Source organism: Aegilops tauschii, chromosome 4, assembly GCF_002575655.3.
Source record: "Aegilops tauschii subsp. strangulata cultivar AL8/78 chromosome 4, Aet v6.0, whole genome shotgun sequence".
Lineage (NCBI taxonomy): Eukaryota > Viridiplantae > Streptophyta > Magnoliopsida > Poales > Poaceae > Aegilops > Aegilops tauschii.
The window spans coordinates 108,262,819-108,334,233 of record NC_053038.3 but is presented as its reverse complement, the minus strand read 5'-3'; the positions used below and the strand labels follow the sequence as shown (position 1 = coordinate 108,334,233).

The following is a 71,415-nucleotide window of genomic DNA, read 5'->3' as shown; positions in this document are numbered from 1 at the left end:
CATGGATTTTGGCTTCTCCTGGCCGAGGTGCCGGGCGAGCCACTCGTCACGGATGTTATGCTTAAATGCCGCTAAAGCCTCTGCATCCGGACAGTCGACAATTTGGTTCTTCTTAGTTAGGAAGCGGGTTCAGAATTTCCTGGCCGATTCCCCTGGCTGCTGAGTTATATGACTTAAATCGTCAGCATCCGACGGTCGCACGTAAGTGCCTTGGAAATTGTCCAGGAATGCATCTGCCAGGCTTTCCCAGCTTCCGATGGAGTTTGCCGGCAAGCTATTAAGCCAATGTCGAGCTGGCCCTTTGAGTTTTAGCGGGAGATACTTGATGGCATGTAGATCATCCCCGCGGGCCATGTGAATGTGGAGGAAGAAGTCTTCCATCCATACCGCAGGGTCTGTAGTACCATCATATGATTCAATGTTTACGGGTTTAAAACCCTCTGGGAATTCGTGATCCATTACTTCATCAGTGAAGCATAGGGGGTGTGCGGCGCCTCTGTGCTGGGCTATATCACGACGCAGTTCATACGAGTCCTGTCTGCTATATTTGGCCCGGCCGGATTTGTTTTTAGTATATCCGGCGTGATGGTCATCGTCCCACGTTGGGGTGCGCCCCCGTGATCCGTAGATTGATCTTGCATGTTTTGCTTTGTTTTCCAATACGTCTTGCAGGTCCCACGTGTTGCCCCGGGCCTTGGTATTTTGTTTGAATGGCGGCGGGGTGCGGGCTGGACTTCGGGCAGATATGCCTCTCTGTCTCGGCCACGAGGTGGCCGATCCGCCGCATCATACGCTGGTGATGTAGGTTTCAATGCTTCCTCCTCGAGTTGGGGTAGCAACCTGCGCTTGGGTAACTCTTGCTTGGGTGCTCGAGTTCGTATTCCTCGGCCGCCAGGGCTTCAGTCCATCTATCCGCTAGCAGATCTTGATCAGCTCGAAGCTGTTGTTGCTTTTTCTTCAGGTTGTTTGCTGTGGCTATAAGCCGGCGCTTGAAGTGCTCCTGCTCGACGGGGTCCTCAGGCACGATAAATTCTTCGTCACCGAGGTTCACCTCGTCTTCGGAGAGAGGCATGTAATTGTCATCTTCTGATTCTCCGTCTGCTGCCTGTTCCGGAGGGCTAGCTTGTTCATCCTCCCGCTCAAGGTCTGGCTGGAGGGGATTATCGTCGTCTTCGGCACTATCCGGAGCGTTATTGTCTCTTGTGCCGGTATCGCTGCTTTTGCTATGGCGGGACATAGAGTGCTTGGATTGCTTCTTGGAGGGATTATCCTCCGTTGTCTTATCGCCATCCCCTTCTTTGGGGGTGTCCACCATGTATATGTCATACGATGAGGTGGCAGTCCAGCGCCCTGAGGGCGGTGGTTCTTGTTCGTCTCCTGCATCGTCGTCCATACCGTCGATGTCTTCGGAGCCGAAGTCAAGCATGTCGGTTAAATCGTCGACAGTGGCTACTAAGTGGGTGGTGGGTGGGAGCGAATTTCTTCATCGTCCGCATCCCATTCTAGCCGGACATAGTTCGGCCAAGGGTCTCCTGACAGGGAGAGAGACCTCAACGAGTTTAGCACGTCGCCAAAGGGCGAGTGCTGAAAGATATCCGCGAAGGTAAACTCCATGATCGGTGCCCAATTGGATTCGATAGGCACGGACGCAGGCGGCTCGGAGTCCATGGCCGGGGACGAATCCAACGGTTCAGCAACACGGGTCTCGTGGGAGGTGAAGTCAGTATTCGTCTCTATCGCCACTGAGTGTGCGGCCTCCATGGCAGGGTCCATCCACCCGTCCTCAGATGGCGCGATTTGTTCCAGATTGAGGGCCGGAGTAGTTACAGGCATAATCTCCCGAACATTGTCCGACGGCAGAGCTAAGTCATGCTCGTCGTGATTGTGCGGCGCACCTGACATGGGCTCGAATCCGTCGAAGATCAAGTCTCCACGGATGTCGGTCGTATAGTTCAAGTTTCCAAACCTGACCTGATGGCCAGGGGTGTAGCTCTCGATCTGCTCCAGATGGCCAAGCGAGTTGGCCCGCAGTACGAAGCCGCCGAATATGAAGATCTGTCCGGGGAGGAAAACCTCACCCTAGACCGCATCGTTGTCGATGATTGAAGGAGCCATCTAGACTTACGGTGATGGCACAGTGGAACTCTCAATGAAAGCACCAATGTCGGTGTCAAAACCGGCGGATCTCGGGTAGGGGGTCCCGAACTGTGCGTCTAAGGCGGATGGTAACAGGAGGCAGGGGACACGATGTTTACCCAGGTTCGGGCCCTCTCGATGGAGGTAATACCCTACTTCCTGCTTGATTGATCTTGATGATATGAGTATTACAAGAGTTGACTACCACGAGATCGTAGAGGCTAAACCCTAGAAGCTAGCCTATGGTATGATTGTTGTTGTTCTACGGACTAAACCCTCCGGTTTATATAGACACCGGAGGGGGCTAGGGTTACACAGAGTCGGTTACAAGGGAGGAGATCTACATATCCGTATTTCCAAGCTTGCCTTCCACGCCAAGGAGAGTCCCATCCGGACACGGGACGAAGTCTTCAACCTTGTACCTTCATAGTCCAACAGTCCAGCCAAAGGATATAGTCCGGCTGTCCGAGGACCCCCCAATCCAGGACTCCCTCACACTTGGAATCACATATTCTTCATCAAAAGGAACAAGGTCCTTTGATGGCATGGATGAGATAGGAATAGCATCAATTGGGTTGTCAATTGAACTAGTCAGCGGCTTCATCTTCTTCGGAGCTGAAGAATCTGATGAAGTTGATGCCTTCCTTTACTTCACAGCTGCACGCTCTGCAGCCTTGGTTTTCTTCACATCTGATGTAGATGGAAGGATCGGAGTTGGTGTAGGCGCAGGAGGAGCAGACGAATTTGGTTCAAATTCTTCAGGCACAACTGATGCAGTTGCCCTAACTTCTTCAGTTTCTTCAGGCGCACCACTAGTGGATGCCCTGGCAATTTCTTCAGTGGCTGGAATCCAGTCATCAGCCCTGGTACTCTGAGTTTCTTCAGCAGCCTGATTGTCATCAGCGGTGCTGGCATTTTCTTTAGTCGGCTGAGCAGATGCCTCAGCCTGAGGATTTTCATGTTGCGTTGGGGCTGCAACATTGGAAGTGAACTTTTCAGTCAAATTCACAAATCTGACTTTGGCTCCAAGCCAGTCAGCATAGTAGCGATCAAATTCATCACTTAGTTGCTTGATCTCAGCTTGCAAGGCAACAAGTTCTTCAGGGGAAAGCTTCAGAACATTTTGCTTCAGAAAGCGCTGTTTCTTATACTGCACTTTCTTCAGTCTTCTTCCTTGTTCAAATTTCCATTTCTCTTCTTCAATGAAGGCAGTCAAAACATGACTTTGACCAGGAGTGAGGTTCATCTCCGGCAAAGGTGTGTTGGGATCCTTGTGCCATAGGTCGATGAAGTCTAGGATCAGCTTCGGATCCAGAAGCAATGGCACATTGCTGCCTTTGGCTCTAACGGCCTTGACCTGCCTGTCTCTGATGATTTTGGCAAGTTCCTCATCATCAGCTTCGTCTTCATCAGATGACACTTGGAAGGCGACCTGCTTCTTGTGAGGACTTGGTCGAGTGCCTCGTCCAGCAGTGGCCTTTTTCTTCAGCAGAGAGGGGCCAGTTGAAGAATTTGGTGCAGCTGAGGAACTAGCAGAAGCTCCTGAGGCAATAGAGATGCCTGTTGTCCTTTGGCACGTGGCGAGATGCACAGGTGCAGAGGATTTGGTCGGAGCAGCTGTGGACTTTGGGGTGAGGAGCTGAGGACTTTGGAGGAGCTGGAGCAGCTTGAGGAGTTGGCCGTGAGGGCTTTGAAGAGTCTGGCCGTGAGAGCATTGCTGAGGAACTTGGCCGTGAGGGCATTGAGGGTGAAGCACTTGGCTTATGACCAGGCTTCTTAGCCATGGCCTTCTTTGGCTTGCTTGTAGAGGCCTTAGCAGTGGTAGCAGCAGCAGCAGAGTCTTCATTAAATTTCCTCACTGCTTCTTTTGCCTGTTTGGCCAGTTTGGCCTGGCGCTTGGCCCATTCTTCAGGATAGTCCTCACCGCGCTTGAGGCTGGTGGGATCTGCTACTTGGCCAGGTGCCAATGGAGGTCTTGAGCATGGAGGGGTAACAGCGAATTTCTTCATGTATTTGGGAGTAACATATCTGTACTCCCTCCACTCTCTTGCCCATCTCGTCTCAATCTTTTGAATGCGCACCTTGCGCTGATTGTGTCCTCCTCAGGGGGTGTGCAGTACCCAGCATAAATGTCGTCAGGGATTTCAAACGCTGTGTTGACCTCAGGTCTCTTTCCTCCTTTATGTGGCTTCTTACCGTCAGCCATTTTCTTCAGATGAGGAATATGAACAACTGAATTTTCTGAAGAGGTGTGCAACTTTTCTTCGAGGAACGCTGCAAATGATTTAAGTTGATGAGAACCTAGAGATTCAGCAGCGGACATGTGTACCTGTGAACAGAGTATAGTTGCGAGGAATTTGGGGAGGTCATGCGTTCTCAGAGGTTTTTCAAAAAGAAAAGGTTTGAGGAATTTGACCAGATGAGTCTTGAAGAATTTCACTAAGCGTTCTTTGTCTTAGGTTCCAGAGTTGTACAGATCCAAAAATCCACACAATTGAGGAATCTTGAAGAAAAACAGTGCTTAGAGAAACAGATGAAGAACAGATGACATGTGAGGTGTTTTAGTGTGTGAGGATTTGAAGAAAAACACCTTTGAAGATTTTGTAGAAATCATTTGAATCAAAGAGGGCAGTAAAAGTAACTTTTAATTACCCTTGACAAAGAACACGACGAACTGGGAAGCGTAGAAGTGAAGTTCGTCAGTTCAGATCTTCCACGCCCTAACTCGGCTGAGGAAGACAGCTACGGCGGCGGCGGAGTGAAGAAATCCGTAGCCGGCGTGAGTACAATGGCGACGAGGTCGAGGCAGTGAAGCTCTTCCTCACCGGTGATGATGAAGTAGTAGCGGCGCTAGGGTTTGAGAAGCTCGAGCGGGAGAGAGATCGAGCAGAGTAAAAGTGAAGTGAGGAAGGGGAGGGGTATATATAGCCGGGGTGAAAAACTGTTCGCCCGAAGAAATTGGACGAACGTGCCCCTGACCCTTCTCATTCGCTTGAAGTGTGTCACCCACGTAATGAGAGATGGCGATCGTGTGAGATCGTGGGTGAATAGATAAGTATTTTCATGGGATGTGGAACGGTTTGAGCGGCAAAGCCGAAAATTTAGATAAGATAAGTTAAAAGTTCCGTTCGCAGATTCTTCAGCTGACAAGGACACAGTGAAGATTTTGAACGAGTTTCAAATAGAACGCACATGAAGAATTTGTGAATAGATTGTGTTGAGTTTAGCATAGAGGGGGAAGGGTCCGATCACATTCACTTAGCAGAAAAAGCAACTTGAAGAAATAACAATAAGTGGATGTTGTAGAGGACATAAACTCATATATATATATATATATATAGCCAATGAAGAAAAACGATGGAAACAGTGAAGACAATGCAAAGTTGAAGCAAATGAATAACTGAGGAATTTCAAAAATGAAGAAAAACTCAAATTGAAGATTTTCAACTTTTGGTGGTGGCGTGACCCACCGTATAAGAATGATGATTTCAGACACCGTGTACAATTGTCGTAGGGCTCTGAGTATCAAATTCTTCGTTAATTTCTTCACACTTAGAGTGTTAGTCTTCATTGATTGAAGAAAAACGTTTCTTCATGTGTTGCACATCTAAGTCATCAATTTTGCATAAGTGTTAGGATGAGTGTCCTTTTCAAAGAACATTCAAACATTCTAAGATATTTAGCTCACACCGTAACTTGCTAAATCTCTTCTCATCCAAGGGCTTTGTGAAGATATCGGCTAGCTATTCTTCAGTCTTCACATGCTCAATAGAAATGTCGCCCTTCAACACATGATCGTGAAGAAAATGATGACGAATCTGAATGTGCTTTGTCTTCGAGTGCTGAATTGGGTTGTGAGCAATCTTGATGGCACTCTCATTGTCAGAGAGGCACATTCTTCACGTTGACGTCGTAGTCCTTGAGAGTTTGCTTCATCCACAGCAATTGAGCACAGCAAGAACCAGCAGCAATGTACTCAGCTTCAGCAGTAGACAGTGATACGCAGTTCTGTTTCTTCGAGGACCAACAGACCAAAGATCGTCCAAGGAAATGGCATGTGCCAGATGTTGACTTGCGGTCCACACGATCACCAGCATAGTCAGAGTCTGAATATCCAATGAGATCAAAAGCCGAGCCCTTGGGATACCATAATCCAAGTGTTGGTGTGTGAGCTAGATATTGAAGAATATGCTTCACAGCCTTATGGTGTGATTCCTTCGGTGTAGCTTGAAATCGGGCACACATGCAAACACTAAGCAGTCTGGCCTAGATGCACATAAGTACAATAGAGAGCCAATCATGGAGCGGTATACCTTTTGATCGAAGTCAATACCATTTTCATCAGTGCATATATGGCCATTTGTGGGCATTGGAATTTTCACCCCTTTGCAATCTTGCATGCCGAATTTCCTCAGTACATCCTTGAGGTATTTCTCCTGAGATATGAATATGCCATTGCGCTGTTGACGAATTTGAAGACCTAAGAAGAATTTCAATTCTCCCATCACAGACATTTGATATTCTTCACTCATCATATAGGCAAATTCATCACTGTAACGTTGGTCAGTACAGCCAAAGATAATATCATCAACATAAATTTTGCACACAACCAATTCACCATCATAAGATTTAGTGAAAAGAGTTGGGTCAACTGAACCAGGTTTGAAGCCTTTCTTCATGAGGAATTCCTTCAAAGTATCATACCACGCCCGAGGGGCCTGCTTGAGGCCATAGAGGGCCTTATTGAGTCTGAAGACTTTGTCAGGATGCTTTGGATCTTCAAAACCTGGGGGTTGAGCAACATATACTTCTTCCTCAAGCTTACCATTGAGGAATGCACTTTTCACATCCATTTGATATAAAGTAATATCATGATGGTTAGCATAAGCAAGTAATATGCGAATAGCCTCAAGTCTAGCAACAGGTGCAAAAGTTTCATCGAAATCAATTCCTTCAACCTGTGTGTAGCCTTGAGCTACAAGCCGTGCCTTATTCCTCACAACAAGGCCATTTTCATCTTGCTTGTTGCGGTAGATCCACTTTGTGCCAATGATATTGTGCTTGCGAGGACCTGGACGTTTGACCAGTTCCCAGACGTTGTTGAGCTCGAACTGACGTAATTCTTCTTGCATAGCTTGAATCCACTCAGTCTCCAGAAATGCTTCATCTACCTTAGTGGGCTCTGTGATAGAGACAAAAGCAAAGTGCCCACAAAAGTTAGATAAATGTGAAGCTCTTGAGCGTGTGAGAGGACCTAGTGCTTCAATGTCGTCGATGATTCTCTCAATTTGCACTTTGTTTGCAACACGAGGATGAGCGGGTTGTCGTCGAGGAATTTGATCAGCATTTTCTTCAGCACCATTTTCTTTAGGTGCATCAGCTCGACGTTCTTCACGATATGGGATGAATTCTTCAGAAGATTCTTCGGTCGGAATGACATCCTCAGTAGCCTTGAACTTGATAGTTTCCTCAGGTGACTGTTCATCTAACACAGAAGGTAGGTGCTCTCTTTGCGAGCCATTAGTTTCATCGAATCGCACATCTACCGTTTCAACAACTTTGTGATGAACGTTGTTGAAGACTCTGTAGGTGTGCGAGTCCTTTCCGTAACCAAGCATAAAACCTTCATGTGCTTTCGGTGCAAATTTAGAGTTGTGAGGAGGATCTCTAATCCAACAATTAGCACCGAAGACTTTGAAATAACTCACATTGGGTTTCTTGTCAGTGAGGAGTTCATAAGCAGTCTTTTTGAAGAATTTGTGAAGATATACCCCGTTGATGATGTGGCAGGTAGTATCAATTGCCTCAATCCAGAAACAACGAGGCGTCTTGTATTCATCAAGCATAGTGCGAGCCATCTCAACAAGAGTCATGTTCTTGCGCTCCACGACGCCATTCTGCTAAGGAGTATAAGGAGCAGATAACTCATGAGTAATACCAAGTTCATCAAGATAGTCATCAAGACCAGAATTCTTGAACTCAGTTCCATTATCACTTCTGATGTGCTTGATCTTCACACCAAAGTTGGTTGAAGCCCTCGAGGAAAATCGTTTGAAGACTTCCTGCACCTCATGTTTGTAAGTGACAATATGTACCCATGTGTAACGAGAGTAATCATCAACAATAACAAAGCCATATAGAGATGCATCATTTGTAACTGCAGAATAATGGTTAGGACCAAAGAGATCCATATGAAGCAATTCAAATGGTCGAGTGGTAGTCATGATAGTCTTCGCTGGATGTTTGGCCTTGGTCATCTTTCCAGCTTCACAGGCTCCGCATAAGTGATCCTTGAGGAATTTGACATTCTCAATGCCAATGACATGCTTATTCTTCGCGAGCGTGTGCAAATTCCTCATGCCTACATGACCAAGTCGTCGATGCCATAGCCAGCCTTCTGAAGCTTTTGCAAGTAGGCATACGGCTGGTTGTGGTCCTATAGAGAAATCGACAATATACAAGTCTCCTCTCCTAAAGCCTTCGAAGACTTTGGAATGGTCAGCTTCCATGATCACAACACAATGATACTTGCCAAAGACAACAACCATATCAAGATCACAAAGCATTGAGACAGACTTGAGGTTGTATCCTAAGGACTCGACAAGCATGACTTTGTCCATGTGTCGATCCTTTGAGATCGCAACCTTACCTAGACCCAATACCTGACTTTTGCCTTTGTCAGCAAAGATGATATGCTTCAGATGTGATGGAGATAAGGGAGCATCCATCAATAGATTCTTGTCACCAGTCATGTGATTTGTACATCCACTATCGAGGACCCACTCATTGGCTTTGGGTTGATCATCCTGCAGATGAATTAGTGCAACTTACAAACTCATATACTTCATCAGTGGAGAATATGACATCAATTTCATCAGATCAATTTCATCAAGTAATAGAGCAGATAAAGTAATAGGAGGACGTGAGAAATGAAAGTTCATTTCTTCATGATTATCCTACGTCCTTTCAGGCAATTTCAGGTCTCCAGTAAATTCTTCAGATGTTTAAGCACGTTTGCAGACCTGACCCTGCATAAGAGATTAGTTCTTTTTCTTCACCACCCACATCTGAAGGGGTGGCAAAGAGTTCATCACTCTGCGAGCTCCATATGAGAAAGGTGGCATAGAAGCCAGTCCACTTCCTTTCACATACGAGGAGTTAGGGTAAGCATATGAATAAGCAGAGAAATTCTTCGAGGACTTATGAACATAATGATTAGAAGAATAATGCTCATATTCATAGCCCTTAGCTCTTTCCTGCGAAACAAAGGTGTTAGCACGATGATGATCATATCAAGACTTTGATCCTTTTGAGGAATTTGATCCACGTGAGGAATTTGGTCCATATGAGGACTTGGATCCATATGAAGAATTTGGTCCATATGAAGAATTTGATCTGGGGTTCCTATTCTTCACAGGTGGTGTCATGAGGACATTCACCTAAAGACTTTCAAGGCATCTTTTGGGAACCCAGATTTTCTTCATAGGAGAACCGTTCCTACAGTTAGTGCCAACATATCTAGCAAATACTTCACCATTCTGATTTTTGAACAGTTTATAGTTGGAGTCAAATGACTCATTAGAAGAATGAGGAGATTCACATGTAAAGCCAGATAAATTGGATGGATCAACTGGAGGTCCCTTTGCAGCAACCCATGAGGTTTTGGGGTACTACTCAGGCTTCCAATATGTACCATCAGCATTGAGTTTCCTCTCAAAGGCAATACCCTCTTTCCTAGGGTTCCTATTGAGGATCTGCTTTTTAAGCACATCACAAAGAGTCTGATGCCCTTTGAGGCTTTTGTACATGCCTGTCATGTACAATTCCTCCAGCCCTGCATCATCAGTGATACTAGCAATGTCCTCAGATGAGGAATTAGTGACAGCAGAGACAATTGAAGAATTTGTAACATTTGAAGCATTTGAACATTCAGGTGAAGAATTAGCAGATTCTCATTCAATGCACTTCAAACATGGAGGAATAAATTCTTCCTGAGCAGCGCTGATTTGTTGAACAAGTAATGAATCGCGCTCCTTCTGAAGATCTTCATAACTCACTCTTAGCTTTTCAAGAACTTGCTTTCTTTGAAGAAATTCATAAGAAAGCTTCTCATGATCAGATAAGAGAGTGTTATGATGACCTTCAAGGTTGTCAAACCTAGACTGAAGTCTCTGAAGATTTTCAGTCAAGGTTTTAGTGCGATCCATTTCTTCACCCAACATATCATCACTTTTGTTTAGCATGTTTTGAACCTTTTAAAAAGCCTTTTGTTGTTTCACAGCAATCTTAGCAAGTTTAGAGTAGCTAGGCTTGAGGTTTTCATCAGATTCATCCTCACTTGATTCAGAGGAGGGGTATTTGAGTACCTTGGCACCTTTTGCCATGAAGCAATAGGTGGGAGCATAGTCATCATCGCCTTCATCAGCCTTGTTGGTGGAGCCATTTTCTTCAGTGTTGTAGATGGACTTGCTGACGAACGCAGTAGCGAGAGCTAGACTCGCCACACCAGATTCTGACTCCTCAGATGCCTCTCTTCCTCATGTTCCTCAGATTCAGCCTCAGAGTCCATTTCCTTGCCAATGAATGCCCGAGCCTTCTTGGAGCTGCTTTTCTTGTGAGATGAAGACTTCGAGGATTTTGATGATGAAGACTTTGAAGATTTCTTCTTCTTCTTTGAGTCATCAGAACTGTAATCCTTGTATTTCTTCTTCTTCGATTCCTTTTCCCACTGAGGACAATCTTGAATGTAGTGACCAGGTTTCTTGCATTTGTGACATAGCCTCTTCTTGTAGTCACTGGATGAGGAATCATTGCTCCTTGAGGATTTTCCAAAGCGACCACGTCTTGAGAACTTCTGGAATTTCTTCACGAGCAGTGCTAGCTCCTGGCTCAATTCTTCAGGATCACCAAGGCTACTACCAGAATCTTCACCTTCAGATTCAGAGACAGCCTTGGCCTACAGGGCACGTGATCTGCCATAGCTCGAACCATAGAGATCTCTCTTCTCAGCAAGCTGGAACTCATGAGTGTTTAGCCTCTCGAGGATATCAGCGGGATCAAGTGACTTGTAATTAGCACGTTCTTGTATCATTAGTGCCAGAGTATCAAATGAAGAATCAAGCGATCTCAGCAATTTCTTCACCACTTCATGGTCGGTGATGTCAGTGGCACCAAGTGCTTGAAGGTCATTTGAGATGTCAGTGAGGCGATCGAAGGTTTGTTGAACATTTTCATTGTCGAGTCTTTTGAAGCGATTGAAGAGATTGCAAAGAACGTCAACTCGAGAGTCACGTTGGGTTGAGACTCCTTCATTCACTTTGGACAGCCTATCCCAGATAAGCTTAGCAATTTCCAAAGCACTCACTCTTCCATACTGCCCGTTGCTCAGATGACCACATATAATGTTCTTCGCTTGAGAATCGAGTTGCTTGAATCTCTTCAAATCAGCAGCATTCAGAGAAGGTGTGACTAAGGGAACACCATTTTCCACAACATACCAGAGATCGTTGTCAATTGCCTCAAGATGCATTCGCATCTTATTCTTCCAGTAGGGGTAGTCCGTCCCATCAAAGGTAGGACACCCAGCAGAGACCTTGATCATACCTGTGGTTGACATAACTAAAACTCCAAGCGGTTAACCAAAATCACACAGAACAAGGGAGTACCTTGCTCTGATACCAATTGAAAGTGTGTTATATCGACTAGAGGGGTGAATAGGCAATTTTTATGAATTCTTCACTGAGGAATTTCAGGGTGAGGAAATTCCTAAGTGAAGAACTACTAGCAGCGGAATAAGTACTCAGATTTAAACATAACAAAACACAAGCATGGTCATCATGATGAAATGAAGACAAGCCCAGAGTACAGAAAGCGTAAACACAGGATAAAACAGGATGAAGACAAACAGACTGAAGAAATTGAAGTGAGGAAATTGAGAAAGTCTTCAATCAAAGTCTTTAAACAGATATGAACAAGCACACAACAACTGTAATGAGGAAATGAAAGAGTTGAGGAAATAGAACCAGTAGGCTTGGTGAAGACAATGATTTGGTAGACCAGTTCCAACTGATGTGACAGTTGTACGTCTGGTTGGAGCGGCTAGGTATTTAAACCTAAGGACACACAGTCCCGGACACACAGTCACCGTATTCTCCTTGAGCTAAGGTCACACAGACCTTGCCCAATCACTCGTGGTAAGTCTTCAGGTGACTTCCAAACCTTCACAAACTCGGTCACTCGGCGATCCACAATTTTCTCTTGGATGCTCTAGACCAAGACGCCTAACCGTCTGGAAGATGCACAGTCTTCAAAGGTAACAAGCGTCGGATCCACGCAGGATCAATCTCTTCAGTGATGCTCAATCACTTTGGGTTTGTAGGTGTTTGGGTTTGGGTTTTCCTCACTTGATGATTTTCGCTCAAAATCCTCGGAGGATGGGATGCTCTCAAATGACAAGTGTCAGTTTCTCTCGGAGCAGCCAACCAGCTAGTGGTTGTAGGGGGGGCTATTTATAGCCTAGGGAGCAGCCCGACATGATAAGACATAAATGCCCTTCAATGATATGACTGTTAGGTGGGTAGATATTTTGGGACAGCTGGCGTGTAGCACAGCAACGGTCGGAATTTTGAGGTTCAAATTCCTCAGGGCTATCATGTTCCTCACTGTGTAGGCAACCCGCACTGGCGAATTCCTAACTCCTCAGTCAGAACAAATTCCTCAGCGACCAGAAGAACTTTGTCTCCGTCACTGAAGAAATTGACTGAACTGTATGAGATTTCCAATGGCTTCACTCGAAGGGATTGGTAGGTGTAGGATTTTGAGTTGAGCATCACATGGAATTTTTGTCTTAGTATTTCCTCGACCCCCTTTAACAGTACGGTGTTTCCTTTGACTCAAGAAAGAGAAAATGAAACAACGAAAACAAAAGTCTTCACGCTTCATGTTCCTCGAATGGATGCCAAGTCTTCAAGGTCACACCAATTTCTTCACTTTCAAAGTCTTCAGAAAGTCTTCAGAAATCCAAAGTCTTCAGTCGAAGAACTTCATTTTTAGGGGTCGACTTTCTCTGTAAATATCAAACTCCTCATAGACTTATAGACCTGTGTACACTCATAAACACATTAGTCCCTTAACCTATAAGTCTTCAATACACCAAAATCACTAAGGGGCACTAGATGCACTTACAACCGGCCTCTGCACTCTTAGCTTGTGACCTTCCATGTCGCACTTGACGACCAAAAATGGATTGACAACTTGATTGGTTGCCGAGATATATAGCAACCTCGGCACACTGAGATAAGGGGCTGCTAGGATTTGATTTGATTGGAAACTAGCATCTTGATTTCTTATAGAGCTTCACTGGCTTCCTTAGTCCATTTGAAGTTTTTCGTTTGCCTAAGCAGTCTATATAGAGGGAGAGCCTTTTCCCCGAGCCGTGAAATGAATCGACTAAGGGAGGCTACGCATCTCGCCAGTATTTGGACATGTTTGAGCTCAGTTGACACTTCTAACCATGCCAATGCCTTGATCTTATCGGGGTTCACCTCGATTCCTCTATGTGATACGATGAATCCTAGCAACTTGTCGGGTGGGATGCCGAAGACACACTTTTCTAGATTGAGCTTGATGTTATATGCTAGGAGATTCTTGAATGTTTTTCGATAAGTGTGGCAGAATGCCTAGTTTTGACAACCACATCGTCTAGTAAGCTTCGGCTCCGATTTGTGGCTGCAGACATGTCTGTATCATGCACTGGTAAGTTGCGCCAATGTTTTCTTAGCCCAAAGGGCATTGCGTTGAAGCATAAAGGCCGGTAGGGAGTGATGAATGCAGTGGCAACCTGGTTGGACTCCTTCATCCTTATCCGGTGGTAACCTGAGTAGGCGTCGAGGAGGCATAGTAGTAAATCATGCCCAACTATCTCATCGACGATTTGGTCAATCGGAGGTAGCGGGAAGGGGTCCTTTGGGCAAGCCTTGATTACTTCTTTAAAGTCAATGCTTAGGTGAAATATTTGTCCTTTTTTGGTACCATTACCAGGTTTACCAACCTGTCTGGATGCTTGATTTCGTGGATGAATCCAGCTTCTAATAATTTCACCAGTTCCCCTACCATTGCCCGACTCTTCGGCTCCGAGAACCTCTGGAGAGCTTGTTTAACCGGATTTGACCCCTCAATGATGTTGAGGCTATGCTCCGGTTTGTTTCGCGGGATTCCTGGCATATCTGAGGGATGCTACGCAAAAATATCCCAACTTTCCCTCAGGAAATTGCGCAACGCGCCATCTAGCGTTGCGTCCAGCCGAGTCCCGATGGAGGCCATTTTTTGATGGGCTGTCGGGATGGACTTGAAATTTAACAATCTCGTCGGCTGGCTTGAATGATGTATATTTGGACCACTTGTCAAGGATTACATCGTCTTTATTGACGGTTGAGCGTAATGCTGTCAGTTCCTCGGCCAAGGGCCTCGGATTCCGCCTCAAGGGCTAGCGATGTTGTTTTATCCTCGGCTTTGAGTGCTTGGTCCTTGTTGCTTTTTACCGTGATCATGCCGTTGGGCCCCGACATCTTGAGATTCATATAAGCTTAATGGGGCACCACGTGGAATTTGGCGAATGCAACTGGTAGCCATTTCGGAAAGGCATGATGTAGAAGATTAAATCTTCGACCCGATAGTTGTTGGGCATTCCGAAGACCACGTCAAGCGTGCCCTTGTCGATGCATGATGTCTACTATGCAACTTTATTCTTGTAGACTCGTGTTGGGCCTCTAAGCGCAGAGTTTTGTAGGACAGTAGCAATTTTCCCTTAAGTGGATAACCTAAGGTTTATTAATCCGTGGGAGGCGTAGGATGAAGATGGTCTCTCTCAAACAACCTTGCAACCAAATAACAAAGAGTCTCTTGTGTCCCCAACACACCAAATATAATGGTAAATTGTATAGGTGCACTAGTTCGGCGAAGAGATGGTGATACAAGTGTAGTAATGATAGTAGATATTGATTTTTGTAATAGTGACAATAAAAACAGCAAGGTAACGAGTAGCAAAAGTGAGCACAAACGGTATTGCAATGCTTGAAAATGAGGCCTAGGGTCCGTACTTTCGCTAGTGCAATCTCTCAACAATGCTAATATAATTGGATCATATAACCATCCCTCAACGTGCGATGAAGAATCACTCCAAAGTTCCTATCTAGCGGAGAACATAAGAAGAAATTGTTTGTAGAGTACGAAACCACCTCAAAGCTATTCTTTCCGATCAATCTATCCTAGAGTTCGCACTAAAATAACACCAAGCTATTCTTTCCGATCGATCTAACCAAGAGTTCGTACTAAAATAATACCATATGATACACATCAACCAACTCTAATGTCACCTAGATACTCGATGGTCACCGCGAGTATCCGTGAGTTGATTATGCGATATGCATCAAACTTCAGATTCATAATACTCAATCCAATACAAAGAACCTCAAAGAGTGCCCCAAGATTTCTACCAGAGAAACAAAGACGAGAATGTGCATCAACCCCTATGCATAGATTACCCCAATGTCACCTCAGGAATCCGCGAGTTGAGTGCCAAAACACATATCAAGTGAATCAATATGATACCCCATTATCACCATGTGTATTCATAGCAAGACATACATCAAGTGCTCTCAAATCCATAAAAGTATTCAATCCGATAAAACAAAATCTCAAAGGGAAAACTCAATTCATCACAACAAGATAGAGAGGGGAAAACACCATATGATCCAACTATATTAACAAAGCCCGCGATACATCAAGACCGTGCCATCTCAAGACACGAGAGAGAGAGATTAAACACATAGCTACTGGTACAAACCCTCAGCCCCGAGGGTGGACTACTCCCTCCTCATCATGGTGGCCGCTAGGATGATGAAGATGGCCACCGGTGATGATTTCCCCCTTCGGGAGGGTGCCGGAGCGGGGTCTAGATTGGTTTTTTGTGGCTACAGAGGCTTGCGGCGGTGGAACTTTTGATCTAGGGTTATTTCTGATGGTTTCTCTATTTATAGGATTTTTCAGCGTTGGAATCACGCGAAGATGGGCCTCGAGGTGGGCACAACCCACCTGGGCGCGCCTGGGCCTCCTGGCGCGCCCAGGTTTCTTGTGCTCACCTTCTAGTCTTCCCACAAAGCTTCTAGTGACTCTTTTGTTCCAAAAAAAATTGTCAAAATTTTTTGTTGCGTTTGGAGAACTTATATTTCTGCACAAAAAACAACACCATGGTAGTTCTACTGAAAACAGTGTCAGTCAGGGTTAGTTCCATGCAAATCATACCAAAACCATATAAATTTGTTGTAAACATGGCATGAATACTTCATAAATTATAGATATGTTGGAGACGTATCGATGCACAGTGCTTCGTTTCCTGGGACCATTCCTTTAAAGGTTGCTCGGCTCAGTACGATGCATGATCTGTCGAATTATATCTTTTGCAAGGCGTCCTCATAGATGAGGTTTAGGCTATTACCGCCATCCATCAAGACTTTGGTCAACTAATATCCATCAATAATGGGGTCGAGGACGAGGGCCAAAACTCCTCGGCCATGAGTTCCCATCGGCTGGTCTTCTCGATCGAAAGTGATCGGAGTGTCCGAGCATCTATCATCCGAGCTCCATGCCTAGCCCGATGAATCATAATCTTCACTTTGCAGGTGGTACAAAACCGGTGCTTGGCTAATGATCTTTCATGGATCCTCGCCCAGATGTAGCGTCATGGCAGAGGAAGCGTCTGCGGTTTTTAGGTTGTGGGAATCGATGTCCTGACAAGGGTTTGGGTTTTAATCTTCTTTTGTGCTTCGGCTGAGCCGAAGTTTAAACGCTCTCGCGCAGGAACTATGTTGGAACAGATCTGATCGTCAAGCGATGATGCCATTGAACTATTTTGATCACACAGTGGGACCTACATTGTCAGGTGGTAGGTGCGACATATGCCAATGGGTGGCTTATCATTGTGGGAGGCAGTAAAACATCGCCGGTGCCTGGAAACGGGATAAGGCGAAGACATGCACGCCGGCGGATCTTACCCAGGTTTGGGGCTCTCCGTGGAGATAACACCCCTAGTCCTGCTCTGCGGGGTCTCCCCATGATCACTAGATCAACACAAGTAGCTACAAGTGCTCCTTGAGCTGTTTGGCTAGGGGAAGAAGAAGGGCAAGGCTAGCTCTCCTTTTCTCTCTATGTGGTGTGTGAAACTCTATGAGATCAACCCTTTGCATGGGTGTCCCGGGGGATTTATATAGGCCTACCCCCAGGGGTACAATGGTAATTCGGCTGGGAGCGAGTCCCAGCCGTCAGTGTCTGTGCTCGCCGGCTTCTCCGCCGGCCATTGGGGCCCGCCGACTGGTGGGTCCCGCCGGCTGCCGGCCTCTTGGCCGACAGGCCGGCCCCACCGCTTGGGGGCCTTGTCGGCGACTGGTTACTGTTGCCTCGCCCCTGATGACGAGGGCTTTGTCGAGGTAAGCGTGGCTACAGTGCCGCCGCCTTGCGGGCTCTCACTGTAGCTCACCTCGTCTTGTCTCCTTAATGATGCACATGTTTCGAGGGAGGGAGGTAGCCGGCTATTGGGAGCCGGCTACGCCCCAGGCCGACTAGGGGAGGCCGGGCCGCCTTCGAGCGTCTCTCTGGCTAAAGGGGCCCGCCGCCCGTGGGCCGTACTGGCGCCTGTTGTGGGTGACGTCGAGGTCAACATGGCTACAGTGTCGCGCCGGACGGGGGATGGCTGACCCATACGGCGCCCTGTGGTCATGCTTGTTCCGGGTTTCGGGGGTAGTGGGTTGTACTGCGGCCATGCCCCGTCTTATCACCATTATGTGGATGCAGTCTTGGTGGGTGCAGTTTTGGCCGGCTTCTGGGAGTCGGCCCTCTTCATGGCCGGCTTTTGGGAGTCGGTCCTCTTGGGGCCGGCTTCCTGGAGTCGGCCATCTCGAGGCTTTCTTCGGGAAGGTTTTTGAGGCCGGGTCGCCTTCTGGTAGTCGGCCCTGGGGATAGCCGGCCAGAGGAAGGCGGCCCCATGCTCTGGATGCTTGAAGGCTCGATTGGCCTGATAATTTTTTGAAGAGCCAGGGGGAGTCGGTTAGGCTATCCGTGGCCATTTACTCCGACATACATGGGCCACCAATGTCGGGGTCAAATCCGGTGGATCTCGGGTAGGGTGTCCCGAGCTAGTGATCTCGGTCAGATGGTAACAGGACGAACAAAAAGACACGATGTTTACCCAGGTTTGGGCCCTCTCGAAGAGGCAAAACCCTATGTCCCGCTTCTTAATCATGATGGAGTACAAAGTATAGGATGATCTACCTCGAGATCGTATGAATGAATACCCTACAGACTAAAACCCTTCGGCTCATATAGGTACTGGGGGTACCTAGGGTTACATGTAGGTTGGTTACATTTAGGGATAAGCTTGCCAGTGATTTGAACATGTCTTGAAGTGTCTGCCAAGTCTTTGGAGGATTCCATCTTGAGTACGCGGGTGTCAATTGTGAATATGGCCCATTCTTCGATTGTACGGGGGCCCTCGACCCGGCCCGTGATCGGCAGGCCGACATGGCTAGCACCCCTAAGTCTAGGACACCATCTGGAGGACATTTTTGTCGCCGCGGCGTCACGGGAGGCCCTCGCCTTCTCCCACTTGTTTCCCATCATTTTTCGGTTATTCTTTGGCACGTTGGCTCTTCCATTCTTCCCTACATCATGTTATTCTTCGTCGTCCAACCCAATTGATTGGTGGGAGCTTGACCCATCATTCTTCCTCTAGCCAACCTTGTGATATTCCACAAGTTGTGTCCACTTTGGTTTTTTCCATTCAATAGCACCAACAATGGCTAAAACCAAATGGCGTCTTCTCTGTTTCTTGATACATAGTGGACGCCACCACCGTCTAGCAAACAATTTATGTATAACAATGAGAAAGCAACAAAAAATAAGCAATTGAAATGATGACAAATATACAAGAAATTGACATGATGACAAAAAACTTACATGCGGTGCTACTGTCATCCCACTTTGAGGGGACCAAGCACGTGTGCATAGTAGCCGGCGTACTTGTTAACTTCCCCTTGAATGACCCCCCACCGATGTTAAAGGGATGCCACATGGCGGGTGGTCACGATAGGATGCGACTCCATATAGTGTTTGTGTTCATGATAGTGCTTGTGGATCTTCTCCCAATACATATTTGCCATTTTGTTTCGTGCCACATATGGGGTCCAAGGTTGTGGTCAACCAAGCTTTAACCAATAAAATATCCTTGATAATTCTAAATGTTGGACCTCTTGCCTTGGGCACCTTTTATTGGGATTGGGATTTGATGTTGCGCCAACTTCAAATGATGTGAATGTCAGACAATTTGGATCCACCAACTCATAGTCTATTTGGATCGGATCTTGATTTCATTGTCATGTCCGACAATATATTCTCCTAAAATTATTAGGGTTTGAAATAAGCTATGGTGTACGAAACTAATTGCAATGATATATGCAAAGCAAAGCTCGGGATTGAGCAAAAAGGTACCGAGTCCTGCTATGTCATTCCGTCGAACAGGACGTGGGCAGACCTGGCACCTGTCGGATGTGGGGTTCCGGCAAACCCTTAAGGTTCGAACACTGGGGTGCGTGTGAAGTCTTTCCCTCCTACCAATCTACGCCACTAGCTCTCTAAGATCTCGCGGACTGTAACGCCCCGAGACCGACGCTTCAGAAGACTTCCATATTTTTCGTGATCACCGTGTGTTTCTTTTGTGCTTGCTCTTTTATTTTTCATTGCATCATGTCATCATGCCATCATGTCATTAATTTTTAAAAACTCAACTAAGTAAATTGCATGGATCTTTGATCCATTTAAATCGAGGGAAATGCACATGGTGATTTCTCTTTATAACATGTATCCTCCCAATATTATTAGGGAGCTATATTAAATTATTCCATTAATTGGAGTTCACCATAACACACTTGCAAATATCCCAATGCCTTTGTTATCTTAATTCTTGGTCTCCAACCTCGTCATATATTTTTCATCATATTCCGGAGCTCCACCAAAAATCCGAACATTTTTTGACCTTCCCAACCCTCACTTCCTATTCAAATCATTTGAATTCAAATCAAATGAGTTTGAATTTAAATCTTTTAATCATGGCATTTTCTATTTTCTCGGAACAAGCACATTTTTGTGAGTCCCGGAAAATTACCCGCATGCGCAAATTCTATCCCTAACACGTCCTTTCTTCCCCTTTTCTTCTTTCATATTTTCTGTTTTGGGAAATAAAAGAAGAAGAGTGAGGGAGAGAGAGCTTAGCCCAGCAGGCCACTCAGGCCCAGCAGCAACCAGCCACCAGAAGCCCATCCGGCTCCCCTGTTTTAACCCTAGCTCTCTCACCGATCCCCCACTCCCCCTCGTCCATCCTCCAGCGCCGCCAGTGCCCGATCGCCTCGCCCTCTCCTCGATCCCCTCCTCCCTCCTTGCTCCAGCCACCGCAGAACCAGGCTGCCGCCCACTCTCTGGTCCACCATCATCGTCGGAGCCCCGCGCCAAGACCGCCCCTCGCCTGGACCCGTCAAGCCCCGCCACCGGCCTGTTGCCCTGCTCGACCCCAACCTCCACCATCCCGCTTCGAGCTCGGCCACCGCCTAGACATGCCCCTACCTCGTCCTCTGGCTGGGGTGCTCCAAGATCGCGCCCGACGCTGCAGTTCGCAGCGCCTCCGCCTCCAGCCATCACCAACGTCCGGCGACGTCCTCGCCTTGTACCCCGCCACCACCGGAGCTGCTCCGTCCGCCCTGCACTGGAGCCGTTGTTCCCGCGCCGCCGCCATTCTCGCGGCATCGACCTCCCCTTCGGCCTCTGTTGTCGCACCTCTGCGGTTCACGGTTGCCCTCTGCCTCGAGTCCGAGCTCGAGCCCTACTCGACGCTGCCATGGAAAGCCACCTCGCCTGCATCCTCTCGTCGGCCCTCTCTGCCTGCTGCCGTTCTGCCATCTCCAGCCTCTGCATTGACCGACCACGACGTCCCCTAGCAGCAGCTTCGCTGTTGTGTCTCTTTGCCGTTTCGTCAGCACAAGAATAACTGTCGCCAAGTTCATATACATTGACCATATGGACCGCCAAGTTCGACTACGATCCATCAAGACCATCGTGTTGCACGTGAACATGAGTACGACCACGGCCGGCTACCTCCAGATGGATTTCGTTAAGTTTCGCTTGAACAAGTGTACCTCTACGTTTTGGTTTCGCCAAGTTCCATCAAGCCGACCGTGTACGTCTACCGTCGCGTGGGTTTTCCATCAAGTTCGGCTACAGCACAAAGATATGTACAACTACGCGGAGACGCCGAGTACGACTACTCACAGGACCCGTCAAGTTCATCTACGTGCGTGTACGACTACACATCCAGGATGAGTCCAGTACCTCTACGGAAGACACGAAAATCTATGAACCGTGTACGACGACCATTGCCAAAGACTGTCGAGTGAACCACTACCGTCGCCATGGATTCGACAAGACAATGTGTACAACTACTTCCACTACGAACCCGATCCGCTCCGAAAAGGCACGCTTCAAAGGTATAATGACGAGACGACGCCCGTGAACGAATGCTTTGTTGTATGAGATGCTCGTGTTTGCACCGTGTCCGAGAGAGGTCTTTGCACGTTCCTCGATTGCCATGCCGCCGTACCGTGGGAACCCGGAATCCGGGAGCACCCCCACCATCTTTTGCATGTTTCGCACATCCGCTCACTCGCTTCCTTTTGCACCGGTATCTCCATGAGCTACCGGAACCGATATGTTGCCGTGGCTTCATTTTCGGATTCGTTGCCGTGGCACCCCTTTCTTCCACCACGGTGACAAATGCTTCATAACATGCTCATGTCAATATTTTCATTAAATTGCATAAAACTTGCATATGTCATCCGCATCATGATAACAACATTTAAATGTTTAAAATTGTGTTTGCATTTAAATTGCTATATGACATGAGGATTTATCGGAATTGTCGTTTGTTATTTCCGGCCTCATTTAACTTGCCTAGATAGGTTGTTTAATTATGCTTCACCTCTTGCCATGTTAATCAACATTTAATATTGTTGGGTACATAACTGAGAGAACTAAACAATTGATGTGGTGTTTCTTCAATATGCAACTCGTTGCATATTGAGCTCCATTTAATTTGTAGTATTGTTTGTTGCACTTTGCCATGCCATGCATATTTAAACCGGACATGCATCATACTTGACTGTGCATCATGCCATGTGTATGTGGTGGTTGTTTACTATGTTGTTTGTTTCTTTCCGGGTTGCTTCTCTCGTTAGCTTCGGTTTCTTTCCGGAGTTGTGAGGATTCGTTCGACTCCGTCTGTTTGTCTTCTTCATGGACTCGTTCTTCTTCCTAGCGGGATCTCAGGCAAGATGACCATACCCTCGAAATCACTTCTATCTTTGCTTGCTAGCTGTTCGCTCTATTGCTATGTCGCGCTACCTACCACTTGCTTATCAAGCCATTGCCATGAACCTCTAACCTTTGTCACCCTTCCTAGCAAACCGTTGTTTGGCTATGTTACCGCTTTTGCTCAGCCCCTCTTATAGCGTTGCTAGTTGCATGAGAAGATGAAGTTTGCTCCATGTTAGATTATGTTTATGTTTGGATATCACAATATATCTTATTTTAATTAATGCATCTATATACTTGGTAAAGGGTGGAAGGCTCGGCCTTATGCCTGGTGTTTTGTTCCACTCTTGCCGCCCTAGTTTCCGTCATACCGATGTTATGTTCCTTGATTTTGCGTTCCTTACGCGGTTGGGTGATTTATGGGACCCCCTTGACAGTTCGCTTTGAATAAAACTCCTCCAGCAAGGCCCAACATTGGTTTTACCATTTGCCTACCTAAGCCTTTTTCCCTTGGGTTCTGCAGACTCAAGGGTCATCTTTATTTTAACCCCCGGGCCAGTTCTCCTTCGAGTGCTGGTCCAAACCGAGCGATGTCCGGCGCCCCCTGGGCAACCAGGGTCTATGCCAACCCAACGTCTGGCTCATCCGGTGTGCCCTGAGAACGAGATATGTGCAGCTCCTATCGGGATTTGTCGGCACAACGGGTGGTCTTGCTGGTCTTGTTTTACCATTGTCGAAATGTCTTGTAAACCGGGATTCCGAGACTGATCGGGTCTTCCTAGGAGAAGGTTTATCCTTCATTGACCGTGAGAGCTTATAATGGGCTAAGTTGGGACACCCCTCCAGGGTATTATCTTTCGGAAGCCATGCCCGCGGTTATGTGGCAGATGGGTATTTTTTAATATCCGGTTGTAGAGAACTTGACACTCGATTTAACTAAAACGCATCAACCGCGTGTGTAGCCGTGATGGTCTCTTCTTGGCGGAGTCCGGGCGGTGAACACGGTTTTTGGGTTATGTTTGACGTAAGTCGGAGTTCAGGATCACTTCTTGATCATTACTAGTTGACGACCGTTCCGTTGCTTCTCTTCTCGCTCTCGGTTGCGTATGTTAGCCACCATATATGCTAGTGCTTGCTGTAGCTCCACCTCATTAACCCTTTTCCTTCCTATAAGCTTAAATAGTCTTGATCTCGCGGGTGTGAGATTGCTGAGTCCTCGTGACTCACAGATACTTCCAAAACAGTTGCAAGTGCCGAGGATACCAGTGCAGGTGACGCAACTGAGCTCAAGTGGGAGCTCGATGAAGATCTTGTTCGTTGTGTTGTTTCTCTTTCCTGTTGATCAGTAGTGGAGCCCAGTTGGGACGATCGGGGATCTAGCAGTTGGGTTGTCTTCTTTTCTTTTGGTTTTGACCGTAGTCGGTCTATGTGTGTACTCTGATTGTTGTATGATTTATTTATGTATTGTGTGAAGTGGCGATTGTAAGCCAACTCTTTATCCCATTCTTGTTCATTACATGGGATTGTGTGAAGATGACCCTTCTTGCGACAAAACCACAATGCGGTTATGCCTCTAAGTCATGCCTCGACACGTGGGAGATATAGCCGCATCGTGGGTGTTACAAGTTGGTAATCAGAGCCATCCCCGACTTAGGAGCCCCCTGCTTGATCGAATCGCTGGCGTTGTTGAGTCTAGAACAAAAATGTTTTGAGTCTTAGGATTATATATATCGGAGAGTAGGATTCTTTTTACTCCTCAGTCCCTTCGTCGCTCTGGTGAGGCCTCCTGACGTAGAAGTTCTGACTTTTCTCTCCTCAAATTTCACTAATTTTTTTTTTGGATCACGCGGGTATCTTGGAATCGTTCCGATGATTTTGTGACGAGAACATTGTTCTTGGTGCCTCCTGACATTTAGGGGTTGTGGCAGTGTCCCGGGGAGTTGAGCTCCGAGGTGTTGTCGTCACAATTTTATCGTTGCAGTTCTGGAATACCTGAGTTTCGCCGACATCGAAAATCTCTTTTATGCAGTTGTTGGTGAGATCACCTCGACGCCACCCAGTACTGGGGCGGGAGTTCGGGAGTATTGCCATAACTCGTATAACGGATGCTTTTCGAAGGTTGAGGTAAATGATTTCCGAAGGTTTCTTGGTTATGTGTTGAAGGATGGATACAGCTGGATCTAGGTATTGTTAGTTTGGGTGATATATTTTGTGTCCCCTGTATCCCCAACACCAGATTGCATAACTAGAAAGTTTCGGGAGTTTATAAGTGGGAATTCAAGTCGCTCCTAGGATATCTTTCCGACAGATGCATGATATGAGATTGGGGTTCGACGTCTAGTGGTCCGCCTTTCCACGGTTGGTTTTACAGTGGTCTCGTAGTGTCTTAAAGAGTCCTTGGCTATGCCGACTCGGGGACGCTTCGTATGTCATGTGCACTGCCTTGTACGTGATGGTGCTGTACGATCGAGCCCATGTGGGCCCCACCACGAAAACTTCGGACGAAATCTCTATCATATGTTTGTTCCGGCTTATTCTGCAAGCCAAATCCTTTGTTTTGTTTTAAGTTGTGGTATTCGAGTTGCTTCGAAGTCAAATGTTGATTCCATACCTTATTCTAAGCGGTGTTCTCATATTCCTATGTGGATACCAATCCTTCTTGATCATCGAGTTTGCCATCTTAATTCTATTTCCAACCGGTGCGTTTCTCTTCGAGATGATCCCATCATTCTTCCCATCCGGAAGATCAATTATAAGCTTTTCCCAACAGTGTTCTTTTCATCCGACCCAAGTTGCCTTTGTTTTCCCACCCTCCCACCCTTTTCTTCAAGGACTCGGATTTCTTAAAAAAGTATCCATTTTATTTATGTGAAGTCCCTTCATTCTTATCAATCAACGTTCTTACCCGGTGGTTCTCATGAAGATGTTCTTCAAGCTTATCATTCTTCATTCTTTTCTTCTCCGGTGGATTCAATTCAAGCTTTCTCGATCATATCTTTTCCTCGTTTCAAATGCTTTCTCATGCCGGTGTACCTCTTAATCATCCACTTCTCGCTATTCATTTGTTCTGGAGTGCCGAAGATATCTCAGAAGATTTGTGTCTCCATTATTAATCCTTTCTAACTATTTCGAGGTTGTTACCTCATTCAAGCCACTTAATTCAACTGGTGCAGTCTCTCTTAAAAATCATTCCAACGGTGTTTCTTTTGAGTGGGCCCTCACCCATAGGTCTTTTCCCAGAATCTTACCTGACTGTTCTAATTTTTTTTTCCGGAGTTATTTTCAAATTCATTGCAAAGTTTGACGTAAGAATGAATTATCATCAGTCAAATGTCTTTCTCCAAGATCTTTCAAATTCTTTTCATTGTTGGTTCAATCTTTCTAATTGTCATTCCGGAGTGCCTCAACAATTCATGGTGGTGTTTCTCATCGTCATTCTCAACATTTGAAGACCGAAGAAGAGTTTCTCTCAAATCTTGGTCCGTTCTCTTGAAGATTCATGGTTCTAGCTTATGCAATCCTCTCATAATTGTTTTCGATTGTGAGAATTCTTCTCATACCCATCCGGAGCATTTCATGAGTTGTTTTCGTTTCTTGATCATCCAAAGGCCATCTTTTCAGAAGATTTCTTCGTTCTAAGTTTTCAGCTTTGTTCTCCAATTATTCTAAATTGATGTCTCTTCGTTCATCCATATTCTCCCGGTGCATCGTTCAAGTATCCTCTAGTCAGCTCGTGATCTATTCGTTCTCGTGTATCTAAAGTTCCCCAAGTATCTTCGTTCGTTTTCAAATTCTTACCGGTGATTCATCCCTTTACTTCGTTCGTTTTCAATTCTTACGGTGGTTCGTTCAAGGATTTCTCCTCCTTCATTATCATATCAATTTATTCATTGTTTCAATCCTACCGGTGGTTCGATGAAGACCTTCACAAGTTTGTGCAATATCTATCTTAATCTTGTCTACGAGAATAAGTAGTATGCCAAATCCATTACTTGTCATCAATTTAATTGGTGGAACGATATGCATAACATAATTCTTATTCTTGTTTCCTCCAAGTGATTAATTCCTTCTTCCGGAGTTCGTTCATGATATCAAATTCTCGGTTCCAAGTTGTTCATCTTTTCTTTCCGGAGCTCCAAGTTATTTCAATTATATCATTTCAAACCTTCATCTAATCATTGCAAGGCTTCACCTTGTGTTGTCAACTTCTCTTTCTTTTTATCATCCTTTTATTACCGGAGTTCTTCATGGAGGCTCTACATGGTGGTTCATCAAAGATTCTTTTTTATTCTTCAATTGTCCTTCAAGATTTCTCTTGAAGTTAAGATCCGCCGAGCTATACTCTTAAATAAACATGGTGCTCAACACATGTTTTGTGTTGAGGAGTTCAAGCATTCTTCATCTTGCATTCCGAAGTGCAATTCTCTCTACCTTATCTTTTGGGATGGTGTTATGTCATTTTTGACAATTTCCTTCATGTTTCATGATTCACAATTTGTCGGGAATGAGATAATTAAATCCATCATTTTCTCTTCGTTCAAGAGATCTTTTCGTCCAATCAATCTTTTTGTTGGAGTTGTATTGGGTTATATTTCACCTATAGCCTTCCCTAAGGAATGTAGCTATTTGTGGTGTTTATCAATGATCCAAGTTTTCTCCTATCCTCTTGGTGAAGAAGTTTTCATCTCCGTGTTGATCCCAATTCAATCAATCATTGTTTCCGTTAGTGGCAGTTTGTCACCTCATAATGTTGGGATGTTCTCATAAGCCCACTACAAGCTTATTCTTTTTGTTGTTGGTTTTCCAACAACTCTGCTCAACCCTTCTTCGTAAGGATGTTCTCAAATTCATTTGTAGTAGAAGATGTTCTTCTTCTTCATTCTTTTCACTACATTATTCTTTCCGGAGGCTTTCTGATATTGCTCTCTTTGAACCATCATCTTTTCATATCAAGATCATGTTTTCTTTTCATTTCTGGCCAATTAACAGGAGTGTCGTGTCCTCCATTCAAGTTCTCTCATCTTAACAAATTTGCCTCCTTTCCCAACCGGAGTGATGTCTGAAATCTTTCTGACCCATTGTGCCATTCTTTCAATAGTTCTGGAGGCAGTGTGTTGTTAATTTCATCGAGTATCCTCTCATCTTGTTAAGTTCATGTTCAATTCCTTCCATTTACAGTCGGAGTGCTGTCCAAATTATATCACTCTTATTCCTTCTCTATCTTGTTTTAACCGGAGTGTTGTCGTAATTGATCTTTATCATTCCTTATACATCTCGTTTCAACCGGAGTGCTTACATGTACTTTTTGTCCATCGTAACCATTTCTGTTTGTCTTTCAACCTACAAGGTTCTTGTAATGTTCCTTGTTCCTCTTGCTGAACGGAGTGTTTTAAATTTTGTTCACCTCCGTCATGTCATTTCTTCAAGCTTTGCGACCTCTCAAGGTTCAATGGTTTCACTCGTTTGTCAAGAAGTAACTTTGTTTTACCTCTTCCTCTTCCGTTTCTCTCCGGTGCCATCCTAGATCTCGGGACGAGATCCTCTTGTAGTGGTGGAGTGTTGTAACGCCCCGAGACCGACGCTTCAGAAGACTTCCATATTTTTCGTGATCACCGTGTGTTTCTTTTGTGCTTGCTCTTTTATTTTTCATTGCATCATGTCATCATGCCATCATGTCATTAATTTTTAAAAACTCAACTAAGTAAATTGCATGGATCTTCGATCCATTTAAATCGAGGGAAATGCACATGGTGATTTCTCTTTATAACATATATCCTCCCAATATTATTAGGGAGCTATATTAAATTATTCCATTAATTGGAGTTCACCATAACACACTTGCAAATATCCCAATGCCTTTGTTATCTTAATTCTTGGTCTCCAACCTCGCCATATATTTTTCATCATATTCCGGAGCTCCACCAAAAATCCGAACATTTTTGGACCTTCCCAACCCTCACTTCCTATTCAAATCATTTGAATTCAAATCAAATGAGTTTGAATTTAAATCTTTTAATCATGGCATTTTCTATTTTCTTGGAACAAGCACATTTTTGTGAGTCCCGAAAAATTACCCGCATGCGCAAATTCTATCCCTAACACTTCCTTTCTTCCCCTTTTCTTCTTTCATATTTTCTGTTTTGGGAAATAAAAGAAGAGGAGTGAGGGAGAGAGAGCTTAGCCCAGCACGCCACTTAGGCCCAGCAGCAACCAGCCACCAGAAGCCCATCCGGCTCCCCTGTTTTAACCCTAGCTCTCTCACCGATCCCCCACTCACCCTCGTCCATCCTCCAGTGCCGCCAGTGCCCGATCCCCTCGCCCTCTCCTTGATCCCCTCCTCCCACCTCGCTCCAGCCACCACAGAACCAGGCTGCCGCCCGCTCTCTGGTCCACCATCGTCGTCGGAGCCCCGCGCCAAGACCGCCCCTCGCCTGGACCCGTCAAGCCCCGCCGCCGGCCTGTTGCCCTGCTCGACCCCAACCTCCACCATCCCACTTCAAACTCGACCACTGCCTAGACATGCCCCTGCCTCGTCCTCTGGCTGGGGTGCTCCAAGATCGCGCCCGACGCTGCAGTTCGCAGCGCCTCCGCCTCCAGCCGTCACCAACGTTCGGCGATGTCCTCGCCTTGTACCCCGCCACCGCCGGAGCTGCTCCGTCCGCCCTGCACTGGAGTCGTCGTTCCCGCGCCGCCGCCATTCTCGCGGCATCGACCTCCCCTTCGGCCTCTGTTGTCGCACCTCTGCGGTTCACGGTTGCCCTCTGCCTTGAGTCCGAGCTCGAGCCCTACTCGACGCTGCCATGGACAGCCACCTCGCCTGCATCCTCTCGTCGGCCCTCTCTGCCTGCTGCCGTTCTGCCATCTCCAGCCTCTGCGTTGACCGACCGCGACGTCCCCGAGCAGCAACTTCGCTGTTGTGTCTCTTTGCCGTTTCGTCAGCACAAGAATAACTGTCGCCAAGTTCATCTATGTTGACCATACGGACCGCCAAGTTCGACTACGATCCATCAAGACCATCGTGTTGCACGTGAACATGAGTACGACCACGGCCGGCTACCTCCAGATGGATTTCGTTAAGTTCCGCTTAAACAAGTGTACCTCTACGTTTTGGTTTCGCCAAGTTCCATCAAGCCGACCGTGTACGTCTACCGTCGCCGTGGGTTTTCCATCAAGTTCGGCTACAACACAAAGATATGTACAACTACGCGGAGTCGCCGAGTACGACTACTCACGGGACCCGTCAAGTTCATCTACGTGTGTGTACGACTACACATCCGGGATGCGTCCAGTACCTCTACGGAAGACACGAACGTCTATGAACCGTGTACGACGACCATTGCCAAAGACCGTCGAGTGAACCACTACCATCGCCGTGGATTCGACAAGACAATGTGTGCAACTACTTCCACTACGAACCCGATCCGCTCCGAAAAGGCACGCTTCAAAGGTATAATGACGAGACGACGCCCGTGAACGAATGCTTTGTTGTATGAGATGCTCGTGTTTGCATCGTGTCCGAGAGAGGTCTTTGCACGTTCCTCGATTGCCATGCCGCCGTACCGTGGGAACCCGGAATCCGGGAGCACCCCCACCATCTTTTGCATGTTTCGCACATCCGCTCACTCGCTTCCTTTTGCACCGGTATCTCCATGAGCTACCGGAACCGATATGTTGTCGTGGCATCATTTTCGGATTCGTTGCCATGGCACCCCTTTCTTCCACCACGGTGACAAATGCTTCATAACATGCTCATGTCAATATTTTCATTAAATTGCATGAAACTTGCATATGTCATCCGCATCATGATAACAACATTTAAATGTTTAAAATTGTGTTTGCATTTAAATTGCTATATGACATGAGGATTTATCGGAATTGTCGTTTGTTATTTCCGGCCTCATTTAATTTGCCTAGATAGGTTGTTTAATTATGCTTCACCTCTTGCCATGTTAATCAACATTTAATATTGTTGGGTACATAACCGAGAGAACTAAACAATTGATGTGGTGTTTCTTCAATATGCAACTCGTTGCATATTGAGCTCCATTTAATTTGTAGTATTGTTTGTTGCACTTTGCCATGCCATGCATATTTAAACCGGACATGCATCATACTTGACTGTGCATCATGCCATGTGTATGTGGTGGTTGTTTACTATGTTGTTTGTTTCTTTCCGGGTTGCTTCTCTCGTTAGCTTCGGTTTCTTTCCGGAGTTGTGAGGATTCGTTCGACTCCGTCTGTTTGTCTTCTTCATGGACTCGTTCTTCTTCCTAGCGGGATCTCAGGCAAGATGACCATACCCTCGAAATCACTTCTATCTTTGCTTGCTAGCTGTTCGCTCTATTGCTATGTCGCGCTACCTACCACTTGCTTATCAAGCCTCCCAAATTGCCATGAACCTCTAACCTTTGTCACCCTTCCTAGCAAACCGTTGTTTGGCTATGTTACCGCTTTGCTCAGCCCCTCTTATAGCGTTGCTAGTTGCATGAGAAGATGAAGTTTGCTCCATGTTAGATTATGTTTGTGTTGGGATATCACAATATATCTTATTTTAATTAATGCATCTATATACTTGGTAAAGGGTGGAAGGCTCGGCCTTATGCCTGGTGTTTTGTTCCACTTTTGCCGCCCTAGTTTCCGTCATACCGGTGTTATGTTCCTTGATTTTGCGTTCCTTACGCGGTTGGGTGATTTATGGGACCCCCTTGACAGTTCGCTTTGAATAAAACTCCTCCAGCAAGGCCCAACATTGGTTTTACCATTTGCCTACCTAAGCCTTTTTCCCTTGGGTTCTGCAGACTCAAGGGTCATCTTTATTTTAACCCCCGGGCCAGTTCTCCTTCGAGTGCTGGTCCAAACCGAGCGATGTCCGGCGCCCCCTGGGCAACCAGGGTCTATGCCAACCAACGTCTGGCTCATCCGGTGTGCCCTGAGAACGAGATATGTGCAGCTCCTATCGGGATTTGTCGGCACAACGAGTGGTCTTGCTGGTCTTGTTTTACCATTGTCGAAATGTCTTGTAAACCGGGATTCCGAGACTGATCGGGTCTTCCTAGGAGAAGGTTTATCCTTCGTTGACCGTGAGAGCTTATAATGGGCTAAGTTGGGACACCCCTACAGGGTATTATCTTTCGGAAGCCGTGCCCGCGGTTATGTGGCAGATGGGTATTTATTAATATCCGGTTGTAGAGAACTTGACACTCGATTTAACTAAAACGCATCAACCGCGTGTGTAGCCGTGATGGTCTCTTCTTGGCGGAGTCCGGGCGGTGAACACGGTTTTTGGGTTATGCTTGACGTAAGTCGGAGTTCAGGATCACTTCTTGATCATTACTAGTTGACGACCGTTCCGTTGCTTCTCTTCTCGCTCTCGGTTGCGTATGTTAGCCACCATATATGCTAGTGCTTGCTGCAGCTCCACCTCATTAACCCTTTTCCTTCCTATAAGCTTAAATAGTCTTGATCTCGCGGGTGTGAGATTGCTGAGTCCTCGTGACTCACAGATGCTTCCAAAACAGTTGCAGGTGCCGAGGATACCACTGCAGGTGACGCAACTGAGCTCAAGTGGGAGCTCGATGAAGATCTTGTTCGTTGTGTTGTTTCTTTTTCATGTTGATCAGTAGTGGAGCCCAGTTGGGACGATCGGGGATCTAGCAGTTGGGTTGTCTTCTTTTCTTTTGGCTTTGACCATAGTCGGTCTATGTGTGTACTCTGATTGATGAATGATTTATTTATGTATTGTGTGAAGTGGCGATTGTAAGCCAACTCTTTATCCCATTCTTGTTCATTACATGGGATTGTGTGAAGATGACCCTTCTTGCGACAAAACCACAATGCGGTTATGCCTCTAAGTCGTGCCTCGACACGTGGGAGATATAGCCGCATCGTGGGTGTTACACGGACGATCTCGACGAACTCGCAACACAAAGAGACACGAGATTTATACTGGTTCGGGCCACCGTTGTGGTGTAATACCCTACTCCACTGTGGTGATGGTGGATTGCCTCTTGGGCTGATGATGAACAGTACAGAGGGAAGAACAACCTCCTGAGGTTGAGGTGTTCTTGTGCTTGGTGTCTTGGCGGGTGAGAGCTGGGTGGACTGCCCCATGCCCTTACTGTGGTGGCTAGCTCTACTTATATAGGCCCTGGTCCTCTTCCCAAATATTGAGCGGAAGGGAGCCAACAACAATAGGCAAATTTGAAGGGGGGCAGCTAGTACAAGCTATCCTGACAAAAGTGGTCTTCGCCTGCAAAAGGCTCTGGTGGTGACATCGTCTTGGGCTCCACGATGACCTCCGCCTTGCCGTCCTCCTGTTCTTGGTCTCATTGCACCAATATAGCAACCTTTGTCTAATGCCTCGGTACTCCTCGCCTGCGCCGGCCTCCTTAGCACCAAAGAGGAAATAAGGACGCTGCGCGCGCTGGCGCCCGCCTGGTGTCGATCGTCATGGCTCACATCACGAGAGCCTCGTGAGGTTTGCCCCGCCTTGATATCTCCGCTCCTCGTGAGCCTACCTGACTAGGCCACTCCTGAGGAGGTCTTGCGTCGCCCGCCTCGCGAGGCTTGGCCCCTCGCAAGGGTCTTGGATGCCTTGTTGGTGAAGATGGGCCGTATGGCCTGCCAGCTTAGCCACGCCGTGGGCCGCAGGCAAGCAAGTCTGGAGACCCCCGTTCCCAGGATGCCGACAGTAGCCCCCGGGCCCAAGGTGCGCTCGGGCTTGGCTTCGCGGCGAAGCCAAGGGTCAAGTACGGAGCACCACGGGCCCCCAAAGCCTGCGGCCTCGGTTGACGCGTGGCGGTTGACAGGACGTGGGCGTCTCCGCTTCCCCACGCTGCCTCGGCAACTGCTCGACTTGACAAGTCCCTGCGACATGCAAGGAAAACCATCATTACCTGCGATCATGGGAAGCGCCGGTTGCCCTTCTCCTGCTATAAATGGGGAGGGGGCGGAGCCCTCGTCGCCCATCTCTTCCTTGCTTGCTTGCTTCTTCTTCCTTGCTCCATTGCTTGCAGTGCCACCAATGGCACCACGAAGGAAGTTCTCCGCCGCCGAGAAGGGAAAGGCCCCTTGCGAGGGACCCAGCTCCCCGGCGCCCAAGCGCGGGCGCGGCCGTCCGCGCAAGCACGCCGCGTCCCCCGCCGTGGCCCACTGTCGAGGCGGCACTGCGGCACGCGGAGGGGGTCGCCCTAGCCATGGCGATCCAGTTCACGAGGGGAGGCGTGCTATGGTGGCGCGGCCTCCCCGTCCGCGCTTCCATTCAGCGGAGGTGTCACCGGAGTTCGTCGTCTGGTCGGAGAACCCGGCCGGCAACTGGCTCCAGCTTCCGCGCTTCTTCGTCGATGAACTGCCGGCCCCTGGTCCAGGCAGATGGTTGCTGCAGCAAGGCCTCTTGGGTCGCGGTCGAGACTTCCGCCGCGGGCAACATAGCCCTGGCCCGCGGCTGGCAGACGTTCTCCTGCGCACGCGGCCTGGGCAGGTGGTGCACCCTCCACTTCAAGTACGATGGTGGATCGACCCTCTACGTGAGGGTGTTTGGGGAAGATGGTCGCCGCGCCGGGTGCTGCCCCAAGACGAACGACGGTGAGGAGGTGCTCGGCCTTGATGACGGTCGTGGCGAGGACGAAGGCGAGCCTGCCCTCGGCGGCGTCCGTGTCTCTTCTAGCTACGGCGACTCTTCCTCCAGCGACAGCTCCAGCAGTGGTGGCTACGACCAGCCGCCGCGCCACCGCGCCCGCTTCGAAGGCGGCAGCGGGTCATCTCGTCGCCGCGCCTCCGTGAAGCGCGAGGAAGGATCTGGCTAGGCTCGGGGCGTCGCTAGGGGCCTGCCTCCACGGATTGCCGCAACGCCGCTTTGTTTTGCTCTTTTTTTCCTGCATCAAAAAGTGAAACCAGTATGGGCCCAGAGGGGCGTGTATCGAACTGTGGTTCCTTGGTTATTGCACTATGCGTGTTATTCCCGTGCCGTGTTGTTATTTTGCGCAAAGATAACTTAACCTGGTGCATTTAGGACGCCCTCTTCCTTACGAAGCACTTATTTCCTCGTGAACATCTTGCCTTGGTGGCCTGCATTCGCTCAGGAACTACACAAACTCGTTAGGAAGTGCGTTAAAGGACTTGCCGTCCACCCTGGCCCTGACCTGGCACTTTGTATCACGGTACCCGTGGGGCACGGACTAGGAGAGGTGCGCCAGCTTTTGGGCTTGAACGAGGGTGGCTCACGAGAAGGCAGAGAGGAGAAAAATGCTCGTGAGGGCACCTGTCTAGCCCCCTCGCGAGGTATGCGAGAGAGAGAGAACACGAGCAAACCAGAGCCGGAAAATGTGGTAAGAGGCGAGGGAATCAAATCAGCAAGGAACACCAAAAGCAAACTTCGATTAAGAAAAAGCGAGACAACTACGGAAAGCAAATGAAAAGCCGCGTCCGGCACCTAATCTAGTCTTCAAGTCTTCTCACCAGCGCGGAGCTAAGTGCTGCCACTAGGCGTGGGCGGGAGCCCTAGGGCCTGAGGCCGGCGCTCCTGAGACTCCGGGGCGTGTACAGCCCCAACTCATTATTACGTGAGAGTGTCACGGGCGGCGATTCTTCACAGGCACCGGGCCTTCTTCACAGGCTCTGGGCCTTGCTTCATGGGTAGAACTTCCGGAGGTGCTGGATGTTCCAGGCGTTTTGGATAGGTACCCCGTCTTGTGTCTCCAGGCGCACGGCGCCAGGCCTGGAGATGTGGACGACCTTGAACGGGCCCTCCCACATTGGTGAAAGCTTATGCAGCCCTTCCCTGGAGAGGACCCGCCTCAGGACGAGGTCGCCTACCTCGAGCGTCCTGGAGCGGACGTTGCGGCAGTGGTATCGCTGCAACGCTTGTTGGTACCTTGCCGCCCTTAATGCAGCTTCGCGGCGGCATTCCTCCCCCAGCACGAGATCCATCCCCCGCGTGGCGTCCTGCTGCGCTTCGTCGAACGCCAAGACCCGTGCGGAGCGATTCTTGACCTCGTGAGGGAGGACTGCTTCAGCTCCATAGACGAGGAAGAATAGAGTCTCGCCCATTGGCTTGGTGGCGGTGGTGCGGATGGACCACAACACGGACTGGAGCTCATCGTGCCAGCCCCTGCCGTAGGCCTCCAGCTTCTTCTTGAAGGTCCTGGTCTTGAGGCCCCTCAGGACCTCCGCGTTGGCGCGTTCGGCCTGGCCATTGCTCCTGGGGTGCGCTACCAAAGCGTAGCAGATCTGCGTTCCAAGGTTAGCACAGTAGGTTTTGAAAAGGTTACTAGTAAACTGCGAGCCGTTATTTGTGATGATGCGGTTGGGGACCCCGAAGCAGCTCACGAGGCCCTTGATGAACTTGACAGCAGAGCCGGCTGGGATGGTACGGACGGCTTCCACTTCCGCCCACTTGGTGAACTTGTCGATGGCGACGTAGAGATAGCGGTAGCCCCCTAGCGCCCAAGGGAATGGGCCTAGGATGTCCAGCCCCCAGACCGTGAATGGCCATGTGAGCGGGATGGTTTGGAGGCCCTAAGCAGGCTGATGGATTTGCTTGGCGTGGAATTGGCAAGCTTCACAGGACTTCACCAGCTCGGCTGCGTCGTTGAGTGCTGTAGGCCAGTAGAATCCATTGCGGAACACCTTGCCGACAAGGGTTCGTGACGACGAGTGGTGTCCGCAGTCCCCGCCGTGTATGTCAATCAGCAACTCCCTTCCTTGATCGCTGGAGATGCAGCGCAGCGTGATGTCGTTCGGTCGTTTCCTGTATAACTCGCCGTTTTGGATACAGTATGCAGTGGCTTGCCGGGCCACGCGCTCCGCGTCCTCTTCCTTCTCCGGCAGCGCCCCGTGCGTCAGGTACTCCTTGAATTCCTTGGTCCAGCATTCCTCCAGGGGCTCGAGTGCCAAGAGCAGCCGAGCTCCTGAGGTCGGGCCACAGGCTGGGGTCCCGTGGCCGGAGGCTGTGGGAGCTCCTCCCGAGGCTGAGTCATGCTTGAAAGAGGTGGCGTAGCTGATGGCTTGAAGAGCCGCTCCTCAAAGACACCGGGCTCATGCGGCTGCCGCTTGGACGCTCTCCTAGCGATGTCGTCGGCTTCCTTGTTGGTGCCCCGGGGCACGTGCTGTAGCTCCAGGGTCGAGAACTGCTTCTCCATCTTGCGCACCTCCATGAGGTAGGCCTCCATATGCTCGTCCTTCGGCTCGTACACCTAGTTGGAGAAGTTGATGAGGAGTTGCGAGTCGCCTCTGACGGTGAGGCGCTTCACCCCTAGAGCCGCCGCAGCCTTCAGGCCAGCTATGAGGCCTTCGTATTCTGCGATATTGTTGGAGACCTTCTCGCCGTGCTGAAAGCAGAGCTGCACGACGTAGTAGAGCTTGTCCTGAGTGGGCGAGATGAGCACTGCTCCAGCCCCCACGCCCTGGTGCGCGAAGGCGTCGTCGAAATACATGACCCAGCCGTCTGGAGCCTCGCTTCCTCGGGAGGTGGACCGGTCTTCTCCTTCCTCAAGTGTCGGGGCATCCGTCCATTCTTCCACAAAGTCAGCGAGCGCGACCCCCTTGATGACCCTGGTGGTGCTGAACTCCAACTGGAAGGCTTGCAACTCGATGTTCCACTCAGCGACCCTTCCGGCTGAGTTAGGGCTCCTGAGTACCCTTTCCAACGGGTAGGCTGAGACGACCTTGATGGGGTGGCCCTGGAAGTAGTGTCGCGGCTTTCATGAGGCCACCAGGAGTGCGAGCAGGAGTTTCTGGGGCATGGGGTAGCGCGCCCTCGCGTCCCGCAGTACGGTGCTGACGAAGTACACCAGGTGCTCGATGAGGGCAGGTACACTGTCTAGGCTCGGGCCCTGCGGAGATCGGGGCATGTTCTGAGGTGGAGGGGTTCCTGAGACCTGACTGTCCTCAGGAGCTTCTGTGATGTTGTCCTGCTGAGCTTGATCTTCCACCGCTGATGCCTTTGCTGCGTCTTCCTGACCCTGCGCCGCTTCAGCTCCGGCTCGCGCAACGCTCCCTTGGCTTGGCACTCCTCCCGAACCGCCACCAGCGCCGCGCTGGCGGAGTACGGGGTGGCGGCAAGGTAGAGTACCAGAGGCTCGAGAGGCCGTGGTGCCACCATCACCGGGGGGCTGGTGAGGTATTTCTTGAGGTCTTGCAAGGCCTGGTCGGCCTCCGGGGTCCACTCGAACGGGCCCTTCTTCTTCATGAGCTTGAAGAAGGGCAAGGCGCGCTCTCCCAGTTTGGAGATGAAACGCCCTAACGCGGTCACCCGCCCTGCTAGCTTCTGCATCTCTTTGAGGGTCTGTGGTGGGCTCATGTCCTTGATGGCCTTGATCTTCTCTGGGTTCGCCTCGATCCCTCTGTGGGATACGAGGAAACCCAGCAGCTTGCAGGAGGGGACGCCGAACACACACTTCTCCGGGTTAAGCCTCAAGTTCACTTGGCGCAGGCTCTCGAAGGTCTCCTCCAAGTCTTGAATCAATGTTCTCACCTCGCGAGACTTTACCACTATGTCATCAACGTAAGCCTCTGTGTTTCTCCCAGCTGCCGCCCCAGGGCGATGTGCATCAACCGCTGAAAGGTCGCGCCCGCGTTGCGCAGCCCGAAGGGCATGCAGGTGTAGCAGTACACCCTGCATGGTGTCAGGAAGGCTGTCTTCTCCACATCTTCCACCGCCATCTTGATCTGATGATACCCTGAGAACGCGTCCAGGAAGCACAACAGGTCACACTCGGCGGTGGAGTCGACAATCTGGTCGATGCGCGGGAGTGGGAATGGATCTTGGGGGCAGGCTTTGTTGAGGTTGGTGAAGTCGACGCACATCCGTTCCTTTCTGCCTTTCTTCGGCACTACGACGGGGTTCGCCAGCCATTCGGGATATCGAACTTCTCGGATGGCACCCGCCGCCTCCAGTTTGTGACTCTCTTGGACGATGAAGGCTTGCTTTTCAGTGGACCGTCGTCTTGCTCGCTGCTTCATGGGGCGTATATTGGGGCACACCCTTAGATGATGCTGGATCACCTCCCTCGAGACCCCTACCAGCTGATTAGGCTCCCACGCGAATATCTCCTTGTTCGTGCGCAAGAACCTCACCAAGGCCTCTTCTTGTCCCGGGTCGAGGCCGGCTCCTATGGTAAAGGTGGCTCCTGAAGACCCGTCCTCGTTGACCGGAACTTGCTTGGTTTCCGCCTTGTCTTTGGTGAACAGCTGCTTCTTCTTGGTAGGCGCGGCCTCCTTGGCCTCGGGTGTACCGGCGCCGGAGGGCTGTGTTGCTGCCGCGGTCTTGAAGGCGAGCCTGAGCGCCGTCACGGCCTCCTTAGTGCCCCCCTTGATGGTGAGGACGCCCTTGCTTCCGGGCATCTTCATGAGGTTGTAAGCCGGGTGAGTCGCCGCCATGAACTGAGTGAGGGCCAGGTACCCGAGGATGGCGTTGTACGGGAGACTGATGCGGGCGATGTCGAAGTCCACCAGCTCGGTGCGGTAGTTGTCGCGCGTGCCGAAGGTGACAGGGAGGCGGATCTGCCCCAGAGAGTGAGCAGCTCCACCACCCACTCCCGAGAAGGGCTTGCTGAGGACGAGCCGCTCAGGCGACACGTGAAGAAGGCTGAAGGCTTCCACGGAGAGCAAGTTGAGGCCAGCACCGCCGTCGATGAGGGTCTTGGTAACGGCCACGTTGCAGATGGTGGGCGTGCAGAGCATCGGGAGCATTCCGGAGCCGGCGGTGGAGTTGGGGTGGTCTTCTGACCCGAAGGTGAGGTCGGCCTCTGGCACGGCCCAACTCGGCGGAGCCCCCGGGCGCTTGGATGTGGCCCCGATCTGACGGAGGAACGGCTTGACATGGCGGTCTGAAGGTGGTGCTTGAGAGCCGCCTAGCAGGGCCGCGACTGCATGGTGCGCCGGCACCGCGTAGTGAGTGGCGAAGAGGTCGCGGAGCTCCCCCCAGGAGGCCACCGTGGATCCCGGGAGGTTGAGCAGCCAGCCGCGCGGCTCGCCGGCGAGGGCCATGGGGAACCAGTTGGCCATGATCTTGTCGTCACCTCCGGCTTCGAGGACAGCCTCCTCGTACGCCAGCAGGAGCGGCGTCGGGTCTGTCGCGCCATCGTAACGCGGCGGCATCTCTGGCTTGAACTTGGTCGGCCACCGCACTCGTCGTAGGGCGGGGGCTAGGGCTCGGTACCCAGACGCCCCGCTGTTGGTGTCGGCCGCAGAGGTGGATGGCGGGGCACCTGCCATGGGGGCGAAGTGCGGCCGCGCGGGGCGTAGGTTGGTGGAGGCTGCAGAGGTGGATGGCGGGGCACCTACCTGGCGCGCCAAATGTCGGATGTGGGGTTCCGGTAAACCCTTAAGGTTTGAACACTGGGGTGCGCGCGAAGTCTTTCCCTCCTACCGATCTACGCCCTAGCTCTCTAAGATCTCGTGGACGATCTCGACGAACTCGCAACACAAAGAGACACGAGATTTATACTGGTTCGGGCCACCGTTGTGGTGTAATACCCTACTCCAGTGTGGTGGTGGTGGATTGCCTCTTGGGCTGATGATGAACAGTACAGAGGGAAGAACAGCCTCCTGAGGTTGAGGTGTTCTTGTGCTTGGTGTCTTGGCGGGTGAGAGCTGGGTGGACTGCCCCATGCCCTTACTGTGGTGGCTAGCTCTACTTATATAGGCCCTGGTCCTCTTCCCAAATATTGAGCGGGAAGGGAGCCAACAATGGCGGGCAAATTTGAAGGGGGACAGCTAGTACAAGCTATCCTGACAAAAGTGGTCTTCGCCTGCAAAAGGCTCTGGTGGTGACGCCGTCTTGGGCTCCACGATGACCTCCGCCTTGCCGTCCTCCTGGTCTTGGTCCGTTTGAAGACCGAAGAAGAATTCATGGTGGTGTTTCTCATCATCATTCTCCACATTTGAAGACCGAAGAAGAATTTCTCCTAAATCTTGATCCGTTCTCTTGAAGATTCATAGTTCTAGCTTATGCCATCCTCTCATAATTGTTTTCGATTGTGAGAATTCTTTTCATACCCATCCGGAGCTTTTCATGAGTCTTTTCAGTTTGATTCTCTGAAGGCCATCATTTTAGAAGATTTCTTCGTTCTAAGTTTTCAGCCTCGTTCTCCAATTATTCTAAATTGATGCCTCTTCGTTCATTTTTAATTCTTCCGGTGCATCGTTCAACTATTCTCTAATCAGCTCGTGATCTCTTCGTTCTTGTGTATCAAATTCCCTCGCGTATTTTCGCGCGTTCTTTAATTCTCATGGTGTTTCGTCCTCTTTTCTTCAATTGTTTTCAATTCTCGCGGTGGTTCGTTCAAGATTTTCTCTCCCTTCGTTATCATATCAATTTATTCGTTGTTTCAATCCTACCGTTGGTTCGTTGAAGACTTTTCTCAAGTTTGCGCTATATCTATCTTAATCCTTTCTACGAGAATAAGTAGTATGCAAAATCCGTTGCTTGTCATCAATTTAAATTGGTGAAGGATACGCATAACGTAATTCTTATTCTTGTCTCATCCAAGTGTTTAATTCCTTCTTCCGGAGTTCGTTCATGATATCAAACTATCGGTTCCAAGTTGTTCATCTTTTCTTTCCGGAGCTCCAAGTTATTTCAATTATATCATTTCAAAGCTTCATCTAATCATTGCAAGGCTTCTCCCGGAGTTCTTTTCAATTTTCCCTTTCGTTTGATCATTCTTTTATTACCGGAGTTCTTCATCGAGGCTCTACATGGTGGCTCATCAAGGATTCGTTTCATTCTTCAATTATTCTTCAAGATTTCTCTCGGAGTCAAGATCCGCCAAGCTCTACTCTAAAATAAACATTGTGTTCAACACATGTTTGTTTTGTGGAGTCCAAGCATTCTTCATCTTGCATTCTAAAGTGCAATTCGTTCTACCTTATCATTTGAGGTGGTGTTATGTCATTCTTGACAATTGGAGTTCGCGTTTCATGTTTCACATGTTGTCAAGAATGAGATATTTTAAATCCACTAATCTCTTCGTTGGATCTATCTTGTGTCATGTTTCACCTAAAGCCTTCCCTAAGGAATGTTGCTATTATGGTGCTTGTCAATGATCCATGTTTTCTCCTATCCTCTCGGCGAGAGAAGTTTTCATCTCCTTGTTGATCTCAATCCAATCAATTGTTTTCGTTAGTGGCAAAATTTTCACCTCATGTTTTGAGATGTCTCCATAAGCCCACGAGGATCATATCCTTTTGTTGTCGGTTTTTTTCCAACAACTCCGTTCTAACCTTCTTGCAAGGATACTTTCCAAATTCATTTGTGGAAGGTGTTGTCATTTTCTTCTCCATTCTGTTATTCCAATGATCTATCTTCTATTCTTTCTTTCGGAGGCATTGTGATGTTGCTCTCTTCGACCAATCATCTTGTTTTGTCAAGATCATGTAATTTTTCCTTTCTTATCCGTTTAACCGGAGTGCTGTCTGAAATCTTTCTTACCCCTTGTGTCATTCTTTCATTAGTTCCGGAGGCAATGTGTTGGTAATTTCTTCGAGTATCCTCTCATCTTGTCAAGATCATGTTCAATTCCTTCCATTTACAGTCGGAGTGCCGCCCAAATTATATCACTCTTATTCCTTCTCTATCTTGTTTTAACCGGAGTGTTGTCGTAATTGATCTTTGTCGTTCCTTATACATCTCGTTTCAACCGGAGTGCTTGCATGTACTTCTTGTCCATCTTAACCATTTTGGTTTGTTTTTCAACCTACAAGGTTCTTGTAATGGTCCTTGTTCCTCTTGCTGAACGGAGTGTTGTAAATTTTGTTCACCTTCGTCGTGTCATTTCTTCAAGCTTTGCGACCTCTCAAGGTTCTTTGGTTTCACTCGTTTGTCAAAGAAGCAACTTAGTTTTACCTCTTCTCTTCCTCTTCCGTTTTTCTCCGGTGTCGTCCTAGATCTCGGGACGAGATCCTCTTGTAGTGGTGGAGTGTTGTAACGCCCCGAGACCGACGCTTCAGAAGACTTCCTTATTTTCGTGATCACCGCGTGTTTCTTTCGGTGCTTGCTCTTTTATTCTTGCATTGCATCATGTCATCATGCCATCATGTCATTAATCTTTGCATCAAAACTCAACTAAATAAATTGCATGGATCTTCGATCTATTTAAATCGAGGGAAGGGTGACTTCTCTTTAGAACATATCCTCCCAATATTAGGGAGCTATATTATAAATATTCCATTAGTTTGGAATCAACCGGAACACACTTGCAAATATCCCAATGCCTTTGTTATCTTAATTCTTGGTCTCCAACCTCGCATTATATTTTTTCATCTATTCCGGAGCTCCACCAAAAATCCGAACATTTTTGGACCTTCCCAACCCTCACTTCCTTTAAATCATTTGAATTAAATTCAAATGCATTTGAATTTACATCGTCCAATCAGGCCACTTCTATTTTTCCTGGATCAAGCGCATTTTTGTGATTCCGGGAAAATAATCCCCATGCCCAGACTCTTTCTCTAACCTTTTCTTTTCCTCCCTTTCCTTTCTTTTTCTCTGTTTTAAGAAAAGAAGGAAGAAAGGGAGAGAGCCTAGCCAGCCTCCTAGGCCGGCCCATCCTTCTCCGCAGCCTAGCCACCTCCATGGCCCAAGGCCCAGTCGGTGCCCCACCTAACCCTAGCCCGACCTCTCTTTCCCGATCCCCATCTCTCCCTCTCGTCCCTCCCTACGCCGTCGCGCACACCCACGCACGCATCGAGCGAGGGAGAGGAGCTCCCTTCTGCTTCGCCCCCTCCTCTGCTCCCTCAGCCATGGCCGCGCCCAAGCTCCTGCTGCAGCCGCCGCAAGAGACGCAGTGCCGTCCCCGCGTAGCCTCTCCGTCGCGCCGCCCGTCGCCGGAGACCTGCGGCAACCTCCAGCCGCGCCCGTCCTGGAGCTCGTCCGCCTCCTCAAGCCACCGCGTCCTCGCCTCCGGCGACCGTCACCGCTCCGTGCACACCGTTGCCCCGAGCTGCTTCGCCTCCCTCCTCCTCGAGCCGGCCTCCCCGCCTCTGGCAACGGCCGCCGCCCGTCGCGCCTCTCCGCCACCGCGTCGCCCCCTCGACCCGCCTCGTCCTCGCGTCTCCCTTCCTCGTCCCGCACCCAAGCTTCTGGAGCCCGAGCCGTCCCCGAGCGCCTCCTCCTTGCGGCTTCGTCTGTCGCCGAGCAGGAGCTCCGCCGCCTCGACTCCTAGTCCGGCCGCCATCGGCCGCTCCCTCCCCGACATCCGGTCTCGTCCCCGACCCGCCGTTCGCCTCTGCTCCATCGCCGAACGGTTGCTTCTCCGCGCGCCTCTGTTCGTCGTCGTTGTCACCACAAGCCCGGTGACTATCTCCTGCCGCTGTCCACCACCATCGCCTCCTTGCTGCTGGCATCCCGAGGTCCTTGTGATGTTTTGTGTTGCTTCGTTTTGGTTGCGCCAAGATCCTCTCCGACAAGTGTACGACTACATGGTGACACGTCGAATACCTCTACCGTCGTCTCCGAGATTTTTCCCCAAGTACCACTACGGTCGTCATTCGCCGAGTACCCCTTCGGATGCGCCTAGTTCGACTACCATCATCGTGAACCGCTTCCGAGATGTGTACCACTACGCCGGAGACCTCGGACCCGTCAAGTACCTCTCCGAAAACGAATGTGTGCCACTACTTCCACTACCGTCGCCGAAGACCCGTGTAACGGAACCGTCAAGTTCGACTACCTCCGCGTGTACCGCTACTTCCACTACCGTCGCGAGAACGACTACTTCCATGATGACCCCGTGAACAACTACTTCCACTTCGAACGCGTTCCGCTCCGAAAATGCATGCTTCGAAGGTATAACCCCGAGACGACGTCCGTGAACGAATGCATGTGTTGTATGAGATGCCCGTGTTTGCATCGTGTTCGAGTTGTCTTTGCACGTTCCTCGTTTCCATACCACTAACCCGTGGGAGCCCGGAATCCGGGAGCACCCCACCATCCTTGCGCGACACGCTCACGCCCATTTCTTTTGCACCGGTATCTCCGTGAGCTACCGGAACCGATATGTTGCCGTGGCATCATTTTCGGATTCGTTGCCGTGGCACCCCTTTCTTCCACCACGGCGACAAATGCTTCATAACATGCTCATATCAACATTTTCATAAAATTGCATATACCTTGCATATGTCATCCGCATCATGATAACAACATTTAAAATGTCTAAAATTGTGTTTGTATTAAATTGCTAAATGACATGAGGATTTTCCGGAATTATTGTTTGTTGTTCCGGCCTCATTTAAACTTGCCTAAATAGATAGTTATTATGCTTCACCTCTTGCCATGGTAATCAACATTTAATATGGTCGAGTACATAACGAGAGAGAACTAAATAATTAAATGTGGTGTTTCTTCAATATGCAACTCGTTGCATATTGAGCTCCACTTAACTTGTAGTATTGTTTGTTGCACTTTGCCATGCCATGCATATTTAAACCGGACATGCATCATACTTGTTTGTGCATCATGCCATGTTTATGTGGTGGTTGTTTACTATGTTGTTTGTTTCTTTCCGGGTTGCTTCTTTCGTTACCTTCGGTTTCGTTCCGGAGTTGTGAGGATTCCTTCGTCTACGTCCGTTTGTCTTCTTCATGGACTCGCTCTTCTTCCTTGCGGGATCTCAGGCAAGATGACCATACCCTCGAAATCACTTCTATCTTTGCTTGCTAGTTGTTCGCTCTATTGCTATGCCGCGTTACCTATTCACTTGCTTTTCAAGCCTCCCAAATTGCCATGAACCTCTAACCTTTCTCACCCTTCCTAGCAAACCATTGTTTGGCTATGTTACCGCTTTTGCTCAGCCCCTCTTATAGCGTTGCTAGTTGCAGGAGAAGATGAAGATTGCTCCATGTTGGATTCTATTTATGTTGGGATATCACAATATCTCTTATCTTAATTAATGCATCTATATATTTGGTAAAGGGTGGAAGGCTCGGCCTTATGCCTGGTGTTTTGTTCCACTCTTGCCGCCCTAGTTTCCGTCATACCGGTGTTATGTTCCTTGATTTTGCGTTCCTTACGCGGTTGGGTGATTTATGGGACTCCCTTGACAGTTCGCTTTGAATAAAACTCCTCCAGCAAGGCCCAACCTTGGTTTTACCATTTGCTACCACCTATCCCCTTTTCCCTTGGGTTCTGCAGACTCAAGGGTCATCTTTATTTTAGACCCCCCCGGGCCAGTGCTCCTTCGAGTGTTGGTCCGAACCGAGCAGCCTGCGGGGCCACCTCGGGGAAACTCGAGGTCTGGTTTTACTCGTAGCTTGACTTATCCGGTGTGCCCTGAGAACGAGATATGTGCAGCTCCTATCGGGATTTGTCGGCACATTCGGGCGGCTTTGCTGGTCTTGTTTTACCATTGTCGAAATGTCTTGTAACCGGGATTCCGAGACTGATCGGGTCTTCACGGGAGAAGGAATATCCTTCGTTGACCGTGAGAGCTTATAATGGGCTAAGTTGGGACACCCCTGCAGGGTATTATCTTTCGGAAGCCGTGCCCGCGACTATGTGGCAGATGGGAATTTGTTAATATCCGGTTGTAGAGAACTTGACACTTGACCTTAATTGAAACGCATCAACCGCGTGTGTAGCCGTGATGGTCTCTTCTCGGCGGAGTCCGGGAAGCAAACACGGTTTGAGTTATGAATGACGTAAGTAGGAGTTCAGGATCACATCTTGATCATTGCTAGTTCACGACCGTTCCGTTGCTTCTCTTCTCGCTCTCATTTGCGTATGTTAGCCACCATATAAGCTTAGTGCTTGCTGCAGCTCCACCTCACTACCCCATCCTTTCCTTTAAGCTTAAATAGTCTTGATCTCGCGGGTGTGAGATTGCTGAGTCCTCGTGACTCACAGATACTTCCAAAACAGTTGCAGGTGCCGACGATGCCAGTGCAGGTGACGCAACCGAGCTCAAGTGGGAGCTCGATGAAGATCTTGTCCGTTGTGTTGTTTCTTTTCTTATTGATCAGTAGTGGAGCCCAGTTGGGACGATCAGGGATCTAGCAGTTGGGTTGTCTTCTTTTCTTTTGGGTTCCGTAGTCGGACCTATGTGTGTATCTTGAATGATGTATGATTATTTATGTATTGTGTGAAGTGGCGATTGTAAGCCAACTCTTTATCCCATTCTTGTTCATTACATGGGATTGTGTGAAGATGACCCTTCTTGCGACAAAACCACAATGCGGTTATGCCTCTAAGTCGTGCCTCGACACGTGGGAGATATAGCCGCATCGTGGGCGTTACAGGGGGGCCGGGCGCGTCAGGGGTGAACGCTGTTCCTCGAGGTTCACATCCGCTCCCTGCGACGCGCTTCCCTCTCCTGCTCCCTCCGTCGCTGATTCCTTCGGGCGACGTCCTCCGGCTTGCACGTCGGAGTCGAGGATGGGACACCCACGGATGACATCGAAGCAGCCTCTGTGGTGGCATGTGGGGCGGGCTGGTCAACATCTAGAGCGGCAGATTGGGGCTGGCGGAGAGGATGAGGGGAGCAAGGGTGGACGACGATGACGATTAGGACGCGGGAGGAGGGCGATGGGTTTGGTGGATTTGGTGCAATTTATAGTGGGGTCAGGCTGTCTGGTCTGTTGTGGGGGACGCGCCCGAGCCTCGTCATACTTGTCCTAGTTTTGGGCTGGATATGAGGGGTTGTCGGTCAGTCCGGACATTTAGGGCCGGTATGAGGAGCTTGTTTGGGTCGGGTTTTTTACCGGTTAGTGATCGGGCTGTCCGTCCCGACGTTTGAGACCGGATTGAGGCGGCAAGATGTAGATGCTCTAAATCCACAAAAACATCAACTAAAAAAGTCCACAAAATATCAGTGGCACGTGTGGTTTTTTACTTTACAGTACTGGATCTACACGAGCCGGGCTGTACTGACGCGTTGGTCCCATTTGGCATCGAGTCAAACAGGCGAGCGGACTCCCGCTACGGCCACAGACGCGGAGCTAGGTAGCCTGAACCGCACCTCCGTCTGTGTCCGAGACCTCCCACCATCTCCCATGGCGAAGGGCCCTCCAGCCGCACACCCGCATCCCTAACCCTAGGCTAGATCCCACCGCACCTTGCGCGCACGCGAAAGCCAAGCACACGCCTCTGACCACTCTCCCCAGCCCCGCTGACTCCTCTGGGTCCGCGAGTCTATTGCCTCACCCATGGATTCGGCTAGTAGCAGCGCGCGGACGGTGGCGGCGTGCGTGATCGGCGGGATCGTGCTGGGTGCCTCGGTGGTCGCGCTGCACCTCGGCGCTGGCCCCGCGGCCCCGAGTCTGCCACCGGTCGAGGCCCTCCGGCGGCGCTTCCGCCGCCGCCACCGCCCCGTGCGGGTCTACATGGACGGCTGCTTCGACATGATGCACTACGGCCACTGCAACGCGCTGCGCCAGGCGCGGGCGCTCGGGGACGAGCTCGTCGTCGGCGTCGTCAGTGATGACGAGATCACCGCCAACAAGGGACCCCCCGTCACGCCGCTCCACGAGAGGTCATCCCGCATCCCCTCGTAATTCTAGTGTTTGCTTGCGCCATGTATAAGATCGCCGCTAAGTTTTGTGCTTCAGCCAACATTTTGTTCCAATGAGAACATAATCAAGGCAATATTTTCCCCTTAGGTTGATGCTTGTTGTCATGGTGTGGGACTCGCTCTAATTATATTCTTACAATGCAAACTGCTGGGGAGCACTTGTGGTTGTTGCTCATTGTCAGGATTCAGGACCAACTTCTGTGTCATTCTGTAAATAAATGTGTTTGCTGAGGTGCTACTGTGTGGACCAGTTTCATACTTGCATCAAAGTTTTCTTTTTAGCTTGGGTTCTAAGGTGATGTTTTGTCGGTAGGATGGACTGTGCGGCGTTCTCAAACTTCTATGGATTTGAAACATAAAAGTAGCTCAAATCGAATGTTAGAATTGTTTTGTGTGTTGATTACTAACAATGAAAAAAGTGGCTCTAAGTTATGGTTAACTAATTGTATTGTTGTGTTGCATGAATGACTTGAATCGGGAAATTAGTATTACAGTTCTGAAGTTAAAGTGTGTTTTTGGTCAGTAGATAGCTTGGCTGGATCTGGATGGGCTAAAGCGACTACAATAGAATCACAGCTTGTGGTGCAAAAATAGAAAAATGAATCTGGGCCGTCTGATCCAGTGTGGATGGTACAGATTCAAGTGGAGGGATCCTAGGCCACTTAATGTGCATTTTATGAAAACCCCCTTGCTAGCAGTTAGATGTAAAATAGACTTTTGCAGTAACTACCTCTACTTTTTCATGTCCAAACATTCTGTTCTTACTAGTAAGAATGCCATATCTTCTGACAAAAACAAATGCCATATCTTCTGACAAAAAAAAAATGCCATATCTTCACAGCGTTCATTCATGCTCCTTCCCTTTGCACCTCTATTAAGTACAATAGTGGGTTCTACCATATAAACTAATTATGCAAGAAACTAGAACATGATGGTCACTCAAGGGTATGTCAACATTTTTCAAAGATATTCGAGTACATGACAAAAATTAAGCCACCCTCATAGGCACAGGCACTTTATGTTAAAATGGACCATTCCAGGCACAAATACTAATTTGTTTAGTACATGTCAAAGTGGAACATCCCAGACATAACAAAAGAAGACATTCATATCAAGTTATAAATAACATGACAGGATCAACAAGCCTTGCTAGTGAAAATTGCATCAGCTTTGGTACATAACGGGCAAGGCTAAGTCTGAATGAGTATAATAATCATCGCTCAACAAGAATTGCCATTAAAAATTGCATCAACGTTGATATCTTGATGACACACGACAGTTGCCTCTAGATGCAATGCTTCTTGTTCATCGAGCTTCTTGTCCTGGGAGAGATCGGACGGAGCAAATATGATTCAGTTAGTGCAAGTCCGTGTATGTGTCGTACATTCATACTTAAAACTTTTTAATCATGAGCTGATCAAATGCATTAACAACACCATCTGACTGTGTTTCATGCACATACCACACGGAAGGAAAAATGGAGAAGAAATCGCATTCATCACAAATACAAAAGTATGTTTCTATGCTGGAATTTACAGACAAGCCAACTATTTTGTGGATAATCCTAACTTACCAATAATGAACAAATTATATAAACATTATTTATCTTGTATAGGAAAAACCACTCTAGTGCATTCTAGAGATTCGCCACAACTAGTAGAATTAGGCAATACAATTATTTAATTGTGCTATTAGAAATCCATCCTTTATAAAACCTTGGCATTTTCAAATAGCCTATTGTATGTACAAATAAGAAAAGAGCATATCGTACGATAAAATGATGTGTTGAACCCTCGAAGCCATTGGACATTTTAATCACTCAAAACTGGTCATGAGTTTGACAAGAACAATATTAGCAGAGACTCTTCCTAATATAACCAGTGAACCATGTACCAAGTATAATAATAGACACATCACAATGTCTATTCCTTCATTGTGAAGCATTAACAAATATGTATGTTTTTCTACACTTACCATAACATCATCACTATAGTACTTTTTACTGAAAGAGCTCAATAGTTTTTATTTGGGTACTCCACTAGGTCATCTTGTATGAAAAATATCTTGCAAGATTATTTGCAAACACACTAGCTTGCAAAAGAATTGATCTGGTGCCTTGACAAAATTTTAACATGGCTTACAGATCCACACAGAATGACTGCCTGAACATCCATGTATAGAGCTAAGATCAGCAGACAGGGCTATACATTCACATGTGCAACCTGTGGAGCTGCACAGGGCCCCCATTTTTTCTACGTACAGCTTTAGGAATTAAAGACTAATGGACCAGTAGACATCAAAGTAAAAATGGACTAAACGGCTGGCTGCTAGACTCCAAGTCAACCACGGAACCACTCCAGGCCCAACTCCCGCCTCCTGCACCTTCTCAAGAATAAAAAAACATGAATGAAGTCGTGGAATTTAACATTGACAGACATAAGAAACTAAAGTACATAAGAATTGAGATCATTGCTTCTAGGCCAGACGTTAGGGAGAAACTATGTAGTTTAAACTTTAGTTCCTACTCTACTCCAATGCCTACCATCGGAGGAATACATCAGCGTGAGAACATATATTTCCGTAAGCATAACGCCTGAGGAATAATGTGGACCCAAAGAACACAGGAAATCAAATGTCTTCCCTGTGTGACAGTCACAATCTCTATAAATCCACTGTCCAAAAATACAGCAGCCTCACACATGCTTCAGAATCAAAATACGGAGTAACCAGGCTTACATATGCTTCAGAATCAAGACACACAAAAGAGAGGTATTCAGTAATAAAGAAGATGCGTCCAAAATATGCTGAAACAATGGTACAAAAATAGTAGCACATACAACGAATTTTTTTCCCATGACACCAGAATGATGCTCATTACCTCAAACTTGATCTGGTTTGGCATCTAAATTTCTTCTACAGCTTTATCGCAAAAAAATGGCTACAGCTCCAAATTGATCTGCAATATATATAGGGAAAATGAGACCAGATTTCTTGCATCCAGGAAGGGGATTGGAGCTTGAGAGGTGGCTCGGTTTGCGGGAATTTCATGAGAGAACAAGCAAGGGGGTAGAAGAGGGGCCATCCGAGGGAGAACAGATGCACCACACAAGAAAGAGAATAGCGAGGGGCAAGGGGAGTGAGGAATTTCTGCAAGGAAGTCAGCCGTGTGGTGGCTCTGCACTCTGTGAAGGAGGGAGGGGGACGAAAGCTTGAGGACTGGTGGAACTCACCACCGTGGCCATGGTTACGTCGCCGTTGCAAGGGGGTTCGCGGTCGGGCGGGCGGCGTGCTGTATCAGCGGTTACTGTCTAAGGAGTAGATCCTCTAGGAGCTCGCCAATCATCGTCGGCGGGCGGCGGCATTGGCCTGGTGCGGCGGAGGGATAGGGTTGGAGGGGGCTTGCGCTGCCGCTGAGGGACTCGAAGAAGAAGGGTGTCAGGAGGAAAATAGTTAGGAGCCAGGGACTGGAATGGCAATTGTGCGCACATATTCCACTCAGTACAATCTGTACCATGCATGATCCATCCGACGGCCCAGAATCGATTTTTCTATTTTTGCACCTAGACCTCTTCTTCTATTCTAGTCGTTCCCAGATAGCTCTGGAAATGTTCGCTAATGCTGGAGTCACTAACCACTTGGTGAGCCTCTGCATTTTTATACGGTCTATGTGGTATGTCCGCTGTGTGCTCTGCTCGGCTGATTGGTAGTAACAAAACCAACCTTGCTCAAACGACATTAATGCATTTTAGAAAATTGGTCATGCCAGTAGCTTTTCTGTTCGCAATTGCGCTTATGATGGATGCAATTCTTGCTCTGGCAAAATTTATCCTGGTACTGATTTAGTTTTGATGATTAATCAGATCTCTGAGTTTTTTGCTGCTTGCTTGAAGAAAGACGAGTTAAGCAAGATTTACTGGCAGGAGTTACTGTGCTCAGTGCATGCCTTACTGTTTCTCTGCTTCTGCAATTTGTAGATTTAGGTGTAATTCATGGGTTTCTTATGTGCTCTGGTGGTAGTTACTGTTGTGTTGTCACAGCCAGATTTTGCCTCTAATGTAGTTTAGGGTTAAGGCTGTATAGAATTTTAGGCATTTCTTTCTGTGTCGTGCTTTTGCTTCTTTGGATGCACCGGTATAATCCCTAATTTTGTATTGTATTTAGCATAAATTCTTGTTTCCTAATGTTTCTATTTTTCTGGGTAATACAGAATGAAAATGGTCCGTGCTGTCAAATGGGTTGACGATGTCATTCCAGATGCTCCATATGCCATAACCGAAGATTTCATGAACAAGCTATTCAATGAGTACAATATTGATTACATTATTCATGGTGATGATCCTTGCCTGCTACCAGATGGCACTGACGCATATGCCCTTGCCAAAAAGGCTGGCCGATATAAGCAGATTAAAAGAACCGAAGGAGTGTCAACAACAGACATTGTTGGTACTTATTCTGCTTTAGTTTTCTCTTGTAGTATGTGTTAAATGCTAAAAGTTTCAATTGCCATCCTGAAATTGAAGTCTGAATGGCTACGGCATTGGAATATCTTTTGGCTACAGTCTTTTTAGCTGCAGGCCGTCTCTGAGCTGACAACATCACTCTTCACCAGATTTTTTTAACCTTGTTTATCCAATATACCACTTTAAGAAAGCATTTGACAGTGTCATATCTGTCGTCAAGACTATTTTCTTGTTCCCACCATCACATGCATTCTGACATTTCTGTTGTATCCATTTATGAGCCAGGATGGTATGGAGTACAATTTACATTGGGAACCAATGAGTTGGTCATGGACTCATTTCTATTGCCTATGGTGATGAAAACATTTTACTGCCATCTTGAGCTTGTCTCTCTTCATTGCAGGAAGAATGCTTCTTTGTGTTAGAGAGAGACCAGTTTCTGATAATCAGAGCCACTCTTCACTACAAAGACAGTTCAGTCATGGGCATGGTCAGAATATTGATGATAGTGGATTTGGAAATGGAACAAAAATATCTCATTTTCTTCCCACATCTCGGCGGATAGTTCAGTTCTCAAATGGCAGGGTATGTCTTATACAGTTTCAGAGTTTCTCTTGCATAAATACTATGTCATTTATATCTGGGTAATGAATATCCAATGAACCTCTGTAACGTGGTTGGCACCTAGTCCTGAGATCAGACACTAGTTCGAGGTGGCTACACTTAAGGTATTCTGTATGTAAGAAGGCAGTTCCTTTGTATTGAGAGTGAGACTTCCATATGTGAAACTCCTTTTACAAGTCAAACTGTACAGTTTGCCCAGGTAGGGATTTGTCTGTGCATCATAGATGAAAACTTCCACCGAAAAATATTTCCTTTTTCTTAAATATTAAGCTTTTAGTGTTGATGCATTTACTAGGCATGAATGAGGACTTGAGAGAGGGAGTATTATTCGTGCAGTGTGCTTCATCAATTACAAATGCCACATGATTACTGATTGACGGTTTGAAGTGGTTCTGAGTTGATAGTAAAAAATAATAAATGTTCAATACCCTTGAATTACCGTACGCAGGCATTGATGTTCTCACAGCTCAACTTCTTTTAAGGTTAAGCGAAGATTGGCTGGGAAAAAGGTAGTGGGATAGCAACAAGAAGGGAAAGAGTTAATTTCTTGCTTGCCCTCTTACAGTAGGGATACATCCTTATATAGATCTTCTAGGTTGGTTACTGTTTGCTTAAGAGTAATTCCAGCATGTGCTACCTGGGCCCATATTCCTAACATACAAACTCCGCATAACTTGACCCCCAAGACAAGACTCGTAATTGGACACATACTGTAGCATGGTGGGATACACCTAATGTCTGTCTACAACAAGCATATGCATATGCTTGTAAGATCGAACTATTCACTTTGTAAACATAGAATTTAATTTGATATCTCTACTTCTTGCAAACTGGTGATAGTTCGTGTAATTCAACTAAATAAAATAGGCCCTTCTTTTCTCAACTTATTTCCTTTTCTGTTGACTAAGCTTTACCAATGCAGGGGCCAGGACCAGATTCCCGGGTAGTTTACATTGATGGTGCATTTGATCTGTTCCATGCTGGACATGTCGAGGTAAATGCCTCCCACAAGAGAAACAGAGAAAAACCATGACATCTTTGTCACCATTTGGATGCTATGTCATATGCTTGTCTTGGTCATATATTTTTTCCACTTCTATGTCATGCTTGTCTTGGTCGTATATTTTTTCCAGTTCTTTCTGCGGGGAGAACTAAAGTCTTCAAAACATTGCAAATTCATAATTCAGTGTATTTATGGTTTCTTCAACGTAGATATTGCGACTTGCTCGAGGGCTTGGAGATTTCTTGCTTGTGGGCATTCACACAGATCAGACCATAAGGTAAGTATAATGGTTGCCTCTCCTTTTATCTTCTAATTACAATGCTTATACAGTTCATTCGCTTTTGCAACATTCATAGTTTATAGTCAGAGACTCGGAGTGCACTGTTGAGCATAACTTCTGTAATCATTTTTTTAATATAGCATTTTTTTTCACATTCATGCTTAATATTTCTCAGTTCAACTCGAGGACCACATCGCCCAATCATGAATCTCCATGAGCGCAGTTTGAGTGTTTTGGCTTGTCGTTATGTTGACGAAGTAATCATTGGTGCTCCGTGGCACATTTCAAAAGACATGGTGAGCTGTCTACTCCACTCTGAACCATAATATAAGTGTAGTATACATGCTTGATGATATGGCTTTCATGCCGTACAAGTAAAAGCCTAATTTCATATCTAGTATCTTTTTTATAAAAATTATGGGCTGACTTGCATTTATCCATGGATATATACACATAGTATAAATCTTATTTTCATAGTACTGTTAAATTCACTAAAATGTATGCCTTGGCTTAGTTCGTGACATGTGAGCTAGGTTTGAGCTTAGGTAAACTAGGCCCACTTATATATATATGCTAGATTAGAAAAAGTAGGCCCGTGCATGTAACTATTTAAGGGATGATTTACTTTCACTTGCTACTTATGTTGGATACAAAGGACTAGACTTATTTTTGGTGGAAGCTTGAAGTAAGTTACTTACAAGTCACACAATCATAGATGGAGTACGGACTGTAGTCGTAGCCAACAACAGTCTACCCTAAGGGGAGGGGTCAAACAGGAGGTGATCGAGATCCAGCAGAGGGGAGGGGATGAGGAGGTAAACGACGAGTAGGTGAGAAGAGAGAAGGGATGAGCGATATAAATAATAATTTAACTCACATGCCTTACACAGCGCTCATGACTAGCTTATAACAACCCGGCAAGTGGCCATTGGTCCCACTGTCATACACTCATGTATAGGCGCGATTAAGTCTCCTCATGACAGTGGGTCCTGCACGTCTTCTTCTCCACACCTTGCGTCCGGCTGGTCCCAGCCTCGCTGTCTGCCTCCACTTCTGAATTGCCTGGGCTAGCAGAAGGGGAGAGCGTGACAATTTTTTTTCGAGAACACCTCGAGAGGGGCAGGTGGTTCCTGCATTTCATTAAGAAGAAGAGAATTGCCAAGGTCACCACCCATGACATGCAGAGCCGCGAGTCTACCCCATAGAGCCGCCGTTGCATGGCCTTCCGAGGCTGCCGTACATCCACCATCCGGAACCGCCACTCCGGCAGTCCGGCATCCGCCGCCCAGACCGCAAGGCAACCCTGCTCAACTGCCGAACCCCGCCGACCCACAAGTGCCAAGGACTCCAAGGCAGTGCCTCCAAGAAGGAGCAAACCCACCTATGCAGCGCCGCCACGCCGCCATCCAAACCTGTGGCTCACTGCCACCACCGCAGCTCGACAAGCCAAGGGAGGAGCCCCTAGACACCTGAGAGCGCCCTACTGCACCCACAAGAGCACACCCGAGTGCCACCACCCACGGATCTGGGAGCCTGACCCGCGGCGGTCAGGGGCCGTCGCCTCAGCTTGCCTGCTCCGGCGAGGCGCAGCCGCCTCAAGGGAAGCCAGATGCCCAGATCCGGACGGATCTGACCCCTACAGGGCAAGCAGCACCAAGCAGCGGGAGAGAGCCCACGGCACCGTGCACTCCGCCTAGAGCACCCACCACCAGCTCCCTCCACGCCACTGGCGCCGCCACGGACTCCGCGCCCCAATGATGACGCCACCGCGCACCAACGGAACTCGCCACTGCGTCCACCGCTGGTCTCCCCGCGCCACCGCGCGCCAACGGAACTCGCCACTGCGTCCACCGCAGGTCTCCCCGCGCCACCGCGGCGAAGCCGGCGGCAGTAGCGGGAGGAGGGCGCCGAGAGGGGGGAGCCTAGCGGCGGCGGACTAGGTTTCCCAGAGTCGCCCCCAGGAGGAGCAACGCGGGGTGGGGGTTCCTTGTTTCCTCTCTGTCCAAATATTTGGAGGGCGTGACAATGACGAACCAGAAAACATATATGCACAAACCATCAGTACCTCTACATATTACAAAATGTAATTATGCCAAGTATGAGAATTAGTTCACTACAAAATAAAGGTAACAATGAAATGGACAGAAAGATTCCCAATTTCCAATAGGCCACCAATTTTATTTGGACAGATCGATGGCCTTTCATAACTTCTAGCTTTTCCAGTATCCTTTGTCTCATCTCCAGCTTGATCTTCATTAAGCAACGCTGAGCTATTGCACTGCTTTCCGAGGAAATTGTGTTGTCTAATTGGTCGTATTGTCCATGCTAAGCTGCAATGCCAACCATGGTTAGCTGCTAGGTTCTGTGAAGCCGGTGACTCTGGAATCCTGTCTCAACCTAAGGCATTCCTTGTAGTCATAGAACAGTAGTATTCATTGTGCTCACTGCTCAGAAATGATGTGATCAGTGTCCTCAAGTTATCCTGACTGGTTGCATTGAAGCAGAACGTGCAGGCACCTAACCTGTAATTGAACACAAAACAATCAGACTCCATCAAATAAAATCTATATATTTTTCATCTGTATAATTTACTGTCCTTTTCGAGAAAACTATAATTTACATCTAACCTTGTGTATTATCCAGGATCGTTTAGTAATCACCTGCTGCAATTTTAGTTGTCAACCAGGTTATGTGTGTGTGGTATGTGCCAAGAGCTCTCTGACTTTCCTTTTTGTACAGATTACCACTTTTAATATTTCATTGGTTGTTCATGGAACTATAGCTGAGAACATGGACTATACAGAGGTAATTAAGCTGTCTTTTTCTTGGAATATGCAAATGTTGAACCTTGATAATTGATCATTGTCACTTTGTGCACTTCTCAGGATGATTCAAATCCATATGCTGCTCCAATTGCTATGGGCATTTATCATAAGCTGGATAGCCCTTTGGACATCACCACTAGTACTATTATAAGGAGAATAGTTTCTAACCATGAAGCCTACCAGGTAACTACCCTGAAACTGGGTTAGATTGTTGGGTGGAGCCTTGTCCTTCTGTGCTGTATGCAGCACTACACTCTATATCCTGTGCAAATGTGATTTGCCTTTTGTCGTCGTCATATCAATGTTGTGCATGCAGGAGTTATTTTCTACTGATGTTTATGGTAGTGCATTAGTGTCTGAGTAAACCCCTTTGGATATGCAGCATTGAATATTTTTCAGTCTCCCTGGGACCAATATTTCCTGCTATAACTATGCTCAACAACACATTCTTTGGTGTAGGGGCTGATATGGTTTGCATTTATTCTGGTCCAGTGCTTTGGTGTGTTTTTACTCATGCTTGGTCTATGGTGTTGCTTTGTGCAGAAACGGAATGAGAAGAAGGAAGCCAGCGAGAAGAAGTACTATGACAGTAAAAGCTTTGTCAATGGAGAGTAGTGGCTTCTGAATAGATCTTCTCAGAAGACTGTTCCTGGATCTTTGAGGCTCTAACACAGGTCACAAATGAAACCATCAAGTGATCTACAATTTTACCGCTCCATTGTCATTTTTGCTATATAGCTTAGTAGCTTCAGATGCAGTCTTGATGCATGACAGGCAGTGGTGCTGAATTGGGTGCGGAACCTGGATGAATTTCCAGTGGCCACTTTCAGTGTCACTACCTACCCTATCCTCCCCTGTATACCGGCTTCCAGAGCTGCTGTTACCGGCCGAGTTCTTTTCGAGATCTATAGATCTCTGAGAATTGTGGTACAAGATGAATGCTAGGCCAATTAATTGTTTGTTTCCCTGTTGCTCTTATGTGGCGGGCATCCAATGCCAGTCGTTTTCTCATATATTTGGTGGAGCTGAGTCCCGATCTTAAACCGAACATGGACTAACTGATATGGTATGCCAGTCACTGGTCGGTGAAAGCAGTTGGGTCTGATGGTACAACTGGACGGTTGGTTTCGTCGGGATCTGCCGACACGTCGAGATCTATTGTAATCTTGGCAAAACGCTTGCTAGGCAATAACATAACACTAGAAAGGTGCCAGATGGCTGCACCCTGCTGGTTCTGTCCGCGGGTCCGGTATGCTGTTAAGCATGGAAAAGGATGTGGTACCTGTGAGATTTCCAGATGGTGCATTTTTAGCAGCAGCTGGGGCTGACTGTGTTTGCTCTCTTGTGAGCAACTTCCCACTGTTTGCTGTCCATCGTTTGCGCCTTGCTACTTGCCAGCACTGGCTTGGCCTTGATTTGGACTCCTAGTATTTGGGTGGTTTATCTGTCAAAATGATAGGGGGGGCCTGCAGATGTGGTAAAACAGCTTTCGTGTCAGACACGCGTGATCGGCTCATGGAGTCGAGTGTTGCTCTGTTTGGGAAATCATCTTGCTTCTTTCTGGGGGAGATAGGATAGGAGGGCCCCTGAATTGATGGACGACCTCAGATGTGGTCTGCGTTGATCCTTCATGGTTAAAAGAAGAGGTTACACTGAACCGTGCCCTGGTGCTTGGAAACACAGTACTCCCGCCGATCCAAATTAATTTTCGCAGCTCTAGTATAAGTTAGTACAAAGTTGTACTGGAGCTGCAAAATTTAGTTTGGATCGGAGGGAGTAGATTACATGATGTAAAATTCCTGAAAGGTGAGAAAGTCTGCATTAGTAGTCTTTGATTTTCACAGAATTCAAATAGAAATTTATCGCGATGAAAAATGCATGTCGTTCTGTCGAAAATATAAAGTTTAAAAGATAGAGAGAGGTCTGATCGCAATTGTAGAGCGATGCAACAACGATTTCTCCGCAGGAATTCGCCTTTCGGCGCCTTTTCTCTGCGCCCAAGCACAAGAATTAATGGTTTGGGACACATGGTTTGTGAATAATGGAGTGGGGGCTGCGTAAAGAGAAATCAGCAGCATCTAAAAGGGCAGTGGAAAAGAGAGAGTCGCTCTCAACATGGATGGTGTGGGGCAAGCTGAAGATCCACCTGCTGGAGATCCCAGCGACGACCCTCCGACACACGCCCCCCCTTGTCAGACGCCCACTTGTTATTAGTACTACCCATGCATGTCAGCTCATTCATATCGCATTGCACGCCCCCACTGATGGAATCATCAAAAAAAAAAACCATCCTAATCTAATCTCTGTGTTTGAACTTTGAACCACGTAGCCAGCTAGCTAGGCGATCCGACCTGTACATTTTCTGGCTGGGCATGCTTGCAGATAAGGAGTCACTGTGCATGTTGTGCATGCTAGATTCATTAGGGCGCCTTTAATTAACTACTACTGGCATCATCATAGTGCACTCGTGCTGCATGCGTTGGTGCGTTGGATGGACCGGTTTGGCGCGCCAAGTTTTCGTGGCATGCATGATGGCTACGTACGTGTGTCCTACCGGCTACCGGTGACGGCGAGCTCTCCTTGTAACCTCGGTCTCGCTTTTTTTCATCTTTTTCCTTCATGTGACATTTGGCGTTTCAGGTTTGATTTTGTGAATAATAGGAGATGGCTTGGCCTATGAGCTATGATCATCATCATTACATTAGACTAGACTGGACTGCGCAGCAGATACTACTCTACTTACTGGTTCCTCTCTGATCATGGCTAGGCTTAGCTGCTAGCATGTGTAGCATTAGTTTACTGTCCAGTTCAGAACTGTAGCGAGCAAGAAAAATAACGGCCTGGTCAGCTTTAGCTTGTCCCGTTTCAAAAAAAAAAAAGCTTTAGCTTGTCCTTTAGCTGAGCATGCACATGGAAACTTGGCCATGATCATAACTAACGCCGGTAATTAATTGTTTAAGACATCGTGAGTCACTCCGTCCGGCGATTACTGCAGTTGATTAGCACATCCCCAACTGCCATTGATGATGAAGTTCGCAGGCATGCATGTGCAGGCACGCAGTTTCACTCACAGGCGCACGTAATTTAGTTGCCGCGCCAGCAGCTTACTTAATCTATTGCCACGATTGCAACCGCTTCATCCATCCGCCTGAGGGACTCGTCTTTTCACCGTGGCAGCAGGTGGTAGTAGTAGAAGACATTTGGCGCCAAAGTTGGGTGGGTTGGGCTGGAGGGAGAGCGTGCAGGCAGCAGCAGCAGCACTGCTGCATGCCTCGTACGTGTAAAAGCGCATCTGTGGACGCGGTGCGCAGTGGTATTATCTTTCGCTAATTCCAAGGCAGAAAGAAGGAAAGAAGGAAGATCTTCGCGGACCCTTTGCTTTTCCCGTCACATGCATGCTGCTTGCTTTGCTCGCCCTCTCCCCCGCCTGGTGGCCAAAAGAAAAGAAAAGATCTCTCTCTCCCACGCTCACGCACGCACACGCGCCTGCGGGGGAGTTGCCACTTGGCTGGCCGGCTCCATGATCAGTCAGTCCCCGGCTGCTGCCCTGCACTAGTAGGCTCGGGGCCGGGGGGCAGCTACACTGCACCCGTGTGCTGTGGTGTGGTGTGGTGTGTGCGTGGCCAAATTGCCCATGGCCACCACCATCTTATCGATCTCTGTCTGTGGTCCCGTGGCAGAGATCACCAAGCATTTAGCGCGCCTTCGATTGTGTTGAACATGTGTGGTCTGGGTTTCTACGCAGTTTCTGTAGTGTCTGTCTTTCTCTGTATGTATGTGTATCTTAAGAGACAAGATATCGGTCGCACCCTTTGTACCTATATATATACATGCCTAGTGCACGATCAATCAATTATCGATGCACCAAATCATTTTTTACATGGTATCGGTCTTTTAGGTTTTCCTCTCGCTTCCGCCGCCGCCGCCGCCACCCAGCCGCTGCAGTCTGCGCGCCTCTCGCGCCGGCTGCCGCTCCTACCCGATCGCACCCCCTCGCTAAGCTGCTCCCGATCCCGATCGCACCCGCCTCGCTAGCCGCTGCCCGCACATCGCCAGCACCCGACCGCGCTAGCGCACACCTGCCTGATTGCCCGCGCCAGCGCACTCCCGCCCGATCACCCCGCTCGCTAGTGCTGCTTCCTGCCGCTAGCCTCGCCCGACCCGCCCCGCACGATCGCCAGTCAGGGCCGCCTCGCTCGACTTCCCACGCCGCCATGACTTCCTCCGGCTCCTCCTCCTACAACCCCTTCGCCGGGCCGGACCCCGCTGACCTCTGCGACATCAACATCCACGACCGCGTCCCCGTCGTCCTCGATACCACCGACGCCACGTACTTCGCGTGGAAAACGTACTTCTCGCTGCTCTTCCGCGAGAACAACCTCGTGGATCACGTTGACGGCTCCGTCGACTCCCGCGCCAGGGTGGGCGACTCCGAGTGGACCGCGATCGACGCCACGCTCATCCGGTGGTTCTTCACCACCATCTCGAAGGACTTATTTCACACGGTCGTGAGCGACGGTGATAACGCCCGCGCCGTGTGGGTCAAGCTCAACGGCCTCTTCACCGACAACAAGCTTCAGCGCCGCGTGTTTTTGCAGCAGGAATTTTTTGACTGTCATCAGGATGATCAGTCTATCGATGACTACTGCCGCCGCCTGAAGACGTTGGCCGATGAGCTCCGTGACATTGGAGCCAATGTTGATGACGACCCCCTCCTCAGCATGCTCACCGCCGGCCTCAACGAGGACTTCGGTAATGCCGCCTCCAACCTCTCCGTCATACCGGAGCCCTCCTTACCCAAGTTCGTGGCATACTTGCGGTTGGAGGAGCGCCGGATGAAGGGGGTCAAGAAGCGCGTGCAGCACCACGCCCTCGCCGCCGGCACCTCGCGTGGTGCCCCTCCACCGGCCGCAACGCCCGCGCCTGCACCCTGTCACCAGCCGGCGCCCCCCCGCACCTCCGGGGTTTTACCCCCTCTCGCCCGCGCCCCCCGCCCCACCCGCTGCCCCCAGCAGCCGCAACAGGGTGGCGGGCGCCGCGGCAACCGCAGCGGGGGCGGTCGCAAACAGGCGCAAGGGGGGGCTCCTCGTCAGCAGCAGCAGCAGGCCACCCCGCCCTGCACTTACGGCACCAACCCGTGGACGGGCGTCGTACACGCGTACTCGATGTCGGTTCCTCGGGCTCCCGCTCCACGCATCCTTGGGCCTTGGCCGGCGAGCCACCAGGCGCTCTTCACCGCGCAGAACGCCACCCCCTGTAGCGGCTACGGCGCCGCTCCCGCGCTGGCCTATGGAGGGTTTATCCCTCCCCAGGTGTCGCCGCCGTGGGACCCGGCCCTTCTCGCTGCTCTGCACTCCGCCCCGTCACCGAGATCCTACGGTGGCGGCGGTGACTGGTACATGGACTCGGGCGCCACCGCTCACATGACTGCTCATCCCGGTAACCTCACATCCGCCACTCCTGTTCATACTCCCACTCGCATCACCCTTGGTAATTGTTCCTCCATTCCCATTACACATGTCGGTCATATGCCTTTTCCTTCTACTTCTACTCCCGTTAACATGTCTAATGTTCTTGTGTCTCCTAACTTAGTTATCAATCTTGTTTCTGTTTGTCGCCTTGCTCGTGAGAACCCTATCACTGTTGAATTTGACAATATCGGCTTTTCTGTGAAGGACGCCCATACACGGATGGTACTCCACCGATGTGACAGCCCGGACGAGCTTTACCCGGTGCATCCCTCCGGCGCCGCCACCACCCGTCGTCCCGCCGCCTTCGCTGCTGGCGTCGATCTTTGGCACGCCCGCCTCGGCCATCCCAACTCCACCATTATGCGTCAGATTCTTCAGTGTTTTTCTTTCTCATGTAATAAGGTTGACGACCACTCTTGTGAGGCTTGCCGTCTTGGCAAGCACGTTCGTCTTCCCTTTAGCGAGTCTACAAACATTTCCACTTTTCTGTTTCAGTTATTGCATAGTGATGTTTGGACGTTCCCAGTTGCGAGCAACACGGGTTACTTATACTATTTGGTGATTTTGGATGATTTCTTTCATTATGTGTGGACATTTCCTCTCCGTCGCAAGTCCGACGCTCTTGCCACACTCACAGCTTTTTATTCATATGTCACCACACAGTCCGGTCGTCCTATTCTTGCCTTGCAAACTGACAACGGAAAGGAGTTTGACAATGTCGCCATCCGCAATCTTCTTGCGTCGCATGACACCATCTTTCGCCTCACTTGCCCCTACACGTCATAGCAGAATGGTCGCACCGAGCGCGTCATTCACACTCTTAGTGACTGTGTCCACACGTTGCTCTTCCACTCCTACGTGCCTCCTCGGTTCTGGCCGGACGCGCTCGCGACCGCCAGCCTCCTCATAAACATTCGCCCGTGTCGTCCACGCTGGAACTACACTCCTCACCAGCTCCTCTTCGGTGCGGTTCCATCTTATGATGGTCTTCGCATTTTCGGGTGTCTCTGTTATCCTAGCACCGCGTCCACTGCACCTCACAAACTCGCTCCCCGGTCGCTTCCTTGCATCTTCCTTGGTTATCCTCCCAACACCAAAGGTTACTGGTGCTATGATCCAGTGTCCCACCACGTTTTCACCTCGCGGCACGTGTACTTTGATGAGCTGGTGTTCCCGTTTCAGCAGGTACCATCACCCTCGGCGTCCCCCGCGGCGCGGTTTGCCCCTGCCTCCACCTCTGGCGAACCGCCCTGCTGTCCACCGGGCTTGGCCCTGCCCGCGCTCCCGGCGCCGGCGGCCCCGTCGCCGTGGCCCCCTCGGCGGCCCCCGTCGCCGCGGCCCCCTCGGCTGCCCCTGGCGCCGCGGCCCCGCCGGCCGCCCCCGACACCCCGGCCCCTTCGGCCGCTCCGGTGACCGGCTCGAGCTCATCCTCGCCGGTCCCCCTCTCGGCTCCGCCGGCTGCCGCCGCACCTCTCACCGGTGTGGTCACTCGGGCTCGGACTGGGGCGTTTCGTCCTAGCACGCGCTATACCTCTGACAAGTACGCGTGTGCCGCGTCCACCCCGGCCCCGTCCCAGCTCCCCACCTCCGTTCGCGCAGCCCTTCGGGATCTGAACTGGCTTGCTGCGATGCGTGAGGAGTTCGACGCCCTGCAGCGCAACCGTACGTGGCAGCTTGTTCGGCGGCCTCCCCGTGCCAACGTCATCACTGGCAAGTGGGTCTTCCGCCACAAGACTCACCCCGACGGTTCCCTCGAGCGCTACAAGGTGCGATGGGTCGTGCCCAGTTTTCGCCAGCGCGCCGGCGTGGACTTCACCGACACCTTCGCCCCGGTTGTCAAACTGGGCACGATTCGCGCTGTTCTCCAGCTCGCTGTTTCTCACGCCTGGCCCGTTCACCAGCTCGACGTGTCCAATGCTTTTCTGCATGGCCACCTCGACGAGCAGGTGTTTTGTCAGCAGCCTACTGGTTTCGTAGACACCGACCATCCGGAGCACGTGTGCTTGCTCTCCCGTTCTCTCTACGGGTTGAAGCAGGCACCTCGGGCCTGATACCAGCAGATCGCGGCCTTCCTTCAGCATCAGGGGTTCCGGTCCACACGGTCCGATGCCTCCCTGTTTGTTTATCACCAGGGCACCGCCACCGCATACCTCCTCCTCTACGTCGATGACATCATCCTGACTGCATCCTCGCCAGCGCTGCTTCAACAGATCACAGCTCGCCTCGGCTCCGAGTTCTCCCTCAAGGACTTGGGCTCTCTCCACTACTTCCTCGGCATCGAGGTTGTTCGCGGGGCCACTCGCTTCTTCCTGCATCAGCAGAAGCATGCCTACGAGCTTCTGGAGAGAGTCGGCATGCTTAACTGCAAGCCTGCTCCTACGCCCGTCGACACGAAGGCTAAGGTGTCCGCCGTCGAGGGTTCTCCGGCGTCTGACGCTCCCTTGTACCGCTCCATCGTCGGTGCTCTTCAGTACCTCACGCTGACGCGTCCGGACTGTAGCGACCCGACCTCAGACGGTCAAGTCTCTGTGCTTCAGTGTCATCCCTGGATCGGTAATGCTGACACACACAGTACTCGAAGGATTTATAACAGAGTAGCAATCACACTCTTATTACATCGAATATCTCAAAAGAGAACTTATTACAATAAATATGGCTTAAGGCTATCTAAATAAGATAACAGCGGAAGGCTTGGAATATAAAGTGAGTCCATCAACTCCAACGGCATAGCTGAGTGCACGACAACGGCCTAGCGAACCTTACTCCTCGTCTGAAAAGTCTGCAACATGATACGTTGCAGCCCGAAAACGGGTCAGCACATGGAATATGCTGGCAATGTAACACAGTAGAGTAATGAACAGGTAAATGCTATCACTATATGCATATATGGCTGGTGGAGCCTCTATGGTTAATATGTTTTTGCGAAAAGCCAATTTTTCCCTACAACAAAGGAATATATTTTATTTAAATATCATGGTAGTTGAAACATCATTGAGAAGGTTCCTCCAACTCAATCCCAATTAAAAGTAATTATCAACCCAACAAGTTAAATTAGAGTGATGAGATCCATATGATAATCCAAAATCCAGATACTCAAGATGTCCATAACCGGGGACACGGCTAACCATGATTAGTTTGTACACTCTGCAGAGGTTTGCGCACTTTTCCCCACAAGACTCGATCTCCTCCGTTGGATTTCTCGCACTACATGGTGTTTGAGAAACGGATGACCAAGACACAGTCTTTCAGAAACATTAACTCTAACCCCGGGTGGACAGTTACACCTACTTTCCCTCTATATCTGCTAGCCCACCACTGGAAGAGGTCATGCAACATACTCAACTATGCTAGAGCCCATAATAGCTTGTGGCTGCACACGGAAGTTTCTAGCATGAATAATCTTATGATCCTTTGAGCCTGGGTGGCGGACCGTAGGATGATCACACGGGTACTCCGGGATATCCTAGGACAACACTGGATTCTCCAGGTGCCCACAAGCAATCCACCCAGATGTGTATTAAAGTCGCCACCTTAAGTTGAACCATTAATTAACAATCTCACATCTATCATGGATCTCTCAAACCAAACCACGTCTACGAGCATATCATAGCAAATAAGCATACGTAGAAGTAACTCCCAAGGGTTTGATAATAAACAGGGCAATAGGTTCTACCTCATCATCTACTTCCCAATACCCACAAGTTAAACACATCCTAATCATGCAATGTTTGAGGATTGGAACTAACGCATAAAAATTGGGTATGAAAAGAGTATGATCAATGTGTTACTTGCCTTGCTGACGATCCGCAAAACCTAGTGACTCGTAGTAGCACGCTTCACACTCCGGGAATTCTATCGCAAACAAACAATAGCATACATAAGCAATCAAGCAAAGATGCACGGTTAACTCCCAAATAAGAAGATCTAACCAGAAAGTTCAACTGAAGAACTCCGGTTTGCAAAAAGAATCAAATCAAACGGAGCAACGAAACTCAAACCACGAAAGAAACAAGATCCGATTACTAATCTGGACTAAAGTCAAATTTTACTGTATTAAAATCTTGTTCAAGTTGGTTAAACAAAAAGAGGGTTTCGATACGAAGATTTAGGCGCTTGAATCGCCTGATTCCGATAAACGAGCGAAAAGATAAACTAAAACGAAAATCAGGGCAGAAATCACGATCGAAAATAATCGCGGAAAAACCCTGAAAAAGGAAAAACTGACGAACAGGCTAACGAACGAACGTTCGCTGTCTGCGACTAACGGGCGAACAACGTTCGTTAAAACGAACGTACGGACGAACGTCCGCTATTTAACCGAACTGAGAAAACCGAAACAAAAACCGATCTAATAAAAAAACGAATCTAGGTTTTCGAAAAAAAAACGAATGGCTTTCTAACAAAAACCGGCGGCGGCGGGCGGCTACCTCGGCGAGGTCCGGCGGGGTCGGCGACGGCTCCGGCGGGGTTGGCGGCGGCGGCGGTGAGCGGATCCGGCGGCGGGGCGGCGGAACGGGGCGGTGGCGCAGCAAGGCGGCGGCGGCGGCTTAGGGTTTGGGCGCGGGGGCGGCGGCTGGGCTCGGGTGGGCTGCGGGGTTGCGGGGGTGCGACTTATAAAGGGGCCGGCCTGGGGAGTCCTGGCTGGTTACGGCCCGGAGTCGGTTAGAACTTTTTTTTAAAAAAATTCCGACGCGGAGAAAAACGAAGAAAAGAAATACTAAACGGACTCCAAAAATTCCGAAATAAATTTTTCCCATCCTCTAAAAATTTGCCGGACAAGGTGAACATTTATTTGGGCCTCTATTGCAATTTTGAAGAAGTCGCATTTTTCCTAATTCGAATAAAATGGCAATAAAATCCAAATAAAAAATATTAATTGATTTTAATATTTTTACTCCAATATTTTATTTATTTTGGAGAAGTCATATTATCTCCTCTCATATATTTTTGATATGAAATATTTTCGGAGAGAAAATTTATTAAAACCAAAATGATCCCTGTTTCGATATTTGATAAAATTCAAATATGAAAACGGTGAAATCCCCAACTCTCTCTCCGAGGGTCCTTGAGTTGCTTAGAATTTCGAGGATCGCAAAACGAAATGCAATAGAATATGATATGCATGAATGACCTATGTATAACATTTCAAACTGAAAATTTGAGATGTTACACGGACATTCAGTACGCTATCCAGCAGGTGTGCCTTCACATGCATGCTCCTCGTGACACTCATTGGGCTCTGGTGAAACGTATTCTCTGATACATACGTGGCACCACAGCTATGGGTCTCACCCTGACGGCATCACCTGACACCAGCCTGGTCGCCTACTCTGACGCCGACTGGGCTGAGTGTCCCGACACTCGACGCTCCACTTCTGGCTACTGCGTCTACCTCCGGCCCTCTCTGATTTCGTGGTCGTCTAAACGACAACCCACGGTCTCACGATCGAGCGCCGAGGCTGAGTACAGGGCTGTGGCCAACGCCGTCGCGGAGTGCTCTTGGCTACGACAGCTACTTCAGGAGTTGCTATGTGAGGTTACCAAGTCGACGCTTGTCAACTGTGACAACGTCTCCGCGGTGTACCTCGCTGCCAACCCTGTCCATCACCGACGGACGAAGCATATTGAGCTCGACATTCACTTCGTCAGGGAGCACGTCGCACTTGGCCGTGTTCGAGTTCTACATGTGCCCACCGATCAACAATTCGCCGATGTTATGACGAAGGGACTACCCACCTCGACATTCGAGGGTTTTCGGTCCAGTCTCTGCGTCACCGACGACTCTTCGATTGCGCGCGGGGGGGGGGGGGGGGGGGGTGTGTGTTGAACATGTGTACATGTACGTAGGTCTGAGTTTCGTATGCAGTACCTGTAGTGTCTGTCTCCCTCTGTATGTACGTGTATCTTAGGAGACAAGATACCGGTCGCACCCCTTGTACCTATATATATGTGCCTAGTGCATGATCAATCGATTATCGATGCACCAAATCATTCTCTACAGATTGGAATGCATTTTTCAGGACTCCTTTTTTTTTCTATAGTTATGTGTTTTGCCCGGTTCGCATGATTGAGTCACAAATGAATTTCTCTCTCTAGGATCCCTTGTTACTTCTGTAAAGGGTGTTGTAGTATCTGCGTCGTGGGGCTTCGACGCACGAGGGTGCCGTCCGTGTGGTTCATTTCGCACGCCTCCCACCATTGGCTCACTGGCACGCTTCCGGTTGTCGAATCTCCGCGGCCTTGAGTTATGCCTTGGGTTGATGCTTTTGAAGTTATTGCTAATGCATAATTTGGTGTCTATGATGGTCATTACTTTGTTCCCAGAATAATATTAAAATTCTTTCTAAACCTTTGGCGGTGAGAATTGGACTTCACAGAAAAAATTATCCTTTATTCACCTCCTTGAAAATGGAAAAAAGTGGATTGCAAGTATGTGTTCTCATGCTAGATTAACTTATACAAGTCCATAGAAAAATAAGGATACGCTTTTGTGCTTGGGCTTTGAGTGTAAGCTTAATCGTTCACAACAATAAGCTCAGCTAGACAATTCTCTTACTCAAGGACGAGCAAGGTTTGAAGTTGGAGATGTTGATGAGTGCATTTTACATCATATTTAATAGCTCATTTGTTGCATAAAAACTCCTCATATCATGTCCCACCGAGCCACTTTCATGCCCATTATGCATTATTACTAGCTTCCCCTCATTTTAATGTGAGCATTACACAATCTTTAGTTTTATACCTTTTTCCTGGTTGTGTGTGTGTCTGTAGGAGAGGTGGAACTTCTTTAAGCTTTGGAAATATTTTGAAGGCAAAAATGCATATATGAAGACTACATGAAGAGAGGATCAATTTCATATAAAGTGTTGGAAATATGCCCTATAGGCAATCATGTGATGTGTTATTTCCCTATGTATTCATGGGTCATTTATATTTGTTTGAGGGAGAAGAAATCGAACACACTTGATTCATATTGATCAGCCATACTTATATAGGGGAGGCGAGCCACGATGGTGATCGTAGGCAAGGCCATGACGAGGAGAGTGGGGACATGCATGTTGACTGGGAAAACTACACGCACACTACACCAGTACAATACATAGTTACAGTATACAAGTATTCTACCCCCCGCAGTTTTGGCGTTGTGGTCGGAGGCGCAAAGGCTGGAGCGAAAATCACCAAAGACAAAGTTGGGCAGCCCCTTTGTCATGACATCGACGAGCTGCTGCGTGGCCGGAATATGCATGACGCAGAAATCACCGAGAGCCACGTGCTAGTGGACGAAGTGAATGTCTAGTTCAATGTGCTTAGAGCATCTCTAGCAGACCCATATAATGCCCAAACCCGCAAAATAACCGCCAAAATACGGGTCCGCGCGTAATGCTGCCCGACCAAACCCCGCAAACGCGTCCAACCCGTAATTCTTTTTGAGGGGCGCGGTAAAATTCCATCCCCAACTGCGAAAATGCAGGTTTCCGCTTCGCCCCGACGGTGCCCCGTATCCCAGGAAAGCGGTTGGCGGGAGGGACATTTCAGCCCGCGCCCTTTCCCTACCCCCCTTCTGTCGCCGGCCCGCCATTGGTTCCGCCCGTCCGCCGCGAGCGATGCCGGCCAAATCTACGGGCGGAATCGCGTCACGGGGTCGCCTTTGGGTGTTGGTCACATGGCGATGTGAACTATGAGTGTTAATCACATGGCGATGTGACCTATTGGTGTTAATCACATGGCGATGTGAACTATATTATTGGCTCTAGTGCAAGTGGGAGACTGAAGGAAATATGCCCTAGAGGCAATAATAAAGTTGTTATTTTATATTTCCTTATTCATGATAAAGGTTTATTATTCATGCTAGAATTGTATTGACCGGAAACCTTAATACATGTGTGAATACATAAACAAACACCGTGTCCCTAGTGAGCCTTTACTTGACTAGCTCGTTGATCAAAGATGGTTAACGTTTCCTAACCATGGACATGAGTTGTCATTTGATAACGGGATCACGTCATTAGGAGAATGATGTGATGGACAAGACCCATCCGTTAGCTTAGCATTGTGATTGTTCAGTTTTATTGCTATTACTTTCTTCATATCAAATACATATTCCTTCGACTATGATATTATGCAACTCCCGGATATCGGAGGAATGCCTTGTGTGCTATCAAACGTCACAACGTAACTGGGTGATTATAAAGATGCTCTACAGGTATCTACGAAGGTGTTTGTTGAGTTGGCATAGATCGAGATTAGGATTTGTCACTCCGAGTTTCGGAGAGGTATCTCTGGGCCCTCTCGGTAATACACATCATAAGCTTGCAAGCAAACGACTAAGGAGTTGGTCACAAGGTGATGTATTGCGGAACGATTAAAGAGACTTGCCGGTAACGAGATTGAACTCGGTATGAAGATACCGACGATCGAATCTCGGGCAAGTAACATACCGACAGACAAAGGGAATAACATATGTTGTCATAACGGTTCGACCAATAAAGATCTTCGTAGAATATGTAGGAGCCAATATGGGAATCCAGGTTCCGCTATTTGTTATTGACCGGAGAGGTGTCTCGGTCATGTCTACATAGTTCTCAAACCCATAGAGTCCGCACGCTTAACGTTCAATGACGATATTGTATTATATGAGTTATGTGATTTGGTGACCGAATGCTGTTTGAAATCCCGGATGAGATCATGGACATGACGAAGAGTCT

At 48.6% G+C, this 71,415-nt stretch overlaps 2 protein-coding genes and 1 long non-coding RNA gene across 4 annotated transcripts in view; 2 read left to right on the top strand and 1 right to left on the bottom strand.

Moving 5' to 3' along the window:
• The first annotated feature begins 47,402 nt into the window (after positions 1-47,402).
• LOC109780623 (ethanolamine-phosphate cytidylyltransferase) lies at positions 47,403-58,217 on the top strand. Its single transcript, XM_020339205.4, has 9 exons — positions 47,403-48,008; positions 52,255-52,490; positions 52,911-53,092; positions 54,054-54,125; positions 54,344-54,411; positions 54,590-54,710; positions 57,154-57,219; positions 57,300-57,422; positions 57,783-58,217. The coding sequence occupies exons 1-9, from the start codon at positions 47,683-47,685 to the stop codon at positions 57,852-57,854; spliced, it is 1,266 nt and encodes a 421-aa protein (XP_020194794.1). The 5' UTR covers positions 47,403-47,682; the 3' UTR covers positions 57,855-58,217.
• LOC120962799 (uncharacterized) lies at positions 48,016-52,247 on the bottom strand. Of its 2 annotated transcripts, none has more exons than XR_005753768.3 (3): positions 51,278-52,247; positions 50,926-51,003; positions 48,016-50,429 (listed from the first exon to the last, which is right to left on the bottom strand). It is a non-coding gene; the product is annotated as an uncharacterized lncRNA (long non-coding RNA). The 2 variants fall into 2 exon arrangements; XR_006662261.2 differs by having other exon boundaries at positions 48,016-49,369.
• Positions 58,218-61,453: 3,236 nt separating the features above from the next.
• Positions 61,454-71,415, top strand: part of LOC141021687 (uncharacterized) — a 25,123-nt gene continuing 15,161 nt past the window's right edge. Inside the window, exons 1-5 of the mRNA XM_073497539.1 lie at positions 61,454-62,678; positions 62,832-63,074; positions 63,896-64,746; positions 64,843-65,206; positions 67,990-68,423. Coding sequence (XP_073353640.1) covers positions 61,454-62,678; positions 62,832-63,074; positions 63,896-64,746; positions 64,843-65,206; positions 67,990-68,423 — 3,117 coding nt within the window. The remainder of the gene's footprint in view (positions 62,679-62,831; positions 63,075-63,895; positions 64,747-64,842; positions 65,207-67,989; positions 68,424-71,415) is intronic.

Bases quoted from the DNA above. Each gene is read 5' to 3' on its own strand.
- LOC109780623 (XM_020339205.4), top strand. From the start codon at position 47,683: ATGGATTCGGCTAGTAGCAGCGCGCGGACGGTGGCGGCGTGCGTGATC. The intron at 54,711-57,153 runs GTGAGCTGTCTA...CTTTTTGTACAG, and splicing joins GGCACATTTCAAAAGACATG to ATTACCACTTTTAATATTTC. The intron at 57,423-57,782 runs GTAACTACCCTG...TGCTTTGTGCAG, and splicing joins CTAACCATGAAGCCTACCAG to AAACGGAATGAGAAGAAGGA.